General features: G+C 52.2%; 2 protein-coding genes across 3 annotated transcripts; both read right to left on the bottom strand.

Moving 5' to 3' along the window:
* Positions 1-2,743: 2,743 nt before the first annotated feature.
* On the bottom strand, positions 2,744-17,074 carry TMEM11 (transmembrane protein 11). 2 transcript variants are annotated; one of them, XM_056136072.1, is made up of 3 exons: positions 16,926-17,041; positions 13,806-14,098; positions 2,744-3,663 (listed from the first exon to the last, which is right to left on the bottom strand). In XM_056136072.1, coding segments are annotated over exons 2-3 (519 nt in total). In that variant the 5' UTR covers positions 13,808-14,098; positions 16,926-17,041; the 3' UTR covers positions 2,744-3,146. The 2 variants fall into 2 exon arrangements, with proteins under 2 accessions (XP_055992047.1, XP_055992046.1); XM_056136071.1 differs by lacking the exon at positions 13,806-14,098 and having other exon boundaries at positions 16,926-17,074.
* A 29,712-nt stretch (positions 17,075-46,786) lies between these two features.
* NATD1 (N-acetyltransferase domain containing 1) lies at positions 46,787-58,962 on the bottom strand. Its single transcript, XM_056136653.1, has 3 exons — positions 58,835-58,962; positions 51,199-51,317; positions 46,787-49,934 (listed from the first exon to the last, which is right to left on the bottom strand). Exons 1-3 carry the CDS (start codon positions 58,938-58,940, stop codon positions 49,818-49,820), a joined length of 342 nt encoding a protein of 113 aa, XP_055992628.1. The 5' UTR covers positions 58,941-58,962; the 3' UTR covers positions 46,787-49,817.
* Between the last annotated feature and the right edge of the window lie 4,505 nt (positions 58,963-63,467).

Below are 63,467 nucleotides of genomic sequence, written 5' to 3'. Positions count from 1 at the left end.
GCCCTGATGCGCTGGATTAAAACACAGAATCAGTCTAGCTGTCTGTTAAGAACTGTCTGAGGCCCAGCTGCTGTGGTTTTAATGGTGCACTCACACCACACACGTTTTCTTGGCACCAAAGCATGGGACTAAAGGCTGTCATTTAGTGTTCGTGTACACACAAAACCTTGAGTCTGTTGGGTGTTTGGGAACAAGGCTCCCAAGCCTTGGAGGGAGGCATCCCAGCAGGGAACACGCTGGGAATTAAATTCCTTTGTGGTATTTCTGTTCCTTTTTCTCCTCTGTCCTCAAATATGTTTTCCCTTTATAGCACAGCGGTAGGGCGTTTGCCTTGCATGCAGCCAACATGGCCGACTCGAGTTCGATTCCTCCGCCCCTCTCGGAGAGCCCGGCAGCTACCCAGAGTATCTCGCCCGCACGGCAGAGCCTGGCAAGCTCCTCATGACGTTTTCGATATGCCAAACACAGTAACAACAAAGTCTCCAATGGAGACGTTACTGGGCCCGCTCGAACAAATCGACGAACAACGGGAGGGCCTTTACCTTTCACCTTACCTTTTCATCCTTGCATTCCACTAGGGAAGCTGGAAACTGATGACTGTGCCTGGATTTTGCCTTTAGATAAAGTTGAGAGACACTTTTCACCTGACTCTTCCAGCCTCAGTATTCTCTGATGCTAGAGCAGCAGGAACAGCCTGTTGTGCTCCATGGCAAAATCAGCTGAAACACAGAACTAGCGTGTTTCCACGGTACAGCACCGCACCTCTGTGCACTCAGCAGCACGGGCAACTCGCACAGGCACCCCTAGGCAGAACTTACCTGTCCCATCTCCACCAGGGACCCACAACTGCTGACCCAGATGAGAATGCTTTGGAGGGGGGCGCAGAGTTAGCATACTGGACAAGATGCTGCTTTGCACCCTAAGACCTGGGTTTGATCACCGGCATCCCATATGGTTCCCTGAGCACTGCCAAGGGTGAATCCCGAGTGCAGAGTCCCTGTCAGGAGCAAGCCCTAAGCACCACTGGGTGTGGCCAGTAAAATAAAAGAATCCTTTAGAGGGAACTGACAAGCTACCAACTACGAATTGACTGAGTATGTCCTTTGACATAAAGCTCCGTTGTGGAACTGACCCTCGGAAAATTGGGCTGGGGCAGGCAGTTAATTACATGACCCTCTCCCTGAAGCCACACCCAGGGTTTACATAAATGGGCTTTGCAGAGGGGAGTCCAATTAACATGGTCCCTGAGTCCTCTGGTGGGATACGGTGTTTCTTCAGGGTCACAGTGGCAGGTTACAGATGAGTATAACCCACTTGCCAGCAATGTCTAAGGGAAGGTGGCAGAAATAGATAAGCCACTGCCAACTGAAAGGCCACCCAGACTGGAGCTGGGAACTGTCTATTCTTCTCAGCCGTCTAGGCACGGTGCTCACAGACCTGGCATACAGAAGCCCTGCTCTGAGGCCCAAGGCTCCATCACATCCTGTGTCTCTGGCCACAGGACCTGGGCTGGTCCTTCTCACAAGAGTCCTTCTGTTCACAGTAGCGAGCCAGCTGCTTGGCCCTGGTTTCTACTTCAGATGAGCACGTCTCAGCTGATCTGAGAGCCCGTTTGTCTGCACCCAGTCACCACCCCCCTGAAATCTGGCGTGCAGGCCGAGTACAGCTCCCTTACCCAATCTGGACTGTTGATTACAAAAATACCTACCATTCTTCCCCTGGCTCGAGACAGCAGTCAGATGCCTGAGGGCCTGTGGGCACGGCCGCTGCTGCAAGGTCTGTCTGGGCTCACGATCAGCACACCCCTGTTCCAGATGGCCAGACTGTCATGTAAATAGTGGTGTGTACCCAAGGCCATTTGCCACCCAGCGCTCAAATGAGTGATTAGTCTAGGACCTTGGGACTTAATCCATTATTTCTCAAACTTGTAAGCCAGTTACCTCTCAGGTCTTAAGTCACTCCAGATCTTCCCCTTTGGCTAGATGATGCCTAACCATCCCTGATCCCTTCCCATACAGCTCTACTCCCTCTGGGACTAATCTTCCCAGTGGAGAAGCCCTTCAAGAAAGGGGAAATTAGAGCTGTTCCTGAGATGGGATTGAAGAAAGTGTTCCATTGCTCTTTGGTTCAGGGTTCAGGGAGGGTGCGGCTGGAGGCCAAACCTCTGTGGAGGGGTCATTTCCCATTTCTCCAGCACCCAAGGGACGACGACCAGGTGCCCTTTGGGGAGAGGCAGGTAGACTCAGTTCCTGAGGGGTAGGGGCATGGGAGGTGCGGCAGAGGGGACCTTTCCTCAGCCCGAGACCCTTAAGTGCTTAGTAAAGAGGAAGTGGGGCTGGAGCAATAGCACAGTGGGTAGGGCGTTTGCCTTGCATGCAGCCGGCCCGGGTTTGATTCCCAGCATCCCATATGGTCCCCTGAGCATTGCCAGGAGTGATTCCTGAGTGCAGAGCCAGGAGGAACCCCTGTGCATTGCCGGGTGTGACCCAAAAAGCAAAAAAAGAGGAGGAAGGGTTTGTTTTCTCTTTCAGCAAATCAGAATCTCCAAAGAGAGATCCTCAGTGCCAGTTCTCCCCCATGAACCGGGTGGGTCTGTCCTCTTTCCCCAAATCACTGAGTGGGGCAGACCTTGCTGATAAGGCCAAGGACAAATGCAATGCCCAGGAATGGGCCTGCCGTGGGCCCACCTGTGCTGGCAGGACTGTCATGGTGGCTGGGGAGGCAAGACTGAAGACACCAGGTGTTGAAATTCTCATAATTTTAATGGTCAATAGCTTCTGGTTGGCTCTGAATGGTACAGTTAAACAATATACTTAAAAGCCCCCCTCCCAAGCACATTCACACCCCCTCAGTAGCGCTGCTTCCATCAAAGTCCCGCTGCCAGGTCAGACTTCCACAGCCTCAGATCCTGTGGGTCAGAAACCCACATCTTAGTGTAATGAGTCGGAAAAACCCTTGGTACACTTGTGATCTGTTACTTTTTTTGTTTTGTTTTGTATTTTTTAAAGAACAAGTATTAAACCAAACAGCTTCCCAGGCTCCGATGGCTCTCGGAGCTAAACTGTTTACTGTGGCAATCTGAATACTCGGCATCTCTTGTGGGCTGGGTTGTTTGCTTCTCTCCCGGTCCGTCGGTCCTACTGAAATCATACGGAGTAGAGTTCGTAGATCTTCTTTACACAGTACACCAGGGCGGCCAGTGCTATCGTGTTGTGCAGTCTCTTTCTGTGCAAGTCGTCCTTCCGGACCAGCACCACCGGGGTGGAGGAAGTGAGTGTGTGCAGGGGCAGGCGGGACAGTTTATAGGCATCATACTCCACCTGGTACTTGCAGCAAGGGTCAAACTGCCACGAGATGCCGTAGAGGGTGCAGCAGGCTAGGCTCAGCACACCAGCGGGCAGGGAGATGTAGTGGGAGTAATCTAAGGGCAGTGCCAACGGGGTAAAGAGGCAGGCCGTGCCCGCCAGCACGGTGGTCTTGTGCAGGCAGTTGCCCACAGTGATCCAGCGGGCCGTCTCGTCACCGATGCGGGTGGGCTCGATGACGATGTACTTGTACTGGGCTTCCAGGGCCTGCTCCAGCTCATACTCAAACTGGTCCTGGGCATTTTCCCCATTGTAGATCTCGTGCACAATGTAACAGTCTGTGGCCGACAAGCTCACCCTAGTTCGGGGTGGGAGGGGCATCGGGAGTGGGGGGGTGGAAAAAGCACAGTTAGTTAGGCTAAGGCAGTTTCCCTTTCTCTGCTGAGCTGCTGAGGGGAACCTCGCTTTAGAGTTTTTATCTCCCTGGGAGCCCAACACCTAATAATCAGTGGAAGCATTTTCTGAAAGTAGTGAAATCTAAGACACAGAACAGGAGCACCCTGGTCCCTACGATGACAACCTACAAGACAAGCCGGGCCAGGCAGCAGATGAGGAGTCGATCTGTTAGTTACCAAAGCACCCCAAGGCAAAAAGAATGACTTCAGCCAGAATCACATGAACACACCCAAACAAAGCCCCAGGTCAGCAAGATGAAATCACTCCTGGTTAATCGGGCTGGCTGCAAGAAGAGTGACTGATGGAAACCAAGATACCCCCCTCCCCGAAGAAAAATGCCAGACCCTCTGCCCTCTGCACAGTCATCCCAGGCCTGCAGTCAAGGAAAATAAATGGTGTAGCCTTGACCATGAGCAATAGGGAAGGAACCTGAAGGAGCCGTGCTGCACCTCCCAGCTCCTGCAGGCCTCCAAGCAGGAAAGATGGAGCCTGCCAGTGCACAACTGAGAAAAAGCAGGGCTTCTATCCTCCCAGGAACAGACACCAGGGACCCCTAAACACCCACCTCCCCACACACATACACACCCAGACCCAACTGCTGCAAGCGGTGGCACTGACCCCCACACAGGAGGATCCTGTCACAGACCCACCAGATGCCCCCATCCCGTGCCCCAAGGGATGCAGTGATATGGAGTCAAGGGGGCACTGTCAGCAGGTACAAGACTCCTCTGTGCCTCACCACTGCACCACTGCACAGAGTCCCCAAGGGGCTCTGACCCTAGCAGACGGCGTGTATCCGGTTCATTCTGGCCTGCCCTGGCCTTCGTCATTCAGCAGTTTCCCCCACGTTTTTGCAAGCAGCTCATCCCCCAAGACAGTATGATGTAGAGGGATGCTTGAGACTCAGCCCTTGCAGCTACACCTGGTTCTGAAACGTAACTGTGACCATGAGGAGGCTGAGTGTCACCCTGCACACGTCTCAGATAATGCAGCCCTTTTCTTGAGCACCTCTAGCCTCCAGGCTGGTTCACTGTCCAAGGACATATGGTCCAGGCCCCCACCAGCCTCCCAGAGATTACAGCTCCCTGCACATGCCCTCCCACCAAGGCTCAGCAGTGTGCCAGTCTCACAGCGGGAGACCTCACCTGGGCTCCTCTAAGAAGCTAATACTAAGTGCTCAGACACAAAGGCTCAACTAGCTGTGATGGTGACAGGCTGTGCATAGCTCTGCCCGGCTTCAACACTAAAAGGCTCACGGTGTTACGGGTGTGGATGCTGGGTACTCTGAAGCAGACTTCGGGAAAGGGGATGGGCAAAGGGGACAAGCCACAGAGCACCGTGCTCCCCAGGGAGGACTCCCAGGCGAACTGGCACTGTGCAGGCTCCTTGAGCACACAGACGAGAAGCTAAGCGGAAGGGTTCAGAACTCCCTGGGGAGGTGCTCAACTCCCAGGTGGGAGCCAGTGTGGTAAGAGCTGGGCTCAGGACTCAGGCCAAGGAACTCCTCACCTGGAAAAGGCAACTGCAGCCCCTAATTAGATCACAGTGCCTAATGACACTGGGCACTGGGGAGAAACCCATGCCCAGGGGAGGAACGAGAGCCTCCAAACAAGGTACCGCAGTATGCTCCTGTGCACAGTTGGGCCAGGAACTGACACTCCACTTGAGCTCCGCAACACCACCCAAAGTCTGAGAAAAGGTAACTGCAGGCTGTGAGCTCCTCCATCTGGTTCCAAAGACGTAAAAGAAAAGCAACTAGGTACTGCTACCTACAGGGTTTAATAAAGTCACCAAAAGGCGTGGGTTTCTTTAGTCAGAAAATTGAGGCCTAGGTTCCATGTGGTCAGAGATGAGGGGTATGGCAATGATGGTACCCAATGTGTGAGCCAGGGCTGGCCCAGATGTTTCCTTGTGCTGCTCCAAGAGAGGTGGCAGCGGGATCCAATCCTGTGCCCCTCAGCAGGTGCCCTGCAGAGAGTCTGCCATGGCAAGCTGCCTCACTCACTATCCAAGTCAGAGCTCTCTGGTTACCTTGAGGAACACTCAAAGCCAAACATGGGCAATCAGGTGGGGAATTCTGGACCCTAGTGACCCAGTACTGGTAGGTACAGCAGGAAAATACCAGTTAACCCCAAACCCTGAACTGCCCACCCCATCACCTCAAAAAATAGAGCTTACTGCTTCCAACCTCCTGTTATCTTGCCCCTTCCGAGCACCCAGGTTGCCAAGGCCTTAACTTCTGTCAGCCCAGGACAACCACGTCCTCTCAGGAATGTGAGAGGATGTTGGGGGTATCCTGCCACCAAGGCTTCCCGACATTACCCATCTGCCCCAAAGGCTCCTTCTGGGTCCTCAGGCAGTAGCGGGGACAGGGTACTTCTCTCTGTGAGCACAGACGAGTAGTGTGGCCATGGGCCCTAGAAGGAAAGGCCAACACCCAGGTGCTAGGCCAAAAGTAATAAACCCACTTAAGACATTGCCTCAAAGGTTGGAGTGATAATCCAGTCACTGTGGTAATCACTTACCAAAGCGATAGTGTAACAAGAAAGGTACCTGCCTTGCACACGGCAAACCCAGGCTCAATCCCTAGCACCTCATATGCTCCCCGAGCACGGTCAGCAATGATTTCTGAGTGTAGAGCCAGGAGTAACTCCTGAGCATGGCTAGGTGTGGCCCAAATGCCTCCCCCCTCCAACAAAAAACCTGTCAGAAGCATGCAGGTGGGCAGGGGTGGCACCCCTGACAGCACAGGAAGCCTCCCAACCATTACAGCGTGAGGTGTGTGCAGCAAGGCCATTCTCACCCCCCAACAGAGGCAAACCCAAGCGGCTTCCGAGAGCTCCCATCACATCACCCAACCTACTCGAAAGAGGCAGCCGCAGTACCCACGCCGTAACTCCTCAGGCCCCTTGTCTCAGCAACAGCCCAGCAAGATTGGACACACACAGCCCAGAAACCCCAGTGGTTCTACTACAGCCATGCCTGATTAGGAAGGGATGTTGGTTTCCACCAGAGAAGGACAACACCCAAAGTCTGAAGAACCTGATTTATGGGCTGGAGGGATCCAGGTTTTGCATGCAAGAGGCCCAAGTTCAATTCTGCAACACTACAATTGTCTCCTGGCACTGCCAGGAGTGACCCCCAAGCACCAAGCTGAGAGTAGCCCCCGAACAAAGAAAACATCTCCAGGATTCCACATTATATATCAGATGGAGACAAGATTTGAGATGAACAGCACAATTTGGAGACAGGAGCCAGAATATGTCAGGCACAACTAAACCCAGCAATCCGCACCCACAAGCTGTGCCTGAGTAAGAGTCTCCTTAAAATTAGGTGCTGGAGCAGGGCCAACAAGTTCACCTGTGACCCTTTCACAGCACGGGCAGAAGCTGCTCAAACACCCAGATCCCTTACACTGTGGATTTTGAATTATCAAGTTTTGGCTGTGGTGTGTTCAGAAACCTAACTGTTAGCAAATTTGCTGCGATCACCACATTCAGATATGGGGACCCCTCAAGGGGTCAGAACCCAGTCTAAGCTAGGCTGTGTAACGTGGTTTTTCTGAACCTTTTGCCAACTCCACCCTCCCTTCCCCTCTTGGGATCCTGTGCCAGCCAGTTGGCCCCCGTAGTCCCCTGAGGCCCCACTGGCAGCCTTCACCTGTGATCCCTAGAGATATGCTAGGGATATCTAAAAGGCTCCGGCTCAGCTGAGTACTGGTGCTGTGCGCTGGATCTCTTTAGACACCAGGGGGTCTAGTCAGCGCCTCACCCCACTGCTACACTGTCTAGCACTCCATCCGGCTTGCTCCTGCTGCTAGGTAAAAAGTAATAAACCCACTTAAGACACTGCCTCAAGGGCTGGAGTGGTAATCCAGTGGGTAGGACACTTACCGTGTGTGAGGCCAACCCAGGTGTGACCCCTGGCATCCCATCTGGTCAGTCCCCTAAGCAAAGCCAGGAGTAACCCTGAGCACCACCTGGTGTGGCGCAAAAAAACAAACCAAACAAACAACACCCCTGAGGGTTCTGCATGTGCAGGATGTCAGCATCTCTAGCCTTCTGACACACCTAAGCGCCAAATTCACTTCAGAGGGAACTCCACAGCAGCGACCTAAGGATGCCAGGGGATAGAACAGGCTCTCACATGCAAAGCATACACTCCTCTCCTTTGAGCTGTTGTCCTATCCCTGATCTAACATATATATGTATCTGTGGGTGCCTCCCAAGCAGTGTTCCGAGAATGTTTGGCATCACATCCCAACAGTCTGAGGATGCACTGCTGCCCAGGTCCTGCAGTGAAGGCAGCCTGTACTGCACCCAGCAATGTTTGGGGAACCACAAACACTAGTGCTAGGAACTGACCCTGGGATGGGAATATGCCTTAATTACTACACTACCTCTTGGCAAGTATATATACATACATACATATACACTTGGGGAAGGGGAAGCTTTCTATACACAGAACCTTTCTTTGCTGAGAACTGACTGTCCCAGGAGTCCTGTTTGATCAAAACACTTCGTGACCCTTATAAATCTGCCATATTTGCAGGGACTTATGAGATGGGATGACCAATGGAATACAGACACCAGGAATGTGGGGCCTGTCTACAGCCCATCATCTGAGGCCCTCGGGTCTGCGGGGCTGAGCTGAACAGAAGCAGCTCTGGGGAGTCATCAAAGACGCACTTGGAGCTGACTTCTGGCCAAAGGAAACCATAATGAAGAACTGCCAGGGCAACTACCATTTCTCTGGATCTGGATGCACCATACACAGCCCGGCAGCCTCCCCAAGGATCCAGCCCTACAGTCCCAGTACAGCTGTAAAGTCCATCTCCAAAGAGTTGGGGGTCAAATCAATAATTTCAAACGTACGGTTCCTCCAAAGTCTGGCAAGAGTGCCCTCAGAACGACTATGACTGCTGCTCAGCACAGCTGCACTTCGTAAGACCAAGAGGAGAAGGAAACTCTGACCTTCTCCAGAGTGGAAACCAAGTTGGTGTGGACATCACACAGCCACCTCACTTTCACCTACGAGCCAGCACTTCACCCACATACTAGGGACACGCCACATGGAATGAGTTCACATGTGTTGGGAGTGGACACACACACACAGAGCAAAGACAAGCAGGATATGACAGTGCCTCCAGGAGGATGTTGCAATGGGGTCACCCAAGCTTCCTTTCTCCCCACTGGCCTTTGGGGCTGCTTCTGGGAGTCCCATATTTGGCTGTGGTGCTCAAATACGTGATCGCAGCACACCAGTGACCACCTGGGGATGGGGGACAAAGTCACAGTCTCATCTATGAAAGGCAGATCTACTAGTTTTAAAGTCATAGTAAAAATACCATAAAACTAAACAGAATTAAAAAGGTATGGTATACTGAGGGCCAGAGAAATAGTACAGCTGGTAGGGCACTTGCCCTGCATGCAGCTGACCTGGGTTCAACTCCTGGCACTCCATGCGGTGCCTGCAAACCCTGCCAGGAGTGAGACTGGAGCGCAGAGTCAGGAGTAAAGCCTGAACACCACTGGACGTGGCCTCAAAACAGAACCCAAAAACAAGGTATGGTGTAAGTAAAAATAAAATGTCAAAAACAAAGTATCCAGCTCAATTGTGTTAAATGCATTCATTCTTGTGCAGCTCATCTGGAGAATTTGTTCATCTTGCAAAATTGAAATTAAAGCACTGCACCCCATCAAACCACTCCCCAGCCACCACTGTCTCTATGAATCTGACTGCTCCTTGTTACCTCATATATTCAGAATCATGCAGTTGTTATCCTTTAGTTTGTGACTTCTTTCATTTGGCCCCAAGGTCGGATTGACCTTGTTTTAAATTTCTGGTTTGGACACCACACCGGACAGTGCTCAGGTATCAGCACCGCCGAGAATCAAACCCAGTCTCCTGCATGCTGAGCATTTTCTCCAGCACTAGGATTTTTGACCTGTTAAAAAATAAATTTCTCCTTTCTGGCTTGGGGAAGGCCGCCCAAGTAACCTTTATGAGATCCCTGGGCTACTCCCAGCAACACTCTACCAAGCTAGACGGTCAGCGCGAGGCCCAAAAGTGCAATGATGCTCAGGCTAAGCAGTGCTGGGAGGAGGTGGGGACCACTGGGTCATGGGGGCTGGGGGGGGAGGGGGAGGGGGGAGGGAACACAAGGGCTACACCCAGAATGCTGGGGGGAGGTCATACCTTGCATATGTGAGGCTCTGGGCTGCTCCCCAGAATGCCCTCAACCCACAAACCTCTGCGCTAGAGAGTTCGATGGACTGAGTGTAAGGCCTAGGTTCTAGTGCCAAGTAACCTGAGCACCACTGGGTGTGGCCTCCAAGCCAAAACCCAAACAACTGAGCCTGATTTTAAATCTTTGGGGAATACACCTAGAAGTGTAATAGTTGAATCACACACTAGTTCCATTTTAGCTTTTTGAGGAGCCACCTAGCAACTGCACCATTTTATATTCACACCTGGGTGCACGGGGAAGGATCCTGCCTTCCCTGCTTCCTGGTCCTCATCTGTTCTTTTCTCCTTTGTTCTAAATAGCAGCCATTCAAATGGCGTCAGGTGGTGTATCTTACTGTGGGCTTGTTTATTTGTACTTGAAAAAATACCAGTTTGGGGGCCAGAGCAACAGTCTATCTGGTAGGGTCCTTTCCTTGCATGCAACCCATCTGGACTTGCTGCTCAGTATGCCATATGGTCACCTTTCCCTGCCCCCAGTCCCACTGGAGTGATCCCTGACCTCAGAGTCAGGACTAAGCCCCGAACACAGCTGTGTGCAGCCCGAAAACCAAAATAAATGAATAAAATATGGGGCTGAGGAGACAGCAGGTAGGGCAAGGCATTTGCCTTGCAAGTGGCTGACCGGGTTCATGTGGTTCCCCCAGCACTACCAGGAATGATTCCTGAGTGTAGAACCAGGAGTAACCCCTGAGCATCACAGGGTGTGACCCAAAAACGAAAACAAAAAATAAGCAAAATGGGTAAGGCACTTTCCTTGCACTTGATCAAATCAAGTTCAATCCCCAGCACTCCACAGAGTCGTTTAGGAATGATCCCTGAGCATAGCACCAGGAGTAAGCCCTGAGCACAGCCAGGTATGGCTCCCAGAAACACCAAAAAAAAAAATTTAAAATATCTACTTTAGACGAAATTTTCATGTCATACAGTTCATTCAAAGAGTACGATTCAAAGAACTGAAGAGATACTAAAGTCACTTGCCTTGCACACAGCTGACCCAGGTTCAATTCTTCCTACCAGATAGAGTTCCCTGAGCCCCACCAGGAATCTGAGTGCAGAGCCAGATGTGGCCAAATCCACCCCCCACCCACACGCATGTGCACATACACACCTCCCCCCCAAAAGTATACAACCAAGTAGTTCAGCACTTACCAAGTTGCAGGACCACCCCACACTCAAGTTTAGGACATTTTCACCACCTCTAAAAGATAGTCCATTTTCACCCAACCCTCCCGGGACAGGCCTTGGAAACCACCAATCTATTTGCCCCTAGTGAATTTACCTGTTCTAGACATTTCCTGATAAGTATATGACAGGTAGTCTTTGTGACCTTTCTAATTTAAGTTTTCAAATATCACATATGACAGCAATTTTGTGACTTTTCACATGTTAGACATAAGTGTGTGATATATATTTCTGTTTTGATGGGGGGGGGTCACACTCAGCAGTGCTCAAGGGAACATAATCTGGTGCCAGGGGGCAGAAGCTACAAGTGCAATTGGGAGACACTTTATTTGCTAAAACAGTGTAGGTCTTCAAGGGGATACTGAGTGGTTTTTGTTTGAAAAGGAGGCATTAGGCCAAATAAAACTGGGCACCTCCACAGAACCAGAAGAATCAGATCAAACTTAAGTGGCAGTACTTGCTGCAGGCCCACTGGGCTCTGAAAGGTGGTTGGTGTTTGTTTGATGGGTGGTTTTTTTGTTTTGTTTTTTGGTGGGGGGGGAACAGGGGACAGTTGGGCTGCACCCAACCTCCCAATGGTGCTGGGGAAACCATGTGGTGCCAGGAATAAAACAGATCAGCTACTTGCAGCAAGGCAAGTGCCTTAAGCCCTGTACTAGGGGCCAAGGATATCAATCCTGAGTCCCTTGAAAGCAGCTGTTTTCCCTCAAGCTCCTGCAGCAGAGGGTCTGATGGCAACAGGATCCCAGCAGATGTCACGGAAATAACGTTGCATGAGGCATGTCAGAGAGAAATAATAACTACGGTAATTAGAAGAATTGGTAGCTGAAAAACTCAAGCAGATACCTAACGTCAGGTTGCTCTCCTGCAACAGGTGAGGTGAGAAGTACCACCTCTACCCCCACCTCTGGCCTAGGAAAAGGCACCCAACACCGCTTCTTCGGGAGCGGAAGAAAGCTGTAGGACGAGGCGGCCGAATTCTACCCGGCCAACTGAAAGATCAGTCAGGACCAAAAGGCACAGGCCTGTAGTCCCAGGTATTGAGGACAGTTCCAGACAGAACGAGGTACTCCCAGAGCACCTGACACCCTCCTCTGAGCCAGAGAACAAGTGCAAAACACTCTTCTGTGCTGGTAAGCGAGCAGCTCTTCTGTTGTGGGAACAAGAACACAGGGCTGCAAGTGTGGGAGGCCAATGGCCTGAATTCAAGTTCCCTCTCAGTTACTTAGTGGCTTTGTGTGGTGGGTACCACCCCTTGCTGCCTTGCGCCAGAGTCCTTCCTGTGCAGTGGAACAAAGGCTCAGCGTGCCCTAGAGCTGCGGGGGGACAGGATGGGGATGGTGAGGGACCATCTCCTCCTGTACCAGCCAGGCCTGGCCTCAGCCTCTCCCCACTGCCCTGGACACAGGTATATTCCTCACCCTAGCCTGGGGAAATATAGTGCTCCGGGCAGAATCTCCCAGGCACAGCTTATTCCAAGAAGAATCCAGACTGCTTGCAAAGAAACTCTAGGGAAGGTCAAATGTAAAGATGAACCAATCCCAGCAGGGTGTGACCCTCAGTAGCCCATTCCTGGGCCCCATCTTCTGAGAGCCAGCTGAATGGAACCCGTGATCCTCAGCGTTAGGTATTCACAGGCGACTGTGAATATCTGCCTGGCCCATGCAAGGCCCGGGTGGGGGTGGGGGTTGGGGTGGAGTGAGAAAAATGGCACACTAGCATCAGAACAGACACCTTGCACGAGGAAACATAACCCCAACGCTAAGGGCTCTGAGCTCCAAAAAGAAAGGATCGGCCAAGAACCAGGGGAATACCACTCCTGGAGTTTTATTAGGCCCTGCCCACATGGCTGGCAGGCCATGTGTTCTGCTGGGCGGAGAACCAAGCAACCCCCTCACCTCCGCGTCCAGGACCACAGCCAGCCAAGCCCCTGATGAGAACAAAGCCATCCAGGATGGGGGAGAGCGCAAAGGCGTGGATACAGGTGTGAGGCCCCACATCCAATCACCAGCACCACACACGCTTCTCTACCAGCAGACAGGGGTAGCCTGTAGACACACCCACACACATCACATACAGACACTGATCTGTCAGGGTCACAGTGCTGGACCAGGAGTGGCCCCTATCCCCCCAGCCCCAGCCCCACTGGGGAAGCCTCTATTTAAAAAAAAAACAAAAAACAAAAAAAACCCTGTCTCTCTGAATAGGCTACCCTAAGGCATATATAGCAGTTTCCTCTTTCCTTTCACTTCTAAACATCTTTGCAGTATACTATTTCTTAATAAAATCTGTTACTATCCTATTAAAAAAAAAAAAAGCAAAACTGTCCAAAAGGAAGACCAAATCCCGTGGAACTGGGTGAGGCGCAAAACAAAATGGAACAGGCTTTTAAATGTGCTGGGCAGGTGGTTGCCCCATCCAAGGGAGAGGAAGCCACACACAAAAAAAAGCAATTTTGCCCTATGGTCTGAGTATTGAGTCCAGTGCGCCGGCCCCTGGAGTACCCACACCTTTCTATCAGAGCAGCTAACCTGGCATCGGTATCAGAATCAGATCAAGCACATCTTCACGAAAGGACAAAAACAGGAGCTGAGCGCACACGACTATACTCACATTCCAACAATCACGGAGACTCCCAGATGCTCAGGGGCCCCGAGAGAGCGAAGACAGCAGCCCAAGTGGGACAGGAGGGACTGTCTGTGAGCTGGTCCGGGTTGGCACCCAAGTGGCAGAACACACAGATACCTGCACTGTGCCTTCCTAGATGGGCAAGTGTGTCTCAAAGACGCCGACAGGACAAGTGGCAATCTGTTTCGTGTGCTTGCTGCCAGTGTGCTGAATTTTGGACAAGAATTCAGGTTACAGCTCAGAGTCTGATGTTCTTCATTACAAACACTGTTGAATCCCTAGATTAATGGAGTGGAGAGAAAAATCAACATGCAAGCAGCTATCATTTTCCTATGTCCTCCCCTCTCCTATTTTAGTCTAGATCATACTGACCTAGGAACAGTAACAGAAATGTTCTCTATCACAGCTGCCTGGTACGGTGGCCACAAGTGGCGACTAGGCGTCTGAAATGTGGTTAGTTTAGCTGAGGAGCTGAATATTTCACTTGATTTAATTTTAATTAGTTTCTGTGTAACATCCCCATATGGCTAAGTGGCAGCTGCATTAACACTGCTCAGAGTGTTAATGAGAGTGGGCACCCAGGCATAATCCCTAGTGTCACATGCTGTCCCTTAAACAACATCAGGAATGCCCCTCCCAGGTCCCTCCTTCCCAAAAAAACACTACTCTAGATTCAAGCACAAGGTAAATTAAGAAGTCATTACTGACACATAGCTGACAACAGAAACTCTTCTGGACAATCTGGCACCAAGAAGAGCCTTGAAACATAAGGCACGCTTTGGAGTCTGTAACGCTGGCAAACCGCAATGTTTGCCCAAAGCGTTGCTCTGCTCTGGCCCCTGACCCACACCAAGGTTCCCTTAAACCAGCATAAATCAAGACTCCAACCATGCTTTCAGCAAAGTGGCCTTTAGTAGAGCTAGAAATGAAGCCGGCACAAATGTGACAGGGGACAAAGTCATTTCAAAGCGTCATAAACTCTTCGGGCATAAGAGCCAGTAATAAACTCAAACCTTATAGTCTACAGTGCGGGGGCAATCAATCCAGCCTGCCACACCCAGTCTCCTGGCCACCAAGCCCAGAAGAGGTAAGCCCAAAAGCAGCTGGCTAGCCCAGCTCTGTTTCCATTCCCTCCCTGCTCTGCGTGGGAGGACTTCAGAGTAGGAACTAGGTTCAGGCAAATCACTTCCCGAAAGAGTTGGCTTAGCCCCACTATAAAAGCAAGCAGGGGGCACACCTGTTATCTGGAAGGAGGGCAGATATCTGTGCCTCCCACACCACAAAAACCAGATGCCCCACTCCCAGCTGACACATGATACCTGCCCTGCCGAGGAGAGCTTTCAGTTCCAGGGCAAAGGTTGCAACCTGGATACGGTAAACCGAGCAGGCAGGATGATTCAGTCAGGTGAGGCAGGATGTGCTTAGAGAGCACTTGCTCCCACCAAAACAAGCTGACCGCTACTCCACTGTTCACCAAGCTCTCCGTGGAAATTCTTCATAATGTTGGCAACTAAGTTATATTCTCTTTAAAAAAAAAAAAAAGACTCCAGATCGAAGTCATCTGGGATGAGTATTTGCCTCAAGCCAAAGAGAAAAAGTCCCACGTATCTAATTTCTTGGATCAGTAACAACTGAACTTTGCCGGCATTTCCCCCTACAAGTTGTCTAGCAAAAACACCCATCTGGTCTTTCAGTTGTTTTATCCAAAAAGGAAGGCTCCCTCCTCATTAACACTTAAGATGGAGTTTTCTGAACTGGTTATTTCCTACCACTAAAGAAGCTGTTTGCATTAAAGATCTGGAAAACACTCGGGAGTTTCTGAAACCATCCATGATGACCTAAGATATATATACCTGGAACTGGGGGGTAGGGGGGACCCTGCTTGGCGCTCCTGCTTTTTCAGAGGTAAGAGAAAATACGGAATAGCGTTAGATAATACTCCGCTCAAGAACAAAATGCAAGCTAAAGGAACCTGTCTCAAATGCCAAACAGGAGATGTCTTCTGGGTTCGAAACCCACCTGCAGGCAACGGCAATGAATAGATTGATGGAGTCAGTAAACAACACTAATAATGGAGAGCAGTGAGGAGGAGGAAGAGGGGGAGGAAAAGGGAAAGCGAACTTGACCATTTAACTATCCTCACCAAAAAGACAAAGACCGGAAAGAAAGGGGGAGGGGGGAAAAAAAGCAAACACAAAACTTTTCTTTCTCGTTGATCTCCGCTACACCCATCAGGCCACAACAGAATGGGCAAGGCGAGTCTTCAATGTGAATCTGGGGCGATTCCGCCAATACACATCCTTTCCTAAACTTCCACTGACGGGAGAGCTTCCAGTGCTTTCTACTAGCGAAAACTGGCTTCCCAGGAGCAAATTGAAAAAAAAAAAAACCTATCATGATCGTAAATCGAACACGAAACCGGCCCAGCACTCCCACCTCCTGCCCTAGAAATCGGCTCTCCGCGATGGAGAGGCGCCCCGGGAGAGCCGGGCTCCCGCTCCGTCCCCCCGGCACTCGTCGGGAAAGGTCACTCCAAAGGACTCGCACGCAGGATCCTGCTCGCGGGCGGCGGGAGTCGCCCCAGCAGCCCCTCGCGGCTGCAGCGCCCGGCCGGGGGCGCGGGAGGGCTCCGCGGGGAGGCTGCCAGCACGGCCCGCCCGCCGCCGGCCCCCCGCACGCGCCCGCTCCCTCGCCTGCCCGGGAATCGTTCCTCGCCATGGCGCGGCCGCGGCCTAAATGGCCACGCGCGGCGGGAGCCGCGGACGCCGCTCTGGTTTCGGGCAGCCCAGCAGGCGCCCGGGCTCGGGCCTGCGGGGCCTCGGCTCCGACCCGGCGCCGCCCGGGCCACCTCGCGGGGCCCCGGCGCCGTCCGGGCCCAGCAGCCCGCGGCCGAGACCGCTGGGGCCCGGCCCGCGCGGGCGCCGGCTCCCACCCGGATCCCGTATCGGCCCGGACTGGCAGCCCGCGTGCCCGGCGGGGGGAACGGGGCGGGCCGGGGAGGCCGGGGGCTAGCGCAGGGAGGGCATTGCAGCTCCAGAAGGCCTCGGAGGCTCCCCGGACACCGAGCCGCCCGTCCTGGGGGAGCAGCAAGTGCCCGGATCTCACCTCTCTCGGGAGCTGCCGCCGCTGCTGCCCGGGCCAAGACGCCTCCTTCCCCAAGCGGCCATCTTGGAGACACTCGGCTCGCAAATGTCTCGCGCCAAGGCGGCCTCGGGGCAGCGAGCGGGCGCCCGGGAAATGTAGTCCGGCCCGCCGCCCCGGACGGGCCCGGAGACGCGCAGCGAGCCCGGCGGGACTACGACTCCCACGATGCACCGCGCCGCGGCGGCCTTCGCCTCCTCGCGCCGGCTTGGGGGATGTAGTCCTCCGCTGGGCGGAGGGCAAGGGGACGGCAAGGGGAGAGTACAGTTCCGGGGCTCCTGGGCCGAAAGGAAGACGCCCCGGGATCCGCGGACTAGGAGTCACGGTTGCCAGCCGCTTATATGGCGTCGGGATCGGGAACAAAGAGCCGGAGGAGCGCGAAAGGGAAAACGCCTACAGTTCCCAGAGCGCCGCGGGGCAGCGTCCGGCGCGGCCGCCACCGAGGGGGCCGCGGCGCTCTCGGGGCCCGGCGCGCCCGTCCCAGACTTGCCCGCGCCCGCCCGCCCGCCCGCTCCGCCACGGCGTCCCGACCCGCCCGCACGCCGCCACCACCCACTAAGGTCACCGGGGGCCGGGCGCCGACCGGACACGTGGCGATGCTTTGGCCTTCTCACCCGAACTCCCTGGGTTCGAGAGAGGGCGACGAGACCCAGCGTCCGTGTCCTCTGCGAGGTCCTCGCTGGCCGACTTGAAGGGGAGAAATCTGGAAGGAAGGAACGTGACGCGATCGAGCCGCGAAGGAAAACAGAGGAGGGCCCGTGGGTCCCGCCTGCACCGCCGCCGTGGCCCCCGCTCAAGCCCTCGGAGTTGGGGTCCCAGAGAGGGGGGCTCCTTGGCAGTTTTCCAACCTCCCGCTTTCCACAGGCAACGGTTCTAGAATTAGTTGCCCCATGAACATTTGAGCAGATCGCTTTCCACCCAAATCGGCCTCCGATTCAGAGGCCGGATGCAGCCCAGTTCTTAAGCTCACGTTCTCCATTCGTTTTATATATATCAGTCCTGGGACCTAGAACCTTAGTACAGCGGGTAGGGCACGCTGGTTCGATCCCCGGCACCACATATGATACCCTGAACACAGGCAGAGCCAGGAGTAAGTCCTGAGCACCACTGGGTGTGTCCCCCAAACAAGTACATCAGTTCTCTCTCCATCCTTCTTGACCTCTAAGAAGATGCAGTTTTAAACCCCGTATCATCGTCTAGTGTGGAGATGGCCCACCTCTCCAGTTACAACGGCCTCCTTTCCCTTCTCGGGCCTTCCCAAGCAAGCAAATTTCCAAGTTTCCTCACTCCCCAGGTGTTCCCAGCTGTGCCTATAATTTGGCCTTTCTCTCCAGACCTGTTTTGGCACCTGAAGACCTTAAACCTTGGGCCTGCTTGATTCCTTAGAAATGTTTTAGGTGACACAGGCCCCCTCTGCTTCAGTGTGTTTACAAGTTGTGGGCTTCTGTATTGAGCCTGGATCGCTTGCTATAGCCGACAGTCCTGTTACCTCCAGATCCATGTGCTGGTCCTACAGCGGTTGAGGTTAAAGCTCCACAATTCTGTATCCAAGCTTCCTTCTCAGCTTCCTTGTTCTGAAATGAGGGCCAATATTGGGATCTCTTCCCAAAGGACAGCTATGAGTACTACATAGGTTTGTGGTCTTCAGCTATTACAGAATGGCGGTTTGATCAAACCAGAAAGAACCAAAAGCTCCACAAAGGTTTAGAAGCAGGATTGATTTATTCACACAGGCAGACCCAGCCTGAGCTCATTTTCAACAGACTGGTCCCAGAACAAAGGCAAGAGCTCAGTTTTATAAAATGGCTAATGGGGGATGGAACATTTGCAGGCAACAGGGGGCGGGGGAATACAGAAACAGAAATTCCTCAGCATGTGGGGCCAGAATGATAGAAAATAACAACGGATGGGGAATTTGCTTTATGCACAGCCAACCCGAGTTTGGTCCCCAGCGTCCCATATGGTCCCCTGAGCCCTACCCTGAGTGCAGATCCGGGAGTAAACCCTGAACACTGCCAGTAGTGGCCTAAAGAAACAAAATTCCTAAACATGTTACTTACAAAGCAAGATCAGCACCCTTCAAGGACGCTAGGGCCTCTTCTGTGGTCGCAAGGCAAAGGATTATCTTGTCCCGCTTGCACATCCCCTTGTAGCAATCTGCTTCTGGTAACCTTTCATATCTCCGGCTGGGCTGCTCGGCTAGTCATGATGGAGACAGGGGAAACAGGGATCTAATTCCTTCATTCTCAGAGGTGATAATTTCCTTATCACAACCACCGGTCCACAGAGTGGGGCCAGCAAGCAGGTGTGGGAAGATTGAAAACCACTGGCATGGGGACAGAGAGAACAGTGGGTAGGCCACTTAATTTGCGTGTGACTGACTTGGGTTCTATCCCTGGCACCCTATATGGTCCCCCAAGTCCCATTAGGAGTGATCCCTGAGCACCACTGGCCTGCTGCCTTCATTACAGTTTCCAGTTCATGGACCAGGGTGCAGGACAGGTAGGTGTGAAAAGGTTGAAGAAGTCTGGCAGGGGATATGGTATGGAACTTAGAATGGCAAACAGATCACAGCAACTGCTCTCTTAAGACATGCCAAGCCATGTGCCCAATATTTTTAAGTGATTAAACACTTAGGATCTTCACATCAAGACTTTTCAAGTAATATTGCAGTTATTTCATTTTGTAAATGAGGAAACCCAGTTGCAGAGAGACCCTGCGTGACTTAGTAGCAAGTGTGCTAAGAACCCAGACTATCTGCTTACAGAGCTCCCCCTGTGCTGTGATGTCTCTCAGGAAGAGCTTTGGAAAAGTCATTGTCGTGGTTAAGGAAGATGAGTCCCAGGCCAGTGTCTGGTGCACAGTAGAAATAGAAACAACTGTGACCCTAGGAGGGTCGTACTATCTCCCTGGCTAACTTAACTTCTAATAATCTTTGAACTCTAGCTAAGGTAACACTCCCCACCCCCCGGAACACTGCCTGCTTTATTTGGTTTTGGGGTCACATTTGGTGGTACTCAAGGCTTACTCCTGGCTCTGCGTTCAGGGATCACTCCTGGGGGGTTCAGGGGACCATATGGGCTGTCAGGGATCAAGCCCAGGCTGACCATGTGCACGGTAAATGTCCTACCCGCTCTGCTATCTCTCCAGCCTCTTTTCAGTTCCTTCTTCAAATAACTTTCTCTTGAATTTTAAACGTCAAGTTATTGTCATACCATCTAGTTTCTATGCAGTAGTTGAGTGACTTTTTCCCCCTTATGATTATGTTTGGGTTGGGGAGGCACACCTGGAGGGGCTCAAGGCTGACCTCTGGCTCTGTGTTTAGATTACTCCCGGAAGAGCTCAGGGCACCATATGCAGTGCTGGGATGGAATCTGGGTCCGCCATGTGCAAAGCAAGTGCCTTACCTTCTAAACTATCTCACATTGCCCCACTGTGCACAGACCTCCTGGAACGGTCACCACCCATAGGTCGGTCACTCAGCACGTAGTCACTGAATACCTACTAATAGCACAACAGGCTGGAATTCTTGTGAATTTAGTCACAAGAATTCTAGCTTCTAAATCCCTGAATTTCTGAAAGAGAAGAACCAGTGACAGAGGCAGAGCCTAACTGGCGCTCAGAAATAACCACTCCCAGGTGAGGAAGAGAGCCAGGGACAGGAACCCATGCTTTCTGTGTAGGAAGCCATCCCCAGAGTGCCTCTGGGAGTGACTCTTGAGTAATGAGCGGGAAATTGCCACCAGCGCTGGTGGGTGTGAGCCAATTTTTTTAACAAAAGGAATAAAAATAAAGAAATAACTGTTTCCTCCACGACCCTTTCCATTCATTCTTATGACAAATACCTGCTGAGTGCACATAGTGCCAGGTACTTAGTGCCAGGTACTTTCAGTAAGAGTACCTTTTAGTAAGAAACACTACCTGCTCTTGAGGGTTTTCCAGGCCAGGGGGATGAAGAACCAAGAACGTGTTTTCAGAACTCAATAAGCACTAAGAGCGTAAGGGTTGATGTAAGAGAGGAGAGATTACAGGCAGTCAGAGAAGATCTCTCCCAAGAGATGCCATTTGAAGGAGAAGGACGTTTGAAGAGGGGAGAAAAAAAAAACAGAACAAAACCATTGAAGACAAATTATGTCCATGTGCAAAGCTGGAGACAGAATGCTCTGCACGGAGAGAATGCACGAGAAGATTCTCAGGCATTGAGTACTCCTGATGCGCTCAGGAACAGGAACAGGGCTGGGGAGGGAGAAGAGGGACTGTGTTTGCCTTCAGTCATGGCACTTTCTTTGGATTTCATTTTTCAACTGTAAAGAAGATACTTTAATTAGGAAAGGCAAGCCTTGGTATTTCAAGCCAATAGACTTTAATAGAACACTGTTTCTTGGTTTTTTTTTTTGCTTCTGTTTATTATTTTTTTTAATTTTATAAAGTAGTTCACTATATTTGTTTACATTTAATATTCGAACACCAATCCCACCACCATTACACCTTCCCACCACCATATTTCAGATGTTTCCAACCTGAACCCCAACCCCTGTCCCAAAGCAGAGCCAGAATAATTTATTTTGTATTTTTTGTTATGAAAAACCGCTGATAATGCTACAAAAAAGTTTCCTTAAAGTGTGAAAATTGTTGTATTCACCCAAGGGCCATTAAGCCCTTCTATAAGAGATCACTAACATGTTGTTAAAGGTTGAGCCTTGTGTGCTTTTATACATATATACATATATATATATCACTGTATCACTGTCCTCCTGTTGTTCATCGATTTGCTCGAGTGGGCGCCAGTAATGTCTTCATTTGTCCCTGACATGTGCTAGTGTAGCCCGATGGCATATAGGGGGCTTTTTCAGGGTCAGGGGAATGAGGGCCATCATTGTTACTGTTTTTGGCGTATTGAGTATGCCACGGGTAGTTTGCCAGGCTCTGCCGTGCAGGCGGGATACTCTCAGTAGCTTGCCGGGCTCTCTGAGAGGGATGGAGGCTTTTGGGGAAGCCTCTAATCACCTTTACAGGTGTTCCCAGTCAAGCATATAGGCAAGAAGGATACTTTCAGTAGCCCACCGGGTTCTCTGAGCCGCGCGCTTCCGGGAGTTTAGTTTTATAGTCTCTGAATTTTGGCCGTTGGTGGAATTACATGGCCATTAGTAGGATTACATGGCAGCAGTTGGTGGGCACAACTGTCTAGCTACTGGGGGATCTAGATGGAGGAGACCCAGTCCCAATCTGAGGAGGCTTGGAGATCTCAGCCCCATGTCCCACACACCTGGGTTCCTCTGCCATTTCCTTCATGCATGAGGCTCATCTGAGCGTGTGGAGAGTGGTCTCAGCACGGCTGTGGCTGGGTTCCAGATGTCTTCAGTTGCCAGTCGTCTGCTCAGGGCTGGGAGGGAAACTCAACCCGCCCCCCTCAAAGGGGCCCCAGTGAGGACAGCCAGGCGCAGGGGCAGGAGACTGCATTGTTCTCTTCCAGGAGCTTGGTTTTACAGTCTCTGGATCTTGGTCATTGGTGGGATTACACAGCAGTTGGTGGGCGTAACTGTCTAGCTAGTGGAAGATGGGGGATCTGGGTGGAGTAGGCCTAGTCCGGATCCAAGCAGGCTTGGAGATCTCAGCCCTGAGTCCCGCACACCTGGGTTCCTCTGCCAGTTCTTTCATGCATGAGGCTTGTCTGAGTGTGTAGAGAATGGTCTCAGCATTCCCTTTAGGATTGGTTGCCTCCTACTTTAAACCCCATAAAATGTGGTATGGTACTCTTGGAGTATGGGTGGTATGAGATATGAGTTGCAGCCGTGTTCCAGGAATGAGTTCCAGGAATAGGTTCACTCATGGGTGAGGCTTGGCCCGAGCATGTGGAGAGCGGCCATGAGGTTCTGGAGGTTTTTGGCTGCAGGAGAATCTGGGTCCCGTGGGGTGGGGAGCCCCTGGACCCCCATCCCCCGGGGCACCAGTGGGACATTGTTGATAGGGTATGAAAGCAGGAAAGCAGGGCCAATAAGGATGCCCACAGACTAGTATTGGAGGAACACCTCTGTTCCCTCTCCAGGCAGAAAGAGCGAAAGTTAAAACGGTGTGTTTCCAGAAACTATGATTCTTTCTGCCTAAGCGGGAACCACCCTCCAGGGCATCCCTGAGAAGCCTTCACTTGGTCCATTCATCAGCACCCACTTAGATATGAGAAAGACAGGGGTGCTCCTAAGGAGCGCTGTGCTCCCTAGGTGACACGCCCCTATCACCAAAGAGAAAGCTATGTTCCCAGTGTTTTGGTTTGTTTCTTTTCTGGTTTGTGAGCCACACCCAGCAACTCTCAGGGCTTATTCCTGGCCCTGCACTCAGGAATTAACTCCTGGCAGGTTCAGGGGACCATCTGGGATACTGGGGATGAACCTGGCCAGCTGCATGCAAGGCAAGAGCCCTACCTCTCAAGCTTAGAGCATGAAGTGGGAAAGGCCCTGGCCACCTCTCATTCATCAGGGTGGAGGCTGACCAGTCTCACCAGCAGAGATGGTGAGACCACTGGCAGTCCTAGAGCCTCCTTTTTTAGTGAGGGGAAGGGAGTTGGCCTCACCTGGCAGTGCTCAGGGCTTTCTCATGGCTCTGCACTCAGGAATCCCTCCTGGCAGAGCTCAGGAATGATATGGATGCCGAGAATCAAACCCCATCAACCATGTTCAAGGTAGGCTGTATTATTTCTCTGGCCCCAAGTTTCACTCCTTTTTCTGTGGCCAACTGACACTCCACTGGGTGAATGAACTTTGGTGTGTTTGATACCCAGCACCCCATATCATCCCCCAAGAACCACCAGGAGTGATCCCTGAACACAGAACCAGGAGTAAGCCCTGAGCACCACCAGGTATGACCCCACAAGAAAGAAAAAGAAAGAAAGAAAACCCAAAGGAAGTGAATTCTGACATATGCTACAATGAGGGTAAACCTTGAAAATATGTGGAATAAAATATATCAGTCACAAAATGAAAAATAGTGTCAGTCCACTTACATGAGTTGTCCATACTAGGCAAATCCATGAAGACAGAAAGGAGATCATAAATGAGATATTTTAAATTTATTTTTAATACAAAATCCTCCAAACTCTGGAGTCTAATTTCACATTCAAAGCCCTTCTCATTCAGGACAAGAATTTTTCATTAAAAAAAAAAAAGAATTTTTCATCAGGAGTACATGATCCGTATTCAGATGTTCAAAGTGTATAGTCTCCTTGTACCCAAGTTATTCCTAATTTAACAAAAGATTGCCAATAACCTAATTGAGTGTCCATTCAACATGTTAGAGAGGGACTGGGAATTCAGCTGGTCTTGCAGGGCTTCCTTGCAGACTCTGGGCTAGCTTCAGCTCTTTGACTCTGAGCAGGAGGAGCAGGAAAGCTGGGGACTGCAGGGGAAGATTGGCACAGGCAGAGGGTAAGGAGGGTGTCAAGGACCAGAAGGGTGCTGGTCTGAGAGATGACTGCAAGCAGGAAAGGCCAAGACATGGGGGCACTATGGGCACCACCTCTGATCCTCAGGCCCTTTATTGTCCCCCTGCCCTGGAGCCCTGTGGGCTGATGAGGCTCAGGGGCAAGTTTAGGAAGGGAGGAAGCTGGATTTGCCTCCATGTCTGCTGACATCTAGAGATTCCCAGAACCTCAGGGGCTTCCAGTCACCCTCCAGGTTCTTTCAGGGCACACAGTGAACCCCGCCATGTTGGCAGGGTCCCATAGCCATCTGAATCCGGGTTTGCCCAGGATTCCTGTCCCAGCCACTCCTAGCCCACCTGGACCTGTGGAATGAAGATAGAAGGAGTGATTGAGAGGGCATCTCATCTGATTCAGATTTAAACTGGAGATGAAAAAAAAGAGGAGGAAGACCAGGGGCTGGAGAGATAGTCCAGCTGGCAGAAAGCTTGCCTTGCATATGGTCCACCTGGGTTCGATACTCAGCATCCCATATGGTCCCCTGGGCCCACCAGGAGTATAGAGTCAGGAGCAATCCCTGAGCACAGCCAGGTGTGGGCCAAAAGTAAGGGAGGCCAAGGCTGCTGACCCTCCTGTGTTTATGCTTCTGGGAGAGATAGAAGGAGAGAGAGAGAGAGAGAGAGAGAGAGAGAGAGAGAGAGAGAGAGAGAGAGAGTAAAGCAAAGCAGGTACCTGGGGGTATGAACAGGGCCAGAGCTGAGGCTGGAGCAGTAGCACAGCAGGTAGGGGGCTTGCTTTGCACATGGTGGACCTGGGTTTGATTCCCTGCATCCAATATGGTCCACCAACCTGCCAGGAGTGAGTCCTGAGTGCAGAGCCCGAATAATGCCTGAGCACTGCTAGGTGTAACCCAAAACACAAATGAAACAGGGATGGAGTCACGGGCTGTAGATTCCAAGACTTTAAAGGCTGGCACCACCCGGTGACTCTATATCAGTTTCCTGTGATCACTCTGAGAGTGATGGGCTCTTTCTGAGCCCTAGCTTAGAAATCTAAAGAGGGGCTGGAAAGATAGTATAGGTAGGGCACCTGTCTTGTACACAGCAGACCCAAGTTTGATTCCCAACACAACATATTGTCTGAGCCCTGCTGCATATAAGCTATGATCAAAGCAAAAGAAGGCTACAGATGAGGTGTGACCTTGCCCAGGGCACCGTGAGGGGGTGCTGCTTTCGGATCTCTTGCTATCCCTCTGCCCTCTTGGGCGCAGGGTCTCTCTCTCATAGGACACTTGGGAGATGAGAGCCCATGCTCACAATCCAGGTCTCTTCACCTCAAGATCCATCACTAAGGCCAGGAACAATAGCACTGTGAGATGGGGATACAGCTTACACACGACTGACCTGGGTTCAGTCCCCAGTATCCCATACAGTCCCCCAAAAGCCCACCGGGAGTGGTCCCTTAGCATAGAGTCAAGAGTTAACCCTGGGCACCACTGGGTGTGAGCCAAAACCAAAGTAAAAACAAACAGATCTATCACCTGCTCGCACTTGACAGATTCCACATGAGCAGTCTTTTGCTTGGGAGGTGGAGATACTATTTGACAGTCACCTTTCAAGCCAGTCACTACAGGTGACAGGGAAGAGATCATGTCACTCAGCCCTGAGGGGAGACTGAGGTGCCTTTCCCAGAGCAGCTCTTGTGTGGCAGCAATAGTTCTGGGTGCCCAAGGGTTTCTGAGGCGAGCCTGGAGGCAGCGGGGTCAGTGCCCACAGGAAACTTCCAGACCCGAGGGTGAGCCGTTGTATCATGACAGGGCTTTTAGTTCTCTTTCTCCGTTGGCCTGCAAATTGGCATAAATTTTTGTTTATGGATATAAAATGATATCTCTAATGTGAAAGCTTCAAAGATTTTAAGAAAAATTATATTTCTATATATGTGTTATTTTCAGTATATTATCAGTAATTGACTTTTGTTCATTTTTGTTTTTTAAAATATGTTTTTAGTATTATTACAAAATCATGATTTACAAAGTTATGCTGTTCCACCATACAATGTTCCAGTGTGACTTCCCTTCACCAGTGTTCCTAGTTTCCCTCCCAAGCCCCAAGCCTATACCCTTATCAAGCACATAACAAATTTACTTCATATTGCTTGCCAGAACAAAATGGCAAATGGAATTATCAGGAAAATATATCAATAAAAGTCAATTTGTGATGATTTACCTTTACCTTTACCTGTGATGATTGGGGGGGGGGGGGGAAATGTTTTCAGTAGCGGCGTTCATTGCACCCTCTGGGTCCTGTCAGCTGGTGGCTGCCCCTCCGCCAGGCACAGGGTTCCCTGCTTGAATTCCCTACTTGTTTGTTCTGCCACTGGGGGCCACCAGGATCAGAATGTCCCGAGGCCCCAAGTTCAGATCCTGGCGGTCTGAATCAGGGACAGGTAGGGCACCCTGGGCATTTGCAGGTAAGGGGAAAGGTGGAGGCTTGAGGCTCTGAGGAATTTGCGCTGGAGATGTGATCAGAGGAACAGGGGGCGGGGGAGTGAATGAGGGGAGCCTCAGGTCCAGAGAACCCTCCAGATAAGGTTGTTACCACTTACCACTAGTGAATTCTATACCTCTGGCCAACCTCTTCTAGAGGGTTCTGAGCAGTGTCTGGAGGGATTACTCTCCAAAATAGTATTTCTCTACTCACTGTAGGGCCAGATGAGATAAGATGGGTTGTGGAGTGTGTGTGTGTGTGTGTGTGTGTGTGTGTGTGTGTAAGGGTGCTCACAAGCAAACATAACTGAGGCTTTTTTCGGGGAAGGGAACATCAAAAAGTCGTGCTGGGGGCTAGTCCTGGTGGTTCCCGGAGCAAATTGAGGTCAGCTGCATGCAAGGCGAGTGTCTTAACCCCGTTCGATGAACTGAGGCTGTGTTTCCTTGTTTTTGAATCACACCTGGCTGTGCTCAGGGCTTACTCCTGTCTCTGTGCTCAGGTATCATTACTGGTGGTGCTTGGGGGACCATATGTGGTGCTGGGGATTGAGCCCAGATTGGCCACATAAAGGCAAGTACCCTACCTGCTGTGCTTTCTCCCTGTCTCTGTATTGAAGCTTCATGAAACCCTTAGACTTCAGGGACGAACAGCATTTAAAGAGGCTGCCACCAGAGAAACGGCCCAGTTTCACAACTGACTTCAGAGAGACGCCAACAGCTGAGTTATTCCAGGTAACCAGCCACTGAGCCCAGATCTCTGGAGCCTTAGCTGGGTGGGTGCAGAGTGAGTCTCCACCCTGCCAAAGGCTCAGCATTCCACCCACCCACATCCTAGGGAAATGGCCCAGCTTCGAGACTGATCTCAGAAAGATAATAAGCATGGGGCTAGAGAGATAGTACAGCAAGTAGGGCATTTTCCTTGCATGCAGCTGACTTGGGTTCGATTTCTGGTGTCCCATATGGTCAGTGCCCTGAGCACTGCCAGGAGTAATTCCTGTGTGCAGAGCAACCTCTGAGCATTGACAGGTGTGACCCAAAAAGCACCCCCACACACACAACAACAAAAAAAAAGCAATACAAAGTAACTTATTTTGCATCTGCTAAGAAAGCAGGCTGGTGGGGGCTGGGGAAACTGGGGACACAGGTAGAGTGAAGGAGACATTGATGGTGGGACCGGTACTAGAACACTGAATATTTGGAGCAACTATATTCTGAACAACTTTGTAAATCACTGTCACACTGTCCCTGTCCTCCCGTTGTTCATCGATTTGCTCGAGCGGACCCAGTAACATCTCCATTTTGAGACTTGTTGTTACTGTGTTTGGCATATGTAGTCATGGGTAGCTTGCCAGGCTTTGCCGTGCGGGCGAGATACTCTCGGTAGCTTGCCAGGCTCTCTGAGAGGGGCGGAGGAATCGAACCCGGCTCGGCTGGGCTGGCTGCGCGCAAGGCAAACACCCTACCGCTATGCTATTGCTCCAACCATGATGTTTAAATAAAGTTTCATACCAAAAATGTTTAAAAGGGGTCTGATACTTTTAACCTCTTTCTAATTAAAGGGGGGGAAATGGTATATATTTCCTTCACTGCTTATTCATTCAACAGTCTCTCTTTCTCACTGACAGATATGAGTGCTCGCTCTCTGTGGTCCTATGTGTACCACAGATTGCATGAGTAAAGTTGGTCTAGAACTGCAGGTGCTTCAGAAGAAACGTGGATTCCTGAGAGCGAAGGGCCCTCTTGGCTGGCAAGGCACCCGTGATCTCCCCTCAGAGGGTCCTGTTTTCTGCACTTCGGCTATTCATCCTGCCACTTGTCTTGAGACCCTTGGAGAGCTCTGGTGGGGGTGATGTGGAAACCTGTCCCAGCACGTCCCCCCACCACCTGTCCTGCCACAGAAAGAGCTGTGACCTCATCAGGAGCTCTTGGCACTTGGGACGTTTCTGGCAGCACGCCGCACACTGGAGCACAGGTCCCCGGAGGGCACGGCGGGATGGCTGGCCCAGGCCTCTCCGGCACAGGGCTGCAGGCTGGAAATATTGCCCCTATGCTTTTCAAGTGAGCGCTGGGCAGAGACTATGAAGTCTGGGCTTCGTCTCAGGCCTGCACACCAGTCCTTGCACCCTGCCTGCTCATTCTGAAAGGAATCTGGACCTGACATTTATGCCCAATCTTAAGTGCGTCCTCCATATTGCTCTTGTATTAGGTTCACTCTTTGGGCACTGAACTGTACTTAAAAAGGAAATGACCGTCTATGTGGGTCTTGTTCAGGTCACCCTAAAAATGAATTTAATAAATGCACTGCCCCCTTCCCCCTCCCCAAGGTTATTAAGTTCTATTTGGATATCCTCATGCCCAGAGACCTTGTTTTGGGCCCTTGGGTGCTGAAGGAGTAATAGACATGCAGACCCGGTGCAGAGCCTCCCTCGTCCCTGGTAAGGTGCCTGGCTCACTCGTGAGGGGCCGCCACTTCACTCTGGGCTTAGTGCCCCTGAGGTTGACAGGATCCAGCCTTTGAGGAGACACTGACTCACACTGTGATTCACACCAGGAGCGCACACACACTATGTCCACAGACTCCAGCTTGGGAGGATGTAATTTTTGTCTCTTTTGGCATTTGTGTAACATCAGGCAGTGCTTGCAGGCCACTCCTGACTCTGCTTAGGGACCCGCTGCAGTGCTGGAGACTGGCCCGGGGCCTCCTGCTCAGAGGCTGTGCTCAGCCCGCCCAGCAATCTCTCACCCAGACAGGGGACAATTTTTTCCCCTCTACCCATCCTAGTCTCAGAATGGTTTGCTGTTCCTTTGCCCGGAAGTGGCAGAAGGATTTGGCTGCTGCTTCTCACTGTTGAGGGTTCTCACAGAGAGGGCCAGGGAGATCCTGTGATACCCCAAGAAATAAATGTCCAGGCCCATGATGCCTGGGTTTGAGCTCTGATTCTGGCACCATGACAGTCAGAGGACTGTATTATTCACTTGTTCAAAAAATATTTCTTGAGGGGTCAGGGTGATAATAGAGCAGGTAGGGCATGGCCAACCCAGGTTCAAGCTCTGTCCCATATGGTCCCCCGAGCACCGCCAGGAGTGATCCCTAAGTGCAGAGTCAGAAGTAACCCCTGCTTATTTCCTGGTATGGCCCCAAAAAGCAAAAACAACAATCAGAAACAACAAAAAACCCACCCCAAAAAACAAATACTCATTGAGCATTTACTATGTTTCAGAAACTGTGCCAGGGTGGCAGGGGGGGGTTCAGCAGAGAATAAGGGGTGTGTGGCCCTTCCCTAATGTGGTGATGTGGTAATGTGATTCCCTAATGTGGTAATGTGATTATCAAGTAATTTAGCATTACAATAGCACTGTCCTCCCATTGTTTATTGATTTGCTCTAGCGGGCACCAGTAACATCTCCACTGTGAGACTTCTTGTTACTGTTTTTGGCATATTGAATACGCCACCATTCTCTGCCATGTGGGCAGGATACTCTCAGTAGCTTGCCAGGCTCTCTGAGAGGGACGGAGGAATCCAACTAGGGTCAGCCGCATGCAAGTCAAACGCCCTACCTGCTGTGCTATTGCTCCAGTCCTGCAATAAGTTGGGATAAAGGAGGTAACATTTGATGAGGGAAGTTGGGGAAAGCCATAGTTACCTTTCGTTTTCTCTGGAATATGGGTGTGATAGCTAGAGGTGCAGAAGCCATTTTGTAATCACAAGGCAACAACATGAGGGCAAAAACCAACATACTTAGGATGATACAAAGGGAAGCAACAAAAAGCTTAAACCTTTGGCAACCTATTGTACCACTACTTGAGTCCTGGACACCTTTGTCCTCCACACTTTCTGCTATGGAAGATAAATGAAATGTCACGTGGATTGGCTTTTTCTAGCAGTTAGACACAGGGGGAAAAGTCAAGTACACCTAACAGACAAGGGTTTTAAACTATTTAACATAGAGGGAAGCAAGTATAAAGGCCGTGGGGCAGGACCAAGTACAAAGGCCCGGAAGCAGGAACAAATGCAAGGGTCTTGGGCCAGGAGTGAGTTGGAAGCGTTTGAAGAACAGAAACAACAGGAGTTCACTAAAACATGATGAACCAGAGGATGTGCTGGGCCATATGGGCTGTATCAGGTTTCCTTAGTTCTGTTTTGTTTTGTTGAGGCCACACCTGGCAATGCTCAGGAGTAACTCCTGACTCTACAAAGCAAGAATCACTGCTGGTGGGCTCAGGAGATCATATGAGATGACAGGGATCAAACTCTTGTTGGGCTTCATGCAAGGCAAATGCCCTATCCTCCTGTGTTATTGCTCTGGCCCCTTGTTTCATTTTAAATAGTGTTTTTTTTTTCTTTTTGGGTCACACCCTGTGATGCTCAGGGGTTACTCCTGGCTCTGTGATCAGGAATCACTCCTGGCAGTGCTCAGGAGACCATATGGGATGCTGGGAATCAAACCTGGGTTGACTGCATGCAAGGCAAACACCCTACCCGCTGTACTATTGCTCCAGCCCCTCATTTTATAGTTTTTATTGAGAGTTATTTAGAAAAATGTTAAGGGGAGAAGGACATTTGAGAGAGAAAAGAAAGCAGGTGGGGCTGTGAGCACAGTTGGTTGTGTGTGTGTGTGTGTGTGTGAGAGAGAGAGAGAGAGAGAGAGAGAGAGAGAGAGAGAGAGAGAGAGAGAGAGAGAGAGAGAGAGAGACTGCACTTCTCCAGAGTAGAAACAAAAAAGCAATGGAACAGACACGAGCAAGCAAGTGAGGTGCGTTTTCCAGGGAGGATGGAGCTCGCAGAGCATGCCTGGTCTCCTCAGCTTTCCTCTTAGCACAATAGCAAGGCATCGGGAACTTTGAGGAAGGGGAAAACATGGTCTAATTATGAGTTTAAACTTTTATTTAGTTCTTGGTTTTTGAGTCACACCCGGTGGTGCCCAGGGCTTACTCCTGGCTCTGCACCCAGGAGTTACCCCTGGCAGTGCCCAGGGGCCCATATGGGATGCTGGGAATCAAACCCAGTTTGGCCATATGCAAGGCAAAAGCCCTAGCTGCTGTACTATTGCTCCAGCCCCTGATCGTGATTTTAGAAAGATCTTCCTACAGGTCTGTAGAGAGCTGACCCGAGTGGCAGAGAGCAGTGGGGAGACCAGAAGTTCGTGGTGAGGGTTGATGGGCCCTGCACTGGTTTGGCAGTGGTAGCAATGGAGTCTTGGGGGACAATATGCAGATGCACCTCAGCACAAGGCTCTCTTCCACTGAGAGAGACTCAGGTTCAAATTCTGACCCTGCCACGTGTTTGTTGGCAGGCTCTGGAGCACACCATGAAACCCCCTACTCTTTCTCCCTGTCTCTCACTCCCTGTGGTGGGCCTAATGCTATTCTTTCTCACTGCGGGCTGCTCTTCTCACTGCCTTTCTCCCAGCCTTCACCTTACGGCTTGCCTGTCAACTCTGGTCATAGACGTCCTATTAGCACACCCCTTGCATGTGACCAACTTTGGTTCAACATCCAGCACCTGCGGTTCCCCAAGCACCACCAGGGGAGCCTGCATAATCCCTGGCACTACTGGACCCACACAGCACTGGATCCCTGGGCTCTTACATTGAACCACCAGCCTGGTTGGCCTGGAGTCACTGGACATGGCCCAACCCAGCTGAATTATTGTTTATTTTATTTTTTGCTTGGGAGCTATATTCAGTGGCACTCAAAACTTCCTCCTGTGGGGCTGGAGCAATAGCACAGCAGGTAGGGTGTTTGCCTTGCACGTGACTGACCCAGGTTTGATTCCCAGCATTCCATAGGGTCCCCAGAGCGCCACCAGGAGTAATTCCTGAGTGCATGAGCCAGGAGTAACCCCTGTGCAATGCCGTTTGTGACCCCAAAAAAGCAAAAAACAAAAACAAAACTTCTGTCTGTAACTCCTGGCAGTGCTGAGGGACTGACTATACGTGGTGCTGGTGATCGAACCAGAGTTGGTCATGTGCAAGGCAAGTGCCTGAACCCTTATACTGGCTCAAACCAACATTTTCTGTTTTCTTTGATGTTTTGGGCCTATACCAAGTCTTGCTCAAGGGCTACTCCTGACTCTGTGCTCAGTGGTCATTCCCAGGGATGCATGATGCTGGTGACTGAACTGGGGTTGGCCAAACGTAAGACAAGAGCCTTAACCTCTACACTATCTCTCCCCAACCCCGACCCCAAATTAAGAAAACCTGAAGTTCAGGAAGGTGACTCAGAGGTGGAGCATATGCCAAACACGTACGGGGGCCTGAGTTCAATACCTGAGTCTTTAGAATGAATAAAAAATGTATAAAACAACAAATATGAGCTTACTGCTTTGCTGCTTATACCTGCCCAAGGCTCTCACTAACTCTCAGCGAAGTCTAAATGCCTGACCGTGACACTAAGAGAAGCCAAGGTATTAACCAGGCTCATACACAGGCTGAAAGCTCTCCTGAGCTCAGACACGCACAGCTGTTCACACTCGCGGCCCTGCAGTTTGGATCTCTTGCCAGAGAGTTTAATGAGCAGTCTCCACCACCCCTTTCTTTCTTCTTTTGGGCCACACCTGGCTGTTTTCAGGTCTTACTCCTGGCTCTGCATTCAGGGATCACTCCGGGTGGGGCTCAGGTGACCATATGGGTTGCTGAGGAGCAAACTTGGGTTGGTCACGTGCAAATCAAAGCCCCCTACTGACGTACTATCTCCCTGACCTCTCTACCACTACCTTTCACACTGAGCCAGAGTGGGCCTGCCCTCCACAGAGTCTCACTTTACAGGGCTGCCAGAAGTGTGGCTGTGTGTCCAGCAGGGTAAAAATGTGTATTTCTGAGGAATCACTGAGTCCCTCAGAATCTGTCCTCTGGCAACTGTGTGTGATCCCCCTCTCCACACCCACACCTGCCCCAAGGACACTATTCTCCCCTCCCTTCCCTTCTCTTCCCTCCTCACCCCTTGCTTGTTGGGTCACACCCACTGATGCTTAGGGCTTACTCCTGACAATTATCCTGGTGGTGTCAGGGATCAGCTGCAAACAGGCAAGCTATCTCTCTGGTCCCTGAGATCATTTTCTATCTTCACTTTAACTTTCTTTGTTCATTATCCACAATCCCTGTGGCCAGCAGCCTACACATCTACCAGCAACCTGGACAGTTGGCTGCAGTGTGGACCAAGTGGTCTTCACTGCTGGACGAGGTCTCTGTCAGCATTACTGAGGGAGTTTTCAGGGCCTCTGTCACCAGGAGTGACGGAGACTAAGACTCAAACTCTTAGTTTGAGTTCCTGCTATTTGGGACCCAGGAGCAATTGTCTTTTCTAACACTGAAGGCCTCGACCCTTCCTACACCCTTTTACCTTTTATTCTGTCTGTGAATGTTCCTGGCTTGTGGGTAAAGGTCTTCTTGTCACCCCTGGCTGTGAACTGAAGGTTGGTCTGAGTAACACAGCCGATTCCTCACTGCCATTTTATTTAAGCAACACAGACCTCCTGGTCTGTGATCCAAGATACCGCAGGTAATGGTTTAACAAACATTTAGATTTGTATTATTTGTTTATAGGGAGTGCTCCCTGCAATGTTCCAGGGATCAAACTCAGGGTTTAGACTAAATAGTATAAGCTGCCACATTCCAGCCCTCCTTTTAAAAATAACTAATTTTTAGATGTTATTTTAGTCACCGTGGTTTACAATACCAGTAAGGGTAGGGTTTCATGCAGTAATATATTCCAGTACCACACCCTCTACCAGGCTGCTATCCCCGTGTGTCCCACCCCCATCCTACCCTTTCTGTGGTTAGCTTCCTACTAGAGACCAGTTCTCAGTTTCTGTTGCTTTGGGGCATATAAAGAAGCAAAAGCATTCCTACTTTGATTCTTTATATTCTGTGTATGAGAAAGAACAGTCTGAATCTATCCTTCTCCTTCTAACCAACTTCACTCAGTGTTATACTCTCAAGATCCATCCACATAATAGCTAATTGCATGGTTTCCATCTTCTACTCTCTCTCTCTCTCTCTCTCTCTGTGTATGTGTGTATGAGTGTGTGTGTGTGTGTGTGAGAGAGAGAGAGAGAGAGAGAGAGAGAGAGAGAGAGAGAAAGAGAGAGAGACATGCAGAGATGCAGAGGTGTTTAGGACTTACTCCTGGCTCTATGCTCAGGTATCTCTCCTGGGGGTCTCAGGGAACCATACGTAGTACTGGACACAAGTTGGCTTGCATATAAGACACGTGCCCTACCCACTATACTGTCTCTCCGACTTGATTTCATCATTTCTTAAACTATTGAGTACTATTCCATTATGTATAGGTACCATAGTTTCTTTACTCAGTCATCTTTTTTTTTGACATGGGTGTTTTCAGATTCTGGTGCTTCAATGAACATAGACGTATATATGCCTTTTCTGAATAATTTTTGGGCCTTATGGTAGATGCTCCAACGTGGATTTGCTGGTGATATGGAAGCTCAGTTCCTGGTTTTGTTTTTTTTTTTTTGAGGAAAGCCCATATTGTTTTCCAAAAAGGTTGAACCAGCCAACATTCCCACCAGCAGTGAATGTAGGTTCCTTTTTCCCCCACATCCATACCAGCACTGGTTGTTCTTGTTCTTTGTGATGTGTTTAAGTATCACTGGTGACAAAGATAGATTATTGATAATATCTCTTTTGGTCACCTGTGTATCTTTTTTGAGGACATTTATGTTCATCTCCTCTCCATTTTTAAAATGGTGTTGGTTGTTTTTGTTTTTCTTATAAAGTTCTACAGTGCTTTATGCATTTTGAATATTAACCATTTATCAGACAAGTGGTGGCAAATACTTTCTCCCAATGTGTGGTGTGTCTTTTTATTCTGCTCATCATTTCTTTTGCAGTGCAGAAGCTCCTTAGTTTGATGCAGTTCCATTTGTTAATCCTTGCTGCCATTTACTTGGTCAATGGCATTGAATCCTTGAAGATAACTTCTAGATTCAATGTCATGGAGTATACTGCCTGCATTTTCTCAATTTAATTTATGGATTCATAAGAAGTCTTTAATTCATATTGATTTGACTTTTGTGTGTGATGTTAGAAAGGGGTATCAATTCACTTTATTGCATGTAACTGGTCAATATTCCCAACACCATTTGTTGAAAAGGTTTTCCTGGTCCACTTCATACTTTTTGCTCCTTTACCAAAAATCTGTCTCTGGAATCTCAATTCACTACCTCCTTTACCTCCACTACCCAGCCACCGCTACGCTCCAGGACACTTTCTGGACACATCATAAGACACTTAATACCCATCTTCCAGGATTGCCGCACCATATTTGATAGGGTTCAAATATGGGAACACCTGCAAGGGCGATTAGAGGCCACTCTAAAATCCTCTATCCCTCTCAGAGAGCCTGGCAAGCTACCGAGAGTATCCCGCCCACATGGCAGAGCCTGGCAAACTATCCGTGGTGTATTCCATATGCCAAACTAGTAAATACAATGGGTCTCATTCCCCTGACCCTGAAAGAGTCACCAAATAGGCAGCATTAAGAAGGATGAAGAAATGGGGCTGGAGAGATAGCACAGCGAGTAGGGTGTTTACCTTGCACGCAGCCAACCCGGGTTCGATTCCCAGCATCCCATATGGTCCCCTGAGCCAGCCAGGAGCAACTCCTGAGTGCAAAGCCAGGAATAACCCCTGTGCATCTCTGGGTGTGACCCAAAAAGAAAAAAAAAAGGATGAGGAAGGAGAGGCTGATAAAATCTCAAGGCCAAACTAGGCTGCCAAAACGAAGAAAGACAAAAATGACTGTCTGTACTTTCAATGCATGTACGCTGGCATCGGATGCATCCATCGAGGAACTGATGTCGTACAAGTGCGAAAGATCAAGTATGACATCATTGATCTGACCGAGACAAGAAGGCATCAATCACATCACGCCGTTTTCGACACTGGGGAAGAACTGTTCCTCAGAACATGTGACAAAAGAGGGGTCGATTGTGTCAGTGTCCTTGTCAACACAAACTTGGCTATAAGCATTGATTCATTCAAATGCCTAACAACCCAAATCGGATGATTACACTTGAATAGATGTGGCTCACTGCCGGCAGTTGTCTACACACCAATATTCAATTATGATGAAGGAGAAATTGAGTTCTACATGGAGCTGGAGAAGTACTTTAAAGAAGACCACACCTTCTACAATATCATTGCTGGTGATTTTAATGCCAAGATAAGACCAAGAAGATCAGCTGAAGAACTCCACACTGGGACCCATGGTCTAGAATGGAATGAACAGGGTGAGAGACTGTCTGAGTTCATCATGTTGACCAAGACCATCCATGGTAACTCACAGTTCCAGAAGGCTGAATCTAAACGTTGTACTTGGGAGTCTTCTGGTGGATGATTCCACAATGAAACTGACCACATCATATTCAATCAAGGTTTTTCCTGACTGATGTCGCTGTTGTCCCAAAATTCCAAATGGGATAGGACCACTATCTCCTTTGTGCAAAATTCTACTTCATGGAGTGGGGAGAAAGTGCTGCAAAGTTTAAGAAGAGAACTCCCAGAACGACCACCAACTGGGAGCTCTTTGGCATTATTGCGGCAACATGGGAAGATGCCATCATTGACAACAATGATGAGGAATACAATTGACTGGTTCAGAACCTGCATGATTGTGTGAGGAATGCTGAGAGAGAGAGATAGCCACAAAAATATACCTGTCTTTGAAAAGTCTTGAGCTTATTCGCCAATGTGGCTTGGCGCAAGCCTCAGGCAACCGCAAGCGAATGTCCGAGATAGCAAAGCAGTGCAGAGAAGCAGTGCAGGAAGACCTCAAAGAGAGAAGAGCAACAGTACTGGCAGATGTGGCAGAAGCTGGGAAAAGCATTTACAACACCCGCCTGTCCTTCGCCAACTATAAGACCAAGATGACTGCCCTCCGACATCCTGATGGATCTATCACATCTTCCAGAAGCACAATGGAGATGATTATCCATGACTTCTACTCAGATCTCTTCGATAGCCACGTCCACCTGCCCACATGCCAAATTCCGCAGGATGGATATGTCATTCCCAACGTTCTCCCTTCCGAAATCCGACACGCCATTTCGTTGGTAAAGAAATGAACAGCACCTGGCCCAGACAAGGTCAGACCTGAACACCTGAAGAACATTGCCGTCAGTACTCATCAATACACTGGCTTGGCTCTTCACATGCTACCTGTCTGAATGCAAGGTTCCATCCCAGTGGAAAACCAGCAGGACTGTACTACTGTATAAGAATGGAGACATCCACGAAATTGGCAACTATCGCCTGATCTGCCTATTGTCTGTCATCTACAAGCTGTTCACTCGCGTCATCCTGAATAGGATTGGCAGAACACTAGATGAAGGACAACCATGCGAGCAAGCTGGGTTCTGCAAAGGATTCAGCACCATCGACCATATCCACACGATAACCAAGCTCATTGAGGCTTCTCGGGAGTTCAAGATGCCACTCTGTCTAACGTTCATTGATTTAAAAAAGGCTTTTGATTCTGTTGAGATAGAAGCAGTCATCGAAGCCCTAGCCAAACAGGGCATTCAAACTCAATACATCAGGATCCTCCGTGAGCTGTATTATGGATTCACTACCAAGATCTCACCATTCTACAAAGAAGTGATCATCCATGTCAAGAGAGAGGTTCAGCAGGATGATACCATTTCACTGAAACTCTTCAGTGCCACCCTTGAGGACGTCATGCGATGACTGGAATGGGAAGGAATGAGAGTGAAGATAGATAGTCGGCAACTACACCACCTCTGCTTCGCTGATGACATTGTTCTCATAACACCAAACATCAGCTGAGCGGCACAAATGCTGGCCAACTTCAACCATGAGTGTGGAAAGGTTGTACTACAGCTGAATCTCACGAAGACAATGTTTATGAGAAATGGTCTCATTCCTGAAGTTCCATTCACTCTCAACAGAATGAACATCTCCGAATGCAAGAGTTATGTGTACCTAAGTCGAGAAGTCAACATGATGAATGACCTGGCACCTGAGTTGCGTAGGAGGAAGAGAGCATCTTGGAACACCTTCAAGAGCCTTGAAGAAATAGCTAAGAGGATGAAGAAACTCCAGCTCCAAGCACATCTCTTTAATTCCACTGTTCTTCCTTAGAAACTTAGGCCTACAAAAACAGGGTGAGAATGCTATTCGGGTTTCCCAAAGAGTAATTGAAAGAGCTATGCTTGGAGTAACCCGCTTCACTCAAATGAGAGAAAGAATCCGGAGTTCCGACCTCCATCGAAGGTCAAGAATCAGGGATGCTGTCTCATTTGCCAAGGCATTGAAAATCAGATGGGTTAGACACATAATGAGATTTGGATACGGCCGCTGGACTAGAGCCATTACCTAGTGGATTCCTCATGTCAAAAGATCACATGGCCGCCCACCTACAAGATGGTCAGACTTCTTTGTCAAGACCCTGAACGATTGGTTTGAGGCTCTTTGTATTCCTAGAATGAGCAAACGCCATTGGGCTACACTAGCACGTGACAGGGACAAATGGAGACGTTAATGGTGCCCGCTCGAGCAAATTGATGAGTAACGCGATGTTAAGTGATCAAGTGGACTCTCAGTTCTATTTTTTTTTAACATCTTAAGTACTTGGACTTATAAAATTGATAATTATACTTTTCGTACATATCACGGTTTATATCACGGTCCTCCCGTTGTTCATCGATTTGCTCGAGTGGGCCCAGTAATGTCTCCATTGGAGACTTTGTTGTTACTGTGTTTATGGACTCTCAATTCTATTCCATTGATCTGACTCTGTTCTTACTCCAGAACCACACTGTTTTGATTATTAACACTTTATAGTACAGTTGGAAGAGGAGAAATGGAAGTCTCTATTCTTCCTTTTCCCTAGGGTTGCTTTGGCATTTTGGTGGGGGGCAGGGGAGGTTGTTACTATTCCATACAGTTTTATTTTATTTTATTTTATTTTTGCTTTTTGGGTCACACCCAGTGATGCACAGGGGTTACTTCTGGTTCTGCACTCAGGAATTACCCCTGTCCGTGCTCAGGGGACCATACGGGATGCTGAGAATCGAACCTGGGTCGGCCGCGTGCAAGGCAAACGCACTACCCACTGTGCTATCATCCATATAGTTTTAATAGCACTTGATCTCTGTCTTTAAAAAACATCATGGCACTTGCCTTGCACTAACCTTGGTTTGATTCCATATGGCCCACAAGCCCTGCCAAGGGTGATCTTATATATATTTTATAAAGTTGTTCACAGTAGTTCATTACAATAATATTCAAACACCAATCCCACCACCATGCACCTTCCCACCACCATAAGAGGAATGTGTGTGAAGATTGTTGTTTTTCATTCTGGAGCCATTTAAGCCCTTATATAAGAGATTATAAGAATGTATGTTAAACCCTAACAAATGTTTGTTGCTTTTGGTCGCTCCAGGACTTTCTGTGTTGCTCTCTCCTGGGAGCTTTATTTCAGTCTCTGGATCTTGGCCATTGATGAAATTACATGGCACCAAGGGCAGTTTGTGGGTGTGACTGCCAAGCTATTGGAAAACTGGGGTCCTGGGGAGGACGCCCAGTCCCGTTCTGGGCAAGTTTGGAGTTCTCAGTCATGGGTCCTGCATACCTGGGTTTTCTGCAGGTTCCCTCATAGGTGAATCAGATAGTCTGAGCTTGTGGGAAGTGGCCTTGAGCATGGCTGCGGTTGGGTTCTGGAGGTTTTCGGCTGCCAGGGTGCTGCTTGGAGCGGGGAGGGAACCCGCCCCCTCCAAATTTTCCCCGTGAAGACAGCCTGGCGCGGGGTCAGAACATCAGGGGTGATCCTTGAGCACAGAGGAGTAAGCACTGAGCACTGCTGGATGTGGTCCAAAGTTTTAAACACCCCCACCCACCAAAAATGCCATGAGTATTTTCATAAGGATTGCATTGCATTTGTATAGTGCTTTTGATGTAGGCAGGTAGACAGGGAAATGCCCTCAGCAATGAAACTTAGGTCAACAGAACTTCTGGGAGGAAAATCCTAAGACTTTTTCACCCTGTGGATACAGAAAACAGAACTGATAAGACCTTTGGCCTACCTTGAGGAGGTTGGACCCCACACGATGAAGTTCTTCAAACCCTCTGACCTCTACCTTAATCTGATTAAAATGTGATCTAGAGAAGAGTCCAGGACTTCAGATCAAGACAGCCTGAGAAGAGCCTATAAAGCCACCTTGAACAAAGGAAGGGTGCACTGCATCTCCCCTCCTGAGATGTGTACTTTCATGCTTTCGTGTCTAATGCTGAGATGTGTCTAGGGGTTTTCTCTGCCCTTAGAGAAGCCTGAGTTCTCTCTCTCTCTCTCTCTCTGCTTTTTGGGTCACACCCGGTGTTGCACAGGGGTTAATTCTGGCTCATACACTCAGAATTACTCCTGGCGGTGCTCGGGGGACCATATGGGGTGCTGGGAATCGAACCCAGGTCGGCCGCGTGCAAGGCAAACACCCTACCCACTGTACTATCGCTCCAGTCCCCCGCGTTCTCTCGAGTACCTCTCTCTCTTTCTCTTTCTCTCTCTCCCCCTCCCCACCTCAAGCCCCACCCCCCAATAAAATCTGTTGTACTTCACTGCTTGTCTACTCCTGACATTCCTTTCTGTGAGCAAGACAAGAACCCAGTAACCCTGGGTCACAGATGGCAGAGGCAGATGGGGAGAAAGTGACTGTCTTTACTTTGGGGGACCCACCGACATTACTTTGGGGGGGAAGATTGCTGTTTTGACAATGTTAAATTCCTCTAATCCATAGCACTGCACTGTCCTCCTGTTTTTCATCGATTTTCTCAAGCAGGCCCAGTAACGTCTCCATTTTGAGACTTGTTTTTACTGTGTATGGCATATTGAATACATCACGGGTAGCTTGCCAGGCTTTGCCATGCAGGCGAGATACTCTCCGTAACTGCCAGGATCCGAGAGGGGCAGAGGAATTGAAGCTGGCACGGCAGGGCTGGCTGCGCGCAAAGCAAACGCCCTACCACTGTGCTATCGCTCCAGCCCCTCTTTAATCCAAGAAGAGGGGATTTGTTGCTATTTCTTTGTGTGTCACTTTCACTGTCACTGTCACTATCACTGTCCTCCCGTTGTTCATTGATTTGCTTGAGCGGGCCCAGTAACATCTCCATTGTGAGACTTGTTAGTGTGTTTGGCATATCAAATACTCATGGGTAGTTTGCCAGGCTTTGCTGAGCGGGCGAGATACTCTCAGTAGCTTGCAGGGCTCTCCAAGAGGGGTGAAGGAATTGAACCCGGGTCGGTCTGGTCAGCCGCAGGCAAGGCAAATGCCTGTTTTATAGTTTTCTTTGTAAAAGTTTTTTGTTTGTTTTGTTTTGGGGCCATACCCAAATGCTCAGAGTTACTCCTGGTTCTGCACTCAGGTACTCAGTTAGTAAGTACTCAGGCAGTACTTGGGGGAATTAGGGGATGCTAGGGATCAAACTCAGCCGAGTGCCTTAGCCTTCAGGCCCTATTGACAGTTTTTGTTTTTGAAGTAAATAGATTTTATTTGGAGGATTTTTAGGTATGGAGGGAGAGAGAGAGTGAGAGTAATGTACTGAAGAGAGAACACGGGCTTCTCCAAGGGCAGAGAGAGAGCCCCTACACACATCCTAGCATTAGACACAGAAGCATGAAAGTACACATCTCAAGAGGGGAGATGCGGGCAACACGTGTTCGGGCACCACATGTGCTCGGCCATGTGGGCGCAAGCAGCACATGGGCTCGGGCAGCATATGTGCCGACAGTTTTTTTTTTAAATCATGAATGAGTGTTGGATCTTATCAAATGCTTTCTCTGAATCTATTGATATGATCTTATGTTTTAAGTTTTTTGTATGTATATGGTCCATTATGTTGTTTGGCTTGCATATATTAAACCATCCTTGTATCCCCAGGATAAATCCTATTTGATCGTGGTATATGATCTTTTTGCTGTATTGTTGGATTTGGTTTGCTAATATTTTGTTGATAATCTTTGTATCTATGTCATCAAGAATATAGGTCGATAGTTTTCCCTTCCTTTTTTTTTTTTTTAATGTCTGTCTGCTTTTGTTTAGCACCTTCACACTTCTTGGAAACCCACAAGCCAGCTCTGTTGTTCAGGAGTGGGCCAGATGACAACTCCTGACCATGAGGTCCTGGTGCACACCTCCAGTGCTTAGCTGAGATTGAGGGCACACTGAGTGGTGTTGGGCAGAGCCGTGTGTTTTTTCTGAGCTGGTGGGCAGGGAAAGATTGCAGGTCCCCACAGTCCAGCATTACTGTTCATGCGCCCAGATGCTTGGACACTAAGCCAACCTGGAAGATAATTCAGGTTTGAAGTGATGGAAATGCTATACTTGATGGTGCCCTGTTTGTGCTAACACACACCCACTAAATCATCAAATGCTAAAACAACCACAGAGGGCAAGAGACATAGCCTAAAGGACTGAGAGCTTGCTTTGCCTGTAGGAGTCCCAGGTTCAATCCCTGGTACTGCATGATTTCCTGAGCTCTGATGGGGGTGACCCTAAGCATGGAGTCAGGAGGAGCCCCTGAGCACTTCTGGGTGTAGCCAGAACCCCAAACAAACATAAGATGTTACAGGCGATGGCTTTTTTCCAGCTGGTGATTCAGGGTCCCAGATTCCGTATAGTCATACAGTTACCTGCCCCAAAGCCCTGCATAAGTGGTATCGTGCACTGAAATTTTGTAGTCAGAGAGCCCTGGGGAGCCTGCGTCATTGTCACACAAGCCACCACTTATTACTCACATCTAGGGCCAGGCTAGCCAGGACAGGCTGCAAAGAGCAGTGAGATGTTGTTTGCAGTCTCAGCCACACCTCACAGTTCTTAATCACCGGACCCCACCCACCTCTCCAGGTTGAGTCTGATGCTCCCACCTCACTCACAGGCAGCCTTAAGATTCCATGAGCAATTTCCCTGCCAGGCCAATGCTCGCGTTACACAGTCTACTCAACTCTCTGGAGTACTTTGTTGGTTTGTCAGAGTCAGGGTCACTCCCAGCAGTGCTCAGAGGACTATGGTTTCCAGGGATCAAACCTGGATCTATGGCATGTTCCCCCTAGCCCCCTGAAACCCTCTTTACCCTCACAGTTCCTTCCATCCATCCATCCATCCATCCGTCCATCCATCCATCCGTCCATCCACCCATCCATCCTGCCAGATTTCTTGACCATCTGTCCATCCATCTAACAAATATATTTGAATATTGAACATGTGCAGGGCACTAAAGTGTTGGGGATATCATAGTGAACAAAACAGAAAATAAACTCCTGTCCTCGTATTGCTAATGCTCCAGCAGACAATGATAAACAAGACCAAAGAGAACAGCTGTCCAGACCATGAGATGAAGCAAGGCTGGAAATAAGCAACTAGAGGAAGGAATTTAGGAGTAGGGGCAGCAATTTAAAGAAAGGTGGCATCTGGGAAAGGAGGTGAGAGTCCTGAGAGGTATGGGGAGAGGGAACAGCATGTACAAAGGCCCTGAGGTGGGAGTGACCCTATGTGCTTGAGGATAGCAGGGAGACATACAGGGTGGAAATAGGGTGGATAGAAAGGTCAGAAGTTACTGGAACTTTGCAGTGCAGGGCTGGGAGACGACTCCTTCCAAAGTCTACCCATGCTGGAAACACCAATCTGCCCCCTCCCCGTCTCACCCACACACGCTTTAAAAAATTCCCTCTTTCTCTCATTGCTGTTGAGATGGGAGTTGGGGAAATCACACACACACACACACACACACACACACACACACACACACACACACGGCTGTGGTCCTTGACAAGGTGACATCTCAGGTTGTGGTGCTTGCACTCTGGGTCATGGTGTCCACTTAAGTTTGTGCTCCTTGAGCAGTAATGCTGGTACACAAACACACCAGGTCTCACTCTTTGTTGAGGCAGAGTTTGGATTCTGGAGCCACACATGGCAGTGCTCAGGCAGTGCTCTGGCTCTGCAATCAGGATCACTCCTGGCAGGGCGAGCATACAGGGTGCTGGGACCAAACCAAGGTCAGCAGTGTGCAAGGCAAGCACCCTACCCACTGTCCTCTCTCTCTAGCCCAGAGGCCCAGTTATGTTGTGGTGTTTCCCCGGGGTGATGCCATGCTCACACACGTCCTCACACATACCATGCTCCTGCATCCTGGCTGTGAAACTGTACGTCTTTCTGTCGTGGTGCTCGCCCCTCAGTGATGCTCGCCTCTGGCTGTATTGTGTCCCAAAAGCACTTGTGGTGCTTGGGATCAGTTGAGAGCTCCCAGAATCAAGTCTGGCAGATCCTGTTGCCTGGAGCCTTACTACGCACCTTCCCCTCAACTGTGGGTCCCATGAAGATGACCTCATTTCCTTTGGCCACCTCATATTCTTGTTGAATACATGACAGGTGTTTACTGTGACAAAGGGGCTGGCTTTCTGAGCAACTCAGCCTCCAGAGAAGGAAGGTGCAGTCTTCCCTGCCCACCCCCCACCCCACACACACACACATACACGCTGAGACATTAAGACAGATGACTTGGATTCCTGGCCTAGACTGCGGGTAGAACACCCAGTAATCTCTTCCTCTTCGTCTGTCTTGCTAGATTCCCTTCTGGGGTACTGGGGAATCAGACCGGATTCAGGCACATGCGAAGCAAGCACCTCACCTGCTGTACTATTCCTTTAGCCTCTGCACTGCTATACTTCTGACAACACCAGCCCATCACAGTGGTGCAGGTGATGGCCAAAGGCCTCAAAGGTGAGCTGTGGTGTCTAGTGGCCAGGCTGAGTGGCCTAGCTTGGGACTGACATTCTCCATTGTGCTCACCTCAGCCTCCAGCAGAAATGGATGAGCAGAGGTGGGTTGGGATCATGTTAGATATCCTTATCAGCAGGCAAAGATATTCCCAATTAGTTTACCCAGATGGCCGGTCAGCGGGTGTTGACACCCAGCCTGAGCACCCTCCCCGTGCCTGTAAGAATCAGATGCTGTTTTCACATCTCAAGACCCTCCCCAGGAGTGGCCCATCCATTTCTAACTGTGGGAGGCACTGGTGGGAGCCTGGGAGCTTCTGGATCTGGGGGTGGTGCTAGTGATGATGGCAGCAGGGGTCACATACTCCTGGGTTTGGTTCAGGCACCAAGGTCGGCTGCGCTGCATCCCATTCCTACAGTTACATCAAAGGCAGCTTCCTGTCCCAGTAGCCTTTGCTTTTCTTGTCCTTTGGGTGCTTTTGTAACCAGTCCTTGATCATTAACTCGTGGTGTGTGTGTGTGTGTGTGTGTGTGGCTGGGTGTGAGTTTGGAACACACCTAGGCGTGCTCAGGAGTGACCCCTGGCAGTGGTCTGGGGACCATATGTAGTGCCAGGATCAACAGGGGGTCTGCTGTAAGACAAGGCAAGCACCTTGGGGCTAGAGTGGGGTGTTTGCTTTGCATGCAACCGGGTTTGATCCCTGGTATTCCCATGTGGTCTACAGAGCCTGCTAGCAGTGATTCCTGAGTAGACCCAGGAGTAAGCCCTGAGCTCCACTGGGCATACGCCACCACCCCTCCGCAAAAAAAAAAAAAAAAAAAAAAAAGTGGTACCTATATCTCCCTACTCTCTCCATCCCAGCTGCCCTCTGTTTGACACACTCAAATTTCTGTTTGCCTGATTGCAGCTGGTAATCCCAGGAACGGGAAGCTGTTCACATTTTCCAACAAGGCAGCCTGGGGGCTCCATTCTGTCTGGACTGGACGGGCACACAGAAACGTCCCCTTGCTACAGAAGCTAGTCAGCGAAGGCTCATACCACTGAAAGCTTCTGTGGGTGTTAAGTACACTGGGCAAGACCCCACCCACCACATCTAGGAGACCGAGGCTGCTGAGGGTGGGTGTGGCCGGCTGCTCTGGAGTCGGCACGAATGACAGGCACAAACCCGCAAGGCGTCTCGGCAGCCAGTCTCTTTAATACCCTGCGGCTGAGACACCACGATGCTGAGAGGGGCCTCCCCGGGACCCCGCAGGTCACAGAGTGACTAACTGGATTCACAGACTCACCGGACCTCCCATGTGGAATTCAGGAAATGGGGTTTAGAAGGAGTGGGACCCTGAGAATAGCAAAGGGGACATGAGTGTGGACTGGAACCCGGCCAGAGGCCTGAGCCGAGAAAGGAAACTGCATGTGCGCCGAGGTCAGGCAATTCTGGGCACCACTTCCCTGCGTGCATGGCACTGCCCGCTCAACCGGCCACTATTCTTGAGCCAGAGGCCACTCTGTCTTCCAGCGAGTAGGAAGGCAGCCCAGGACCCAAGACCACCCAACATGCCCAGGTGTGTGCTTGCGCGCAGACACAGCATCGCTCTGAGAGGATGGAAAACCGCGTGGACCCTGCCCGCTGCCTTCCTGTGGTGGGGACTGCAGCGGTGACACCCCGTCCTTTGCACCTGAAAAACTAGGACGAAGAACTGGGACCCCACATACCTGCCATGCTCATCCCCGTGGGGCTCCAGGGCCTCCCACTACCTGTGCAGGGCATCCCCTGCCTCATACCAGGCCTAACGAGCTGCCACCCCTTCTTCCCTGTGACATCACCCAGCAGCCTTGCAGGTGGACAGCGCCCGTGGCAGGAGTCATGCTGTGAGGAGAGGACGTGGTTGGGCAGGATGGCCAGGACCACGGCCCCTGGCATGCCCCTCACCATGGACACATGACAGCTGCCACGCCCACTTCCGCCACACACCCTGGCCTCAGTCTCCTTCGGTCACTTGGATTGATGTGGGGAAGAACAGGCAGTGGGGGGAGGGGACTCCCCACAGCAGCCCAGTGGGGGAATAGCACGGCCACCGTGGCCCAGACCCCACGCTGACAGGTCCCGAGTAGGAAAGGCACATGAGCTGCCACTGAGCCTGACGGGGCAAGGAAGGGACATTCAGGGAGCAGGACGGGGCAGGAGGGCCTGGGCCCTCTGAGGGGAGTAGCGGGAGGGTGAGGGGACACCAGGCGGGGTAGCACCGAGGCTGTGGGGCGCAGATGGACAGCCGTCTGCAGTGGAGTGGGGCCTGCAGTGGCCGAGGCCTTGGAGCAGGAGGAGGCGTCTTAAGGCAGCCTGAGGTGAGCCTGGGGGCCACCCCCGGGAACTGGGGACGAGCTGTCTGTTGGCCTGGGGCCACACAGGATCCCCGAGTTCCCTGTGCCTCGAGTTCAAGTACTGTGTTCGCGTGCTAGGCTGAGCGGGGGCACCTGCGGCCAGACACAGTTTGCAGGGCCAGAGGTGCAGGGGAGAGAAGTGGGACGCTCCCCTCCGCCTTAACTTGGGGTCAGCCTGTAGGCCTGTCGCTGCTGAGGGTGTCTTCCCATGCACAAGGGCTTCCTGGCACTGGGTCACTTGCCCCGCAGGGACACGCGGCAGCAGAGCAGCAGGGAGGTCTCAGGACTGCGCCCTGCTCTGCCTGGGGCCAGCATGAACAGCTGACAGATTGGGACGGGAGTGGGGACGTTGGGGGGTGGGGGCTAGCCGGGAGTGGGGGCCCGGGTCTGGGGTCTATGACTCATTCTCTTCTCAAGCAGCACCGGGAATGGGGCAGCCCCAGCCTAGGAAGGGACGTGGCAGCGAACTCACCTCTTTCCAGCCATTTCCTCCTGTCCCAGGTTTCCCAGCAACAGGGACGGCCCGGGGGTTCTATGGCATCTTGCAATAGCCCTTTGCCGACAGAGCGGAGGAGCACCGTGGGGAGGATGGGTGGGAGGGCACCCGGCTCCCAGAGGCCAGGGAAGGCCTAGAGGAGCTGGGACAGGAAGGGGGTGGGTGACGCTGCCGGGTGACTGGGCCGGGGCACTCCCAGCAGGCAGCCGGCCAGGCCCCAATCTGTGTGGCTCTCAGTGTCCCTGCCCGAGGCAGGAAAACGTGTGCACAATGTCTGGGGTGGGGGCCCGTGACCTGCCTCGGGGTGTGGGGTCAGTGTTGAAAGAACAAAGAGGTGAACGGAAAGGTGACTCAGCACGAACAGGAGGCACCGCCTGGGCAACCAGCACCCCAGCCCCCAGCCCCGAGGCAGCTCCAGCTCCAGACCAGCAGGGCGCACCTCACAAGCTTTGCCAGGACCCTGGTCCCCAGCTCTCCCCAGGGAGGGCCCCCGGAAAGGTCAGCGCCACCGATGAAGGGGTGCTAGCACACTTCCCAGGTCTCACCAGGAAGGCGAGGCGGAAGCGGGGGTGACACCCGGAGCCCAGACAGGTGACAAAAGCCCCGCCTCAACTTGACCCCGAAAGAGAAAGATGCTCTGCAGATGCTCAGCGTCCTGCCACAGGGAGGCAAGGGCACTTTCCAAGGGGAGCCAGCCCCAGCCCCGTCCCGAGGGTCCTCTCTGGGGGAGCTCAGCTGCAGGGTGGACACTGGTGACAGGCTGCCCCTGGAACTGGCTCCTGGCTGTTGGGGGCGACCTGGAGCGGACAGAGGGGTGCGCCCCCCCTTGGGTATGCATGTGTGTGTATGGTGGGGGTGTGTGTGCTGTGGGCTCCAGAGCACAGGAGCTGGAGGAAGGGGCGGGACAGCACTGGTGGCAGCCACAGCCTGGCGCGCTGCCCCCGTGAAGTTGGCACACGAGGTTTCTTATTGCTCCTCTGGGCTCAGGGAATGGCATCCCAAGCTGCAGAGAGGAGGAGGCTGACCTGGTAGGCCGGTGGGGGGCAGGGCCGAGTCAGTCCTCACGCTCCCAGACAGGGGGCTCGCCGCAGGTGGGGCCTGACTGGGGCCACACTGGGCTCTGCCGTGTCTCTGCGGAGCGAGGCCCCCGCCCCGGGCCACAGTGGTGGGGGCATGCCCATGCCGGCCACCGCCTCCAGGGCCTGCAGAGCAGCGTCCTGACAAAAGAACTCCGAGTCCGTCCCCGGTGGGACCAGGTTTCCTGAGAGCTCGCCGGCTGGCCGGTGGTGGCCTGAGCAAGGGTCTGGGCTCAGCGCTCGGCTCCGTGGCAGGGCTACGGCTGCAGGCGCTCCAAGTACTGTGGCAGGGGGTTCTCTTTGACGTATTTCTGGATGTACCAGCACGTGAGATGGGCCTTCAGGTCCTCCTCCACCACGAAGTCCAATGCGGCCTGGCCAGGGGCAGAACGAAACAGCGTCAGCACCCTGGGGTGCCACCTGGAACCTCAGCTCCCGGGGAGGCGCTGGCACGCCCCCTCCTCCAGCTGGGGAGATGAAGGCAGAAAGTTCTAGAAGGTGGCCCCAAACCACACAGCATGTTAGAGAGCTAGCAGGCCCATTTGGACCCAGTGTGAGGACAGAACCACCAGAGCTGCCCTGGCAGAGGAGGTAAGGCACACCTCTGAGGCGCAGGATGGGACCGGGCAGGACTTGGCTGGGGAGCCCTGCCCGCCCAACTGGCCTCCTCCTGCCTCCCTCAGCTCTTCCTTTCCACATATCATGGAAACAGCAGCTCGCCAGAAGCCCAGCTCCTTCCTCTCTACTTTTTTTTTTGGGGGGGGGTGCTTTTTGGGTCACTTCTAGTGATGCTCAGGGGTCACTTCTGGCTCTGCACTCAGGAATCACCCCTGGCAGTGCTCAGGGGACTGCATGGGATGCTGGGGATAGAAACCCGGTTGGCTGCTCTCAAGGCAAACACCCTACCCACTGCCGGATTGCTCTGGCCCCGACCTCAGCCCCGTCTGCACCCGTACGCCATAGCTGGTTGTCACAGGCTCCCGAAAGCAAACAGGGGGACAAACCTGGGTGCCTGTGTTCAGAGGCCCCTGGAGGACGCCCGGCGTGCTGGCCGGCCTGGTGAAGCGAGGCAGCAGGACCTGAACACTTATTACACGCCCGGCAGCGAAGGGTCTGGCTCCTCTGAATCTGAGTCAAGTCTTTGTCACCTGCTGTCCTGCCCTGAGCCTGGTCCATCTCACCCCCCAGACCCTTCCCTGTAGGGTCCAGTGTACGTGCCCAAGCCGCAGGTATGGGAGAGGAGACGCTGTGGAAACGCCAAGGGAAGTGCCAAATGACCTGGGCAGGGTGGGCAGCAGCTCCTCAGGGAGAAAGTGGGGAGGCCCCACCCCCAATTTTACCTGCAGTGACCCACAGGGGATCCTCCTTGGTCACACCTGGGTGAAAGGAGAAGGTGGCCAGGGCTTTACCCACCCGTGCCGCGGCAAGGAAGGCAGGCAGCCGGCAGGAGCAGCGGCCCCAGCAGGTTTCGGGCCCTTCTTAGTGCCAGGCTGCCCCTCTCTCTGGGGTGTGCTGGGGGTGTGAAGAGGGGCACGTGCCAACGTACTCCATCCCAGGACACAGCATGATGCCGAGCGTGGGGAGGGCAAAGCCATGCCTGGCACTAGCTGGCACTCTGCTCCCGGGGGCACAACCTACCTTGGCGAGGTGCTTGGCGATGCCACGGCCGCGGTAGGCGTCAGGGACCTCGGTGTGCTGCAGGTCCACGGTGCGCTTGCCCACGTACTCGTAGAGCAGGACAGCCCGGTCATGGCACCCTGTGGGATGGAGGCGCACGGGTGAGGCCGCAGGGGCTGGGGGCCGGCCAGGCAGGGGCTGGGGCGGGGCTGGCCTCTGTGACCAGGCCGATGGGGCTGCACCTCGGGAAACCCCTCTGTGCCTCAGTTTCCTCCTTCAGAAAGTGGGGAGGCAACGTCACATTCCTGCCGCAAGGGATCAGTGAGGAGGTGGTTTGGGGAGGCACTGCTAGTCCCGGCACCCCCACAAACCAAAGGGGCTGGCCGGGATATGTGAATGGACTGCCATGGACATGTCAGAGCCCAGCCTGCAACTGACCCTGGGCCCAGGGAGGAGGACAGGGCTGTCCTTGCCCCCTGACCCGACTCCTGCTTGGGCAGATGTCCTCCACTGCGCTAGCAGGGTTCACTCTCTCCCACCTGCCAGCCCGACCCCTCCATGCACCTATTCGTCCGGCTCACCTACTCCTCTCCAGAAACAAGCCCCAGGACTGGACACTGTGCCAGGGACACTGCAAGCACAGAAGTCTAAAGTCTCATAGAAGGGACACAGGCAGGCTCTGAGCAACAGCACAGCGGGTAGGGCACTTGCCTTGCATGTGGCCGACCGGGTTCGATCCCCTGCATCCCACATGATCCCATGAGCTGCTGGGAGTGATTACTGAGCACTGCCAGGTATGGCCCCCCCAATTTTTTTTTTAAAATTAAGGCACATGAAGGGGAGGCTGAGAACAGACCAGAAGAACAAGTTCACGGCACAGCAGGGGCAGAAGATGGGTTGCTGAGACACAGAGAACCCTGAAGAGGAGTGGCCTTGGGGAACTGGTGTCTTAGCAGAGGGAACCAAAGCAGAAGCAAAAGCTCTGAGGCAGGAATGCGGACCGGGTGACTGAGCAGAGACGGGAGGGGCCGGGCTGGGACAGCCTTGTGGCCTGGAGGGCCGGGCACCAGGGGTCACGGGCACCAGCTTGATCCTTCTCTCATGGCCCCCCCAGTGCTCTGAGAACAGCCTGGGGCAGGAACAGGGAGAGCAAGGGGGTGGTGACGGGGTATGGCTGGGGCAGGGAGGGGGACAGGCTGCCAGTGTTCTGGGTACAGCAGGCAGACTGCGGGCAACTCAGCTGAAAAAGTGAAAGGGAGTGAGGCCAGCCCCACGGAGCTGGGGGGACGCGGGCACTCAGCAACAGTGGTCAGGGGACCCTCCTATGAGAAACCCGGAGCGGGAGGCCACTGTAGGGAAGTGGAAAAATAACACTGGCTGGGCAAAGGTCCCGTGGCTGGTCTTCAAAGGCACACCAATGTCCACATCTTTCTCTGCTCTTCAGGAAGCAATCCCCTTTTGGCTTAAAGCAAAAAAGGGGCCAGCAGAGAGAGAGAGAGAGTACGGTGGGCAAGGTCCTTGCCTTGCATGGGGCCAACCACGTTCAATCTCTGACTCCCCCATATGGTCTCCTGGGCCCCACCAGGAGGGATCCCTGAGAAAAAAAAGCATCTCTTTTGCTTTGACTTTAAAAGACCATGAAGGATTTGTTCTTTGGGGTCCCTGGACTTCAAGCCTGTCACCTGTGTCAAAGCAGAAAAGAGTGACAGATGAAGGTCTCTGAGAAAATCTGACAGAGAGGGGGTCCAACCTCAGCTGGGGTTCCTCCCAGAGCACCCCCAGGGAGGCACAGCCCATCACCCTGTTCCACACTGGACACTAAAGTCCAGCTTGGCAGTGCATGGGAGTCCAGGTGACCATGGGGCCCAGCCCTCTGCCTCCTGTCTGGCCCCGCTCCCTCTTCCCAGAAAGCCCACCCCCTTCCAAGACCCACCCAGGTGCCCAGTCCTGCCCCCCAGCCCCCAGTCGCCTCCTTGGAGCCTAATGCTGCCACTTTTCTCACCCACTGGCCACTCTGCTCCCTGCCCAGCCCAGCTCCTGCGTCCATGCAGGGGAGCAGAGACCGGGAGGCTCTTGTGAAGGCCCCGTTCCCAGGCACAGAGTTTTGGAGTTACTTGGCCACTGAGTTACTCAAAATCTCCATGGGACTGGCAGGATTCTGAGTGACAAACCTGAGGAGGTGAACAAAATGGACCAATTGCCCCCAGTGGAGGGAGCCAAGGAGAAGGGCAATTAGTGGGGCTTGAGGCAGCTACAGAAGCCAAACATGAGGAACACATTGGAAATTTCACTGCTGTGTGGACGCAGCGGGGTTAAATCTATCCCTACTCCACCACGCCTCAGCTCTGTGTTGGACAGAAGCATTCTGCAGGGCCCATCCTCCTTATACATAATGCCAGACTCGTAAGCAAGGAGCTGGAGTCAAGGGAGCAGAGAAGGGGGGCCATGCAGGCCACAACCCAGAGGAGAGAGCACAGGAGGCCTATCATGAGCACAGGAGACAAGGGGAATGAGAGGCACCTGCAAAGGCCCTGAGGCAGCACACTGCAGGAACAGCAAGAAGGCTGCTGGGGAGGGTGCATGCTGGAGGACCCAGGGTCAGGTCACAGTCCACTGAGAGGACCTTGGCCTTTGTCCTACCATCATCCACACACAGCAGGGAGGGGCCCCAGGCCCCTGCAAAGCAGCTAGTGTTCCTCTATTCACGAGTCTCACCCCCTTGATACTCCTGTAAGGGGCAGGACAGATCGTAAGAGCTCAAGGTACCTGCCCTTCTCTAGGCCCACCCCAGCTGGAGTCCCCAGCACTACATATGGTCGTGAGCACCACAAAAAGACAGCCCCGCGCACAGAGCCAGGAGTCACCCTGAGCATCGCCAGGTGTGGCCCAATCCCTCCCAAGCCCCCAATGTTCCTGGATAACCTCTTGGGTCCTAGAAGAACACATCCTGAGAAGGCCTGGGGTCCTCACTGGGGAGCCCCTTGAGCTTCTCACACAGATTCGGTCGCTGCCATGTTCCTAAGCCCTGCCCAGGGCAGACACATCCAAGAAGTATCTGCCCCGCAAACAATCTCTCCGTCTCTGTGCCAGACACGTCCTGGGGGTCTCCAGGCTGGTCCGGTGCCTCCCCAGCCCCGCTCTCTCCACACAGTCTGTGAGCGCTGGGTCACATGGGACACGGGAGCAAAGAGCCTGGAGAGGTTGGAGTGTCTGGGCTCACCTGAGAAGGTGGTTTGCTGCTGGGGTCAGTTTGAGAAAGAGGGGGGTACCTGCTCCCCACTGCCCGGCCCCACATGGGCCTGGGGAGGAATCGGGGCCCTTAGGGGCTGGAGTAGAAGTGCTGGTCTGTGGCCTGGGCAGGGCCTGAGGACAAGGCGCAGTTCCAACTGCCTGCACCTGACCGTGGCCCAACCATCCCCCTCCCACACATGCGGGAGCTCCCAGGTGGCCCTCCCCCAACCCCACGCTCAGGCCGAGATGCCCATCCTCTTGTTCTGTCTTCTCTCACACTCTGACCGACCCACTGGCAGGTCCAAGAACACAGTGACCCACTTGGGTCTGTAACCTGACCACTGGCGACCACTCCGCGGCCCCCCATGTGTGCCTGCAGACGCTGGGTCAGCTCCTGCCTGTCCTGGGAGCTCGATAGTGGTACCGGCCTCTTGGCTGCTACACACACACAAATACACAGTTGCACAAAGAGAGAGACACACTCAGTTCTGACCTCTGCTCGCAGCAGGGGACTCTCTCCCAAGGCTGGTGCTCAGGGTTCAAAGGTGACCCGAATATTTTTTTCCTGAGGGCATCAGTAGAGGTGGGGTCAGTGGGTGTCCCAGGTCCCTGACACATGGTGACCCCATCCCCAGAATCTGGCCCCAAGAACATCACTAAACTGCACCCCAGTCTCTGATCTGGGCTGGGTTCTGGGGGTAGCCAAGAACCCCAAGTGTCAAACTGGCGAAGAGGGGCAGTGCTTGGCCCTGGGGGTGGGGGGAGTCACAGGAGTGATGGGCCAGCTCTCCAGGTGTCCGATGTGCCCGCTCTCCAGGTGTCCGATGTGCCCAAGGGCACTTGCATGCTGAGACAACCGCAAACCCTCCCCCGAGATGGGGATCTGGAGTCACCTTCTCCTCTGCCCCTGCCAGAGCCAAAGGCCCCAGAAAGCCATCGGGGGAAGGGGTCACCAAAAAAGTCTTCCTCGGGACCAGGGAGAGGGCTCAAAGGGCTGGAGCACGTGCTTTGCGTGTTTATCCCTGGCACTGCACGATCCCCCCCAACATCAACCAAAAGGAGCCCCCAAGCACCGTCATGCGTACCCAGTCCCCTGAAAAAGAGAAATTAAAAGAAACCATCTTCCTGGTAGGTGGGAGGAGCAGGGACACAGAGTCCCCAGCTCCAAGGGCAGTAGTGAGCTGCTTGGGTACTGGGAAGCTGCAGAGAAGCAAGTTGAGGGCAGCAGGTGCAGGTGCAGGTGCAGGGACTGGCATTCCCGAGCAACAGTGCTTGGATCCTGGCTCTGGGAGGGCCACGTATGGGGGCTTGGAGAGTTCTGTGTGAGGCCACGCCCTTCACAGCTGGGAGGTAGGTGGGATAGCGTCCGCTCCCCTCAGTGGACACCTGTCTCGCGAGGTCACTGTTATGGGCTTGGGGCAGGTGGCCCCTCAGTCCTGCAGGCACCAGGCCGGGCTGGGCTGGGACAGCCACTCCTATTGGGGTGCTCAGTCTTCCTGGCTGCAAGGGGGTCAGGGGTGTTGGAAGCACCCGGCTTCTGGACCTGCCTGGCCCCCCCACAAGGGTGTTTTGGCAGCAGCTGAGAGGGAAGCAGGAGACAGAAGAAAAGGCTGCTGGCGGGAGCATGCATCTAGCTCAGTCCCCTCTGCTGTGAGCCTTGGTTTCCCCACCAGCCTAGTACGGCCTCCCCTTCAATCTGGAGTCTTCTGCACTCCCTACCCGGGCGAGCAGATGGCCATCTCCCTGCTCCTATCCCCTCTGCAAAGCCAAGCCAGTGGTATCCTCCACCCCAACTCTGCTTCAGACCCTTCCAAGTGTCTGCCTCTCAGTCAAAGGCAAGTGCTTGGAACAGCTCCTGGAGATGCCCCACACCTCCCACCTTTACCTGTGCAATGATCCTCCTCCCTCTACAACTCCACTCCCTGCTGCTGCAGACACACGGTGGAGAAACACAGGGCCTTTGCACCTGCTGCACCTCCACCTTCAGAAGGCTCATTCCCCCCCAGCTCCCTTCCCTGCCCTCTTTCGGTTTTCCGGTCTTTGGGTCATACCATACCCAGGGCGGTGCCTAGACACTTGAATGGGAACAGGAGCCTTTTCCCGACACAGTCCCTGTTCTGCTTTCTTCCCAGGCCCACATGTTTGTTTTGATTTTGTGCCGCACCTGATGATGTTTAGAACTTACTCCTGGCTCTGCACTCAGGAATCACTCCTGGTGGGGCTCGGGGGGACTATAAGGATGCTGGGGATTGAACCCAGGTTGGCTGTGTGCAAGGCAAGTGCCCTAAACTGTTGTACTATCACTCTGGCCCCAAAGGCTCACATTTTCTAAGACTCTTTCCGCCCAAGCTTAGTCAGGCCTGCCAGTCCCAGCACCGAGAAACACAGCTGGGCACATGCGGGTGCTAAAGTCCCATGGAATGCATCCCAGTTCCTCCACCTCTGGGGTAGAGAATCCCCCACCATGCCTCTGCCTCGTCTGTAAAATGGGAATAGCAATTTTCCTACTCACACCCAAGGAGGATCATGTGGCTGGACATGCCAGGCCCCGCCTGGCACACAGCCAGCCACCTCCTCACGAAGCACCCGAGCCTGCTGGCAGCTCTCAGCCTCTCAACCATGGGGACAGCTTGGCACACAACCGTGGGACAGCCCCGGGCCACTGGATCTCTCTGTCCTGCTGGGTTCCGCTCAATGGACACAATGAACCCGCCTCAGGGTCTGCCCTGCAATGCAGGAGATCCCCAGGTCCCAGTGCTGGCAGAACTGAGACCAGAAACCGGTTCCCTCTTCCCGCAACCATCACCTTGGCTGCACGGTGCTCTCCTGGCATGCAGCACAAGGACTGAGGCCTGACCAGTGCCTGACGCACGGCCGGCAAATCCCCAGTTAACTTTTATTTATGTTTAGAAGCGACACCTGGTGTTGCTCAGGGATCAACTCCTGTTGGGGTGCCCGGCCCAGCTGTGTGAGACGGCAGAGCTGGGACCCAGACTGTGGCTGGCTGAGCCTGGCAAGCAGCTTCACTGCTGCACTCACTCGCTCGCGGACTGCCCTGCCCCCACTCAGTCCACTTAAGAGTTAGCCAGCTGGGCAGTGAATTCTGGAAGGGGGCAAGTTGAGACATACGAATGGGCATGTCCAGCCCTGACCACTGCCACCTCAAGAAAAGGCGTACTGGGGCTGGACGCATCTGGAAGAGACGGAAGAAAACCACAAACATTCCCTTTCTCTTGTGACTGAGTTCTAAAGGGCCTGCTGAGCACCCTCAGGAACCAGAAGTTTCTCTGGACTCTCAGAAAAGAGAATCTGGCCTGAGGGTCATGGCCAGCCGGGCCCACGTGGCGATGCACACTTAAGGACCGGCTGGTTAACTCTCAGGAGGAAGGAGCTTGTGCCGGATCAGCTGGCCGCCTTTCAGCTCTGGAACTGGGAGATGCCGGCAAGTCGCTCCTTCCCCGCAGGCCCACATCTCCCGACTGTTGGGACAGATGGGCGGAGTCTGGCTCAACGCCCAGCAGAGCCCAGAAGGGTCTGAGCAAAGCCCCAGGCCCAGCCCCTGCCCCGGTCACTCCAGCCAAATACAAGGGGGGGGGGGGGGGGGAGTATGGTTCTGGATCAGATCAGAAACAACCCGGTCCCAGTCCTGCCCACCTTACACCTCAGGGGGGCCTTTCCCTTCCTGGGCCTTCTCAGAAATGGGCACGGTGGCCTTGAGGCACCTTTCTGGGTTGCCCACTGGCAGAGGGAACCAGGCTGGGAGCGAGGGAAGTGATTAACACAGAAGGGGTAAGGTTTCTTTAGTTCTATTTTCCACCTTCCCCACCTCCCCCTCCCCACTGTAGGTTTTCTGTTTTGTTCTGATCTGTTAACTGGAATCTCAAATACAGACCCCCCAAAATAAAACAAACAAACAAAAAAACCCCAACAAGCATTTCTCTGGCGTGTAAGTGGGGGAAGAGAAAATAGAATCACGCCTCTAAGAAAGTGGAACCTTTCTTTGGCAGGAAACGAAGATCTGACTTTGGTTTTCGCCTTTGCAAACACCGCTCTGTCCACCTTTCGCAGGACTCACTACGTGCCGCAAACCTTACGCCGATCCTCACGGCGGGCAGCCGGGCAAAACCAGGCGCCCGGCAGGCGCTGGACACTCCCCGAGGCGCGCCGGGGAAACTGAGTCCCGGGCACGCGGCAACTTGGCCAAAGTCTCGGAGTTTCCTGGGGGCGACGCGACTACTCGGCCGCCCCGGCCCGGCCCCTCCGCGCGGCTCCCGGCGCGGCACGCGCGGAGCAGGTGCGGGTCCCCCCAGAGGGCCGCGGCGGGGGTCGCGCAGCCCCGCCCGCGCGCGCGCGCGCCCGCCCCGCCCGCCCCCGGCCCCGGCCCGCGGCGCCGCAGACAAAAGGCGGGGGCGGGCCCGCGCGTTACCGTTGAGCCGGACGCTGAACTGGCGGCGCCGGCGGTCGTGCTCCACGCGGATGGGGCAGCCGGGCTCCAGCGCGCCCAGCGGCCCCGCGGACGCCGAGTGCGCCATCTGCGAGCCGGGCGGCGGGGGGCGGCGGGGCGCGGGGGCAGCGCGCCCGCACCGAGACCGCGGGCGGCGAGCCTAGAACTGACACTCGGCGGCGGCCGCCGCGGCGGCAGCAACAAAAACCGAGGGGGGGGGCCAGGAAATCAGCTGTGAGGTCACGTGCCGCCCGCAGCCACTGGGCGCGCCGCCTTTTTGTTTTGATACATTCCTTCCGACTCTTAAAGGGGCCGCGCGCCTCGGCGGCAGCGTTGCACTCGCACTTCCAAACAAAACAACACGCGCGCGCGTGCGCGCCCGGGGGGCCTCGGCCACTCTTCCTCCTCTCGGTGTTTGGCCCAGAAGTGGCCTGGGGATTTCTGCAAGGGCCCCCTCTCAAAAGGATGGAGCACTCTGTGGGGAAATTCGAATAATCCCCATGAGGGTCACCAAGGCCACCTAAGGTCGTCAGGCCACCCTTGTTCTGGGAAGGGTCTGTGCATTGGCAAAGCTCCAGGAAGTGCGCAGTGCAATTTCTCATCACCAGCCTGAAAAATAGGTATGCTCGAAACTTTCAAGAGAGCATACGAGATCTGGGCCTCTGGGCAAACGGATGCCATGGGCCCATGTTCACCGGCGCTACTAGGAAAGGGTTATCCTGAGACGCTTTTGGGGGATGGGGTGAAAAGTCACCTCCCCGCAAAAGAGGACAGGAAGTGTCCCTACAGATCCTCCAATTATTTCCTCGTATGGGAGAACTGGAGACGCAGGGACTCGTTTGAGAACACACAGGATTCCCATGGCCCAGGCTTCCTCTTGGAAGGGGGTCTTGACTAGCGCCGCCCCCCACCCCCAATCCTTCTCCTGTCCTGCACATACCTAAAGCTGTCTCCCCCCACCCCTAGCAGAGCACTGAATCACTTGGCTACTGGTTACTTGGACTAGTTTGTTAATTCGGGGGTAAACATGACCACCACCCTAGTCAAGATACAAAACACTTGTGGTTTTTCTCGGAACCCTTCTAATCAGTGCCCCACCCTTTGAGGTAATCACTATCATCGACACTGGACAGCCTTGACTAATTTGCTTTTTGGAGCCCTTCCTATTAACAGGATCCCACGGTTTGGACTTTGGGGATGAGGGTGCAGGTTCCTCTCTTGGTGCTGATCTGTAGTAGGCCCCCAGGGCTAGATTCGGTGGGGCACCAATACGGTGCTTGGATAGACCCCAGCTGGGATCCGTCAGAGGCAAGGCATATGCTCTGCTGTCTGTATTCTATCCCTGACTAGCTTGCACATTTTACTCTCTGGTTTCTTTCTCTCTGGGGGGCAGAGGGCCTTCCTCAGCAGTGCTGGAGTGCTAGGTCTGGAAACCATGTGCATGCCAGGCATGTGTTTCAGCCCTTTGAGCCCTCTTCCTGGAACCTCTCTCCTTTAAAAAAAAGAAGAAGAAAAAGAAGAAAAGAAAGGAAAGAAAGAAAGAAAGAAAGAAAGAAGGGAAGAAAGAAAGAAAGAAAGAAAGAAAGAAAGAAAGAAAGAAAAGATCAGGTGGCCAGAATGATAGTATAATGGGGAGGGCATTTACCTTGCACATGGCTGACCCAGATTCCATCCCAGGCATCTCGTATGGTCCCTTGAGCACTGCCAAGAGTAATTCCTGAGTGCAGAGCCAGGAGTAAGCCCTGAGCACTGCCAGGTGTGACCCAAAACAAAAAAATCAATAAATTCAAATTTCAAAAAGATCAATCCCATGCCACCTCCCACAGCCTCTCTTCCCTTTGTTGTTGCTGGGTTGGGGGCTAGGGAGGACCCTTGGCTGTGGTGTTTGCAGTTGTGGCTGGGGATCTCCTGGGATAGTGGGGTCCCTGGGGCAGCTCCTTTAGCTCACCCACACGCTTGGGCCCTAGTGCCCAGTTTCTTCTGTTCAACATTTTCTCTCTGAGATTCTTCTGGATTGTTGTAAGTATCTTTTCCATCCCGGGTGGTGGCCCATTGCTTGTATATACCATGGTTTATGTGTCCATTTATTCATGAACAATGAACTCTGTCCATGATTTGGAAACTATTATTCATTATTACTGATACTATTTGACTGTTATCAATAAGTCTGCCACAGATGTTCTTGAACATGTGTTTTGGTGACTGCCTTTTGGTTGGATTGCTATCAGGAATGGATCACTGGTTTCTGTTTGTTTTGGTGCCAAGTTTCCTACCCAGGGCTGCCTGCAGCAAAGCAGACTTACATGCCCGGTCCCTGTCCTGGATCTGATAGTAGGTGTCTATAGTGGAATGAGAAATGGCCAGGGGCTGGAGCAATAGTACAGTGGGTAGGGTGTTTGCCTGGCACAACTCTGCAGGCTACTGACCCTGCTTCAGTCCCCAGCACCTCATATGGTCCCTGGAACCCTGCCAAGAGTGATTCCTGAGCGTAGAGCCAGGAGTAAACCCTGAACGCAGCTGGTGTGACCCAACACCCTCCCTTCTACCTCCCCCCTCCCCCCACAAAAGAAAGAGCAAGGTTTTATTTCAAGGTGGTGGACCCACTTTGCCCTCCTAAATGCTGAGTTTCACTGGTGCCAGCCTCTTGGGGCTTGTTCCCTGAGCCCTCTGGTCTGTTTCATCGTGCGTGGGACCAACAGGGGTACAGGGCCTATGTCCCAAGGACTCTCATCACCTCTGCCTGACGTGGAACCTTCTCACAGGCTCCATGGCCATCTGGAGATCTACTTTTGTCAAGGATCTGTATAAAAATGTTCCTTTTTCCCTTTTTTTTTCTTCGATTTTTTTTAAAATTCTTTTTATAGTTTGGTTCTGCACCCTTTGTCAGAGATGTTTATTGAGACGATCCTAGCACATAGTTTGTTTTTAAACAAGTGGGTGTTAAACAGCATTCAGAAACAAAACAAGGTTGAGGAGTGAGTCATAAAACAAGGAGACCAAAGGGGATCCTGAGGTCAGAGGGGCCTTGGCCAAGTGAGTCAGGGCTGCCTTGATTGTGTGCAAGCCTTCTGTGACCTTGGGATGTCTTCAAAGATCTGAGGGGGAGAGGAGTTCATAATAATATTCTGGAAATCCCATGAATACTCCACGCTATTTCTCACTTTAAGTTTTTTGGTTTTGGCTTTTTGGGTCACACTAGCAATATTCAGGGGTTACTTCTGTCTCTGCACTCAGGGATTATTCCTGGTGGTGCTCGGGGATCAAACCTCGCTCAGCTGTGTGCAAGGCAAATACTTTACCTGCTGCTCTATTGTTCCATCTCCACCTTTAGATGTAATGCTGCTCAAGGGTCTCACCTCCTTTGGGAAACCCAATGTGGGTCCCAGGCAGATTGCTCTCTCTAAGATCCTGGCAGGACCTGGTGCATGCCAGGCCTGGCACAGGAGGCTAGGATCCTACTGTTCTGCACCCTCTCCCTTCCCCCTACCTTAAAATCTGCATGAACTTGTTGAGGTCTATTTTTTTTTCTTTTTGGGTCACACCTGGCGATGCACAGGGGTTACTCCTGGCTCTGAACTCAGGAATTATCCCTGGCAGTGCTCAGGGGACCATATGGGATGCTGGGAATCGAACCTGGGTCGGGCGCGTGCAAGGCAAACACCCTCCCTGCTGTGCTATTGCTCCAGCGCTACTTGTTGAGGTCTTTAAATACTGCATAAATCCTTTGTGGAACAAGGTACTGGTACAATCAAAGAATAAAGTGAGGGAAGTAATTCCTGAGTGCAAAGCCAGGAGTAACCCCTATGCATTGCCGGGTGTCACCCAAAAAGCAAAAAAATAAAAAAATAAAATAAAAAAATAAAGCGAATCATTATTATTATTTGCTGAGTTAAGTCACTTTGCTCTATCTTTCAACCCTAGAATATGCTGGTAACAGAAGAGATCTTCGGTTGCTGAGTGAATGTTTGAAAGCCAAAATAGGTCCCGGAAGTCTTCGGAGTAGAGCCTGGATCTTATGTCTCCATGTCTGGGACCTAGATCTGGTAAGTACATATGGAGACTGGGACAAGCACGAGTGTGTGTGTGTGTGTGTGTGTGTGTGTGTGTGTGTGTGTGTGTGATGTTTATTCAATTATTGATTAACTTAGAATTTTTTGTTTTTGTTTATAGACCACAACATGATGCTCAGAGGTAACTCTTGGCTCTGAACTCAGGAATCATTCTCAGCAGTGCTTGGGGGTGCGGATCAGATGTCAGGGATTGAACCCAGGTTAGCCACATGCAAGGCAATGGTCCTACCTGCTTACTATTGCTACAGCTCCAGCTTAAAAATATTTCTTAAGCACCTATAGTTTGCTAGGCACCATTCCAGGGAATCGCAATAATGAACTCAACAGCCCAAACTTTTTGCCCTTCAGACACATAGAGGCTTGGAGAGGGAGAGGCAAGAAGCAAAGAAGGAAATAAGTAAATGGATGAAGGGCCTGCCATGTAGCACAGAGGTAGCGTGCTGGCCTTGCATGTAGCAGACTTGGGTTCCATCTTCGACAACCTGTATGGTTCCCAGAGTCCTGTCAGGAATGATTTCTGAGCACAGAGCGAGGAGTAAGCCACG

The sequence above is a fragment of the Sorex fumeus genome, unplaced genomic scaffold (assembly GCF_029834395.1).
Source record: "Sorex fumeus unplaced genomic scaffold, SorFum_2.1 ptg000122l, whole genome shotgun sequence".
NCBI lineage: Eukaryota > Metazoa > Chordata > Mammalia > Eulipotyphla > Soricidae > Sorex > Sorex fumeus.
This window is presented reverse-complemented; position numbering and strand designations above follow the sequence as displayed.

Coding starts and splice junctions, on each gene's coding strand:
- TMEM11 (XM_056136071.1), bottom strand. CDS start 16,987: ATGGCCGCTTGGGGAAGGAGGCGTCTTGGCCCGGGCAGCAGCGGCGGC. Junction 3,664..16,925: donor GGCGGCAGCTCCCGAGAGAG/GTGAGATCCGGG, acceptor ACCCCGAACTAG/GGTGAGCTTGTCGGCCACAG.
- NATD1 (XM_056136653.1), bottom strand. CDS start 58,940: ATGGCGCACTCGGCGTCCGCGGGGCCGCTGGGCGCGCTGGAGCCCGGC. Junction 51,318..58,834: donor GTTCAGCGTCCGGCTCAACG/GTAACGCGCGGG, acceptor TCCATCCCACAG/GGTGCCATGACCGGGCTGTC. Junction 49,935..51,198: donor TCGCCAAGCACCTCGCCAAG/GTAGGTTGTGCC, acceptor GCCCCTGGCCAG/GCCGCATTGGACTTCGTGGT.